This window comes from Amphiprion ocellaris, chromosome 24, assembly GCF_022539595.1.
Source record: "Amphiprion ocellaris isolate individual 3 ecotype Okinawa chromosome 24, ASM2253959v1, whole genome shotgun sequence".
Taxonomy (NCBI): domain Eukaryota; kingdom Metazoa; phylum Chordata; class Actinopteri; family Pomacentridae; genus Amphiprion; species Amphiprion ocellaris.
The window spans coordinates 16,719,426-16,780,373 of record NC_072789.1 but is presented as its reverse complement, the minus strand read 5'-3'; the positions used below and the strand labels follow the sequence as shown (position 1 = coordinate 16,780,373).

The following is a 60,948-nucleotide window of genomic DNA, read 5'->3' as shown; positions in this document are numbered from 1 at the left end:
GGCCTTTCTCCTGTCATCAGATTCTTTAATGTCACCAAACAGTGGCTCTAATGCTATCTTAGCTTGTCTGTTGACAAATCTGACAAGGTCATGAAACTTTGCCCTTCTTCCGCTCATCCCTTGGATGTCAAAGGCAGAAACTCTCCACATTTCTCTCAGTTTATATGGGAGTTTGGCTACAATGGCTCTCAGGTTAGTGTGATTGTCTAATTCTTCAAGCTCATCAATGTCTTGCATTGCATTGTTACAGCCACTGAGAAACAAGGAGAAACTGTTAAGCGCCTTAGCGTCATCTGACTTTATTTGTGGCCAGTTGAATGCCTTGTTCATGTAAGCAGTTGCTATTTTAATTTCATTTCCATAGTGATACTTTAATAGCTTCATTGCCTCTTCAAAGCCTTGCTGAGAACTTGTGTGTTGGCAGCTTCTGAAAAGATCTCTGGGTTCACCTCTGGTGAACTGTTCTAGATAATATAATCTGTCACTGTCACTTTCAGTCTTTTCATAGATTGTGTGTTCAAATGCCCTCATAAATGGTTTAAACTCCAGTGGGTCACCACTGAAAACAGGAATGTCTCTCTGGGGCAGATGTGATAGTCTCTGTTGTTTAACTAGCATCTCAGTTATGTCATTCTGTTTTAGCATTACTTCACACAGGTTTATTTGGGCCTTTTCATCGGCTTGCTGTATGTCATTCTCGTGCTTCACTTGGAAATTGTATAGTTTGTGTGATCGTTCATAAGAGTCTGAGTGGTCATTATTTTCTAATGGAGGTGAACTCCTTTGGTGACTGTATGTTGCACTTGCAGCAAGGAAATGTTCACCTTCATTTATACCTTCTTCACCCTCAAATTCTTCCAATACTTTTATTTTGGCAGTGGAAGCAGCAATGGCTCTCTCTAACTCAAGCTGTTCTTTTTTAGCCTTTATTCTGCATTCTTCCATTTCCAGCTCTCGCTTCTTTTTTAAGGCTGCTGCTCGTGCAATCAAAGCTGCTCTCTCTGCTTCTTCCTTGTGACGTGTGGATGATGCAGATGAAACTCGGGATGCTCTAGATGAGCGGTTACTAACCGCACCTCCACTGACACAGGAGCCTGACTTCCTTCTCACTGGTCCAGTAGCCATAGATGCGCTATCCTCTGGGCGTACATCATCTTGCTGTTGTTGCCTTGACACAATTGTCCACTTTTCAACTTCAGCCATAAAGTTACTGAAGTTCTCTCTTTTAGGTACAAACCAGAATGTTTGATCAGCATTTTTCTCTTCATTAGGCAGTAACCTGTGAACATCATCGTTTGACTGAATGAACTCATCTAGGAGCTTTGAGCATTCATTTAAATGTTCATCAACAATGTCTGGATTTTCGTTATTTTTCATCAAAGCATTGATCTTGTTCGTTTTTAATGTCAGTTGTGAGAGTTTTGCTCTTCTTACATTTACTTGTCTGGTTATTTGTTCTTCCAGACCCTTTTCTGTATACTTTACTGCCCTCTTGTGACCAATGTCGGTACTGCTGCTTTGGTCCTCTTGCCTGTTGTCAAGCGCACCGTCGTCCGCCATGTCTCCTTTGCAGCTCAACGTTCAGCAGGCGTTCTTGACATGAGATGGTCTATAACACAAAGCACTCGGTGCTTTCATTTGCAGTGTCATCTTCTGAAGACCAAAACATCTTTGTTGTGTCATTTTACGAAGGGCTGCGCACTCAGCTTTTACATTCAATTCTTGGCATGAGGCGGCGTGACGATAGTGCTTCTTTCTCGTGTCGTATTCGTCACGTCGTAGTTGTTTCTCATCACATTCACTTTAACCAGGCACTTATCTTCGTGCTTCATGCAGTCTTTACCGTTTACTGCGACTTCATGACGATGCAGTTGTCTCGTTAGTGAGCCTGGTAGTTTTACTTAATGTAGTGGTTATCTTAAGTTCTGTAGTTCTTTCCTTACTTCTCTTCTTTCTTGTTTCCATAACCACTTCATGAGCGAGAGGCGAGATATCGTTTTACGCGTTTATTAAGCAACATCATCATAAGAACCAAGATAATGATGACATGATAATGATGACATGATAATGACAACGGTAAAACTACCGTGTTGCTCCGCTCCCCCTCGTATACTGAAAAACAAAAACATAACAACTTCCGGCCACATTCTTCTTCGTGGCTGCATTTACAAGCCTACGGAAGCCTAACAGGATAATAATTAAGTCGAACACTTCAACCATCTCAATTTACAAAAATCTGCATTTCAGCACCGAAGATGATAATTTCTTAAATTATAACAGGACTGCAAAAATGGCGCTTACATTCCGGCCCCTAATTTTTCTAATCTTTAGTCTGCCTTGCTCATGTAAAACTCTTTCTCCTCTCTGGATCTTCCCAGAAGAAACAGTCGCTGCAGAGGCATTTAAACGCTGTTCTTCTCTCACTCACACAGTCTGACTTTAAAGCTCCTCTGCTGCCTCAGGCGCTGAGTCACCTGGTTATTCAGCAGAATAATATCTGGTTGTGATATTTTCATCTCTTGAAGGATGTTCCGGAGGTAATTACATTCTTCAGTGTCAACAGTTTGCGGTGTTTGTGCGTTGCAGGACCGAGCGTTTGGATCTGCAGGGGAGGAGGTGGTGGTGGAGGAGCTTCTGGAGGGAGAGGAGGTGTCTGTGACTGGAACTTTTTCACTGAAGTGCTCCAGGATCACTTTCAAGTGTGATTTTTCATCCAAACGGATTATTTATCCTGGTTTTGTAGTGTCTGTGCTTCAGTGACGGCCACTCGGTGGCGCCGATGCCTCCAGCACAGGATCACAAGCGGCTCCAGGATGGTGATCAGGGGCCAAACACCGGCGGTATGGGAGCCTACTGCCCCACCCCACAGCTACCAGAGTCAAGGGAAAAGGTTTTTAGTGCTCAGTAATGAACACAAAGTGATGCTTGTGTTGGTCTTTAATGCTGTTCAGGTGAGTCAGGAGCTGCTGCAGCAGATCAGAGAGTCGGTTCTTCACAAGACTGTGGACGGGATGAGGGAGGAGGGGACTTCTTATGTGGGCAAGTGTTGCCTTTCTTTTGTTTTGAGTCTTTCAGAATCTGTGATTAAGGTGCTCATTTTCCATATCTTTCTGTTGTTGTTGTTGTTCAGGTGTGCTGTATGCAGGGCTGATGCTGACCAATCAGGGACCAAAGGTTCTGGAGTTCAACTGTCGCTTTGGAGATCCAGAGTGTCAGGTGAGTTTCACTTCCTGTCTGCTGCCTCTGAATCTCCTTCATGTCACATTAAACGCTGCTCCTCACTGCTGCTGGTTCCCAGGTGCTGCTGCCGCTGCTGCAGAGCGACCTGTACGAGGCCATCCTGAACACCATGAGTGGTAAACTGGCCTCCAGCGCCCCCGTGTGGCACCAGGACAGCTCTGCAGTTACTGTGCTGATGGCCAGCGCCGGTTACCCCGGTTCCTACCAGAAAGGAGTCCAGATCACAGGTACAGTCATTCTTTACTATCAGAAACAGAAACAGTAAAAACAGAAACAATCGTCAGACTGTCAACTCATCTGTGATGTGCAGCTCTGTCATGATAAAGAACCAGATCTAACCTTCAAACCATGATACTGTGATGAAGTCACTCTATTTTGTATGTCTTCTTTAGGAATTGGACAAATATGAACCTTTTACACTCTTCAAAAAATTTGTGGAGGTTGACCTAGATCACCCAGGGATGACCAGGAATGGTGGCTCCTGGTGTCTGAAAAACAGTTTATTGGAGGATGAAAAGTTTATGAGAAGAGCAAGGAGTTTCTTAGCAAACATAGTGGAGGAAATTGACTTTACAGAGGACAAATTATGGTGATGGGAAGGAGTAAAAGAAAGGATAAAGAAGATGTGCATAAACTACAGCAAGCAAAAAAGATGGGAGGAAAACAAGGAGGAATTTAAAATAAGGCAGCAAATAAAAATAGAGCTGGAAAAAAGGAGAAGGTCAAACACATGATTTAACAAAATATTTGTGCTTTAAAAAACAACTGGCAGTAATAGAAATAAAAAAATGCAAAGGTGCAATAACAAGGAGTCAGGCAAAGCATGCAGTGGAGGGAGAGAGGTGCACAGCCTGTTTTTGGGATTAGAAAAAAGAAAACTGGAAAAGTGCTTCATTAAAGAATTAATAACTGAGGAAGGAAAGAAACTTGACAAAACAGAGGAAATATTGGATGAGGTGGAGCACTTTTATCAGGAGTTTTTTCCAGTGAAGGTGTGGAAGGAGAGGCTCTTGAGAGAGCGCTGGGGACCCTGAACAGCTGACTTCCTCCTGAGGAGGCTGAATGGTGTGACTCACCCCTGGTTTTAGGAGAGGTGGAGGCAGCCATCGGTGGACTTGGGAGGAACAAAAGCCCTGGCTCAGACGGTATTACTGCTGACTTCTACATCTCTTTCAGAGACCTGCTGGCCCCAGTCCTCCTCTCCCTCTACCAAAGTATGGAGGAGCAGAGGTCAACCCCCAGAACCTTGACGCTAGGATTGGTAAGTCTGGTGTACAAACAGAGGGGGGACAGATCCTGCCTGAAGAACTACAGACCAATCAGTCTACTCAACACAGACTACAAAATACTAGCAAAAATATTAGCAAACAGGTTGAAAAACGTCATACATCACATAGTAGGAGACACACAGTCATACAGCATACCAGGAAGAGAAATTTCAGACACAGTACTAACAGTTAAACACGGGGTGCAGCAGTTACAACAGGAGGGGGGGATTTACATCACTGTAGATTTCAACAAAGCATTCGACAGAGTAGAACACAATTTTTTATGGAGGTTAATGAGGACACTGGGGTTTAGGAGCAGGTACATGGGCTGGTTACAATTATTATACAACAACGCACACAGTCAAATAAAATGCAGTGGGTTCTTAACAAAACCAATCCAACTCCAACACTCAATCAGGCAGGGCTGTCCTCTCTCTGTGCTTTTGTACAGTTTGGTGGCCGAGCCACTGGCCCAGCTGATTATCACAGACAGGCACATAACGGGGATCATAACACCAGCACAAAGACACATTAAAATAGTACAATTTGCAGACGACACAAACTTATTTCTCAAGAACTCAGAACAGGTGGACAGTGTAATCACACACCTGGACACTTTTTGTAGAGCATCGGGAGCACGGGTGAACACAGAAAAGTCACAAATCATGTTTTGTGGCTCGGTGGCTCGGCCACCAAACATTTGGGGATTTGAAGAGGCCCAGGAGAGCGTCAAGGTTCTGGGGGTTTACATTGGCAGCGATGCTGCGGCAGCGAGGGACAAATCCTGGGAGGATCTGCTGGCCAAACTCCCAGGTCAGTTCGGGTTGTGGAAGATGTGGGGGCTGACCCTGAGGGGCAAGGTGGTCGTGACCAACTCCCTCATTTTGTCAAAGTTAACACACACATTGGCTGTCCATGACCTCCCCAATGCAGTACTTGCAAAAATCAATAATCTAATAACTACATTTCTTTGGAAAGGCAAAAGTGACCTGGTAGCACACAGAACAATAATAGACGACTACAAGAAAGGAGGCTTAAACTTAATAGACATTCACACAAAAAAATCAGCACTCAGAAACAAAATCATTATTAAGCATTTGGACAAAAACAACAAGCGCTGTGGAAAGATTTTTTCACACAACAGCTTAAAGAAATCAGCAGTTTAGGGAATTTTCAACTGTGTCAGATAGCTCCACATACTCACTATGCCCAGCTAGACAGTTTTTACAGGGAGGTCATGGAGGCGTGGGGGTTGGCACGACCACTGGTGAAGGCCCAAGTCAACACCAAGGCTCAGGTGCTGGCACAGCCGATCTTCCACAACCCGGACATTATGCACCAGGGGAGGCCCCTCCTAGGTGGTTCCCTCGAGGCTGCAGACCTGATTACCATCAGCCACCTGCTGGATCAGACGGGGAGGATCGACCGGGACCAGATTTTGAGCATCGTGAAGACAAGAAAAACAACAGTCAGAGTCAGGAGGAGGGATGTGGAGATCAGATGCTCCACAATCGAGGGGGGGATGCCGTCCGGGTGGAGGGCCGCCATCACCAGTGGGGTGGGTGACCTGGTGCAGGACGACGCCCCAACATTCTCTCTGGAACACAATAACACAAGTAAGAGCATCACAGAAACAACAACAAAATACTGGTATAAAACATTCAGAAATAAGGTTACACAGCGTCCCACGGCAGAATCGGCCTGGGCAAAGCTATTTCCACATAAACCTATACACACAATTTGGCAAAACATTTTCGCAAAACACTGCAGCACGCAAGCAGCGCAAACGGACTTTAAAATAAGACATAGATGGATTTTTACAGGCGTCGTACTGCACCAGGTCCATAAAGCTAAATTCGGGAGGAACTGCTCGGTGTGCAGGGACATGACGGAGGACCTGGAGCACCTGCTGTGGGGATGTCCGGTCGTGGCCCTGTTCATCGAGCAGGTCAGAGGCTTTCTGGCAGAGTTTTTGTCTTGGGAGGCCAAAAAAGGAGGAGACTGGCGATGGCACTGGCTGTTCGGGGTCTCAGAGAAAAAGAAGGAGGTGAACAAAAATCTGCTAAACATTGTCCTTGGATTGGCCAGACATGTGACTGTCGTGGCAAGGAACTATGCCTTATTTGAGGACAAAGAAATCAGTAGGTGGAGCTTATTTAAAAATATGCTCAAGTCACATCAGAATATTTCAGGATGAAAGTGACTTTGAAGAGGTGTTTATGAACCATGCAAAGCTTTTGCTTCATGGGGAGGGGAACAAAATTGTCTTTCAGTTTTAAAGAGAGTATGTTAAAAAAGGGAATCATGGTTTTTTTTGACTGTGTTTTTTATTTTTGATTTATGGGTTTTTGTTTGTGTATAGAAGACAATTTTAAAAGTCAAATGAGTTACGTTGTAAGGGAACCTTGGTTTTTTTTGAGGGGTCGGGGGGTTTCTTTGAAATGTCTGAGCGGGTGTCAAATGTTTATAAACTGTTTGAGCTGTGGATGAGAGGGTGTGACACCCAAGTGGGAGGGTGAGGTGTTTTTTTTGTTTGTTTAAGGAATTGTCCGTTTTATGAAATTGTCAGGTTTGTGTTTTTGTTTTTTGTGTGTGTGAAAGGTATGTAAATATTGTTTGAAGCTTTTTTAGGATGATGTGTAAAATAATGTGAAATGAAATCTTTTGTCAGAATTTTGTACTTTTGATAATAAAAGATTAAAAAAAAAATAAAAAAATACTGTCATGAGGAGACGTAAAAAGCTTACAGCACCTGGTATTCCCAGGCGGTCTCCCATCCAAGTACTAACCAGGCCCGACCCTGCTTAGCTTCCGAGATCAGACGAGATCGGGCGTATTCAGGCTGGTATGGCCGTAAGCGACAGCAGTACTCGCTCACGGGCCTTTTCTACGTGTCCGTCTTCACCATCCCCTGAGTCCTGATGTCCATGTGAACGTGACAAGAAGCTCTCAACACACTTTGTCCACCATGGCAGTAAAGAGCCGCCGTTACACAACAAGGTATTGATTGTAGCATCACCTTCAGCCCAACATGAAAACGTTTGTGACACAGAAACACGTCAGCGACGATAAATCACCTCACATCACACCATGTACAACAGTGTCGCAGAGACAGGCTCCTGCAAAGGACATTTTCACTCAATTTTAGTGTTTGTTTAAGAAGCTCTACAAGGGGAAAAAAAGAAAAGAAAAAGACGTAACTTAAAAATAAAAGATATACCGCCACGTCTTGTCACAGCATCTATAAAACTCCTCCTAAAAGTCCTCTGCTTACGGCCATACCAGCCTGAATACGCCCGATCTCGTCTGATCTCGGAAGCTAAGCAGGGTCGGGCCTGGTTAGTACTTGGATGGGAGACCGCCTGGGAATACCAGGTGCTGTAAGCTTTTTACATCTCCTCACAACCTGCACAGGACGCTGTTGCTCATTCTCTGGAGACAGCTGGCAACTAAAACCTCTCTGGGTTATTAAAAGCCAACAAGTGAACTGATTCTGCCTCCACGTCTGCAGGAGACCTTCTCTGTTTCTTGGTTCCTCCTCCGACCACCAGGTGGCGCCTCCTGCTTTGGATTGAGGCTGTATGTGAGAAAGTTGAGGTGGATCAGCTGCAGCTGATGCTGCTTTGTTGTTGCTTCTGTTGTGGCTGTACAGTGGCTCCAGATACAGGATGCAGGACACTGAATCCAGGTGAGCTCAATCAATTCACTTTGATTTGTTGAGCAACATTTGTCATCTCACAGCGCAGAACATAGTAAGGTACAGACCTGATGAATTCCAAACAGAGGACAGAAAAGCCAACAATCCAGAGTTGCCTTTGGACTCCCAATGAGCTCCAGTCAATCAGTGAATGAACCAACTGGCAGATAGTTTGAAAGCATCAAATGTGACAATAATCACAGAGACACAACAGCTGAGTCATTTCTGGTGCTTTATTCAACCAAATACAAACTAAAGTAGGTTTATTCTGTGTTGTCTCTGCACTCCTTCATGTTGGAGTTGACATCAAATAATGATTCCAGACTGTAAAAGCTTCAAGTTTTAATCTGAGGCTTCAACAGATGCTGCTGCTGGTTTTAAATTCAATTAGTTCAAGATTCTCTCTGAGTGACTTTTTCTTGTGATGTTTGCTGCTGCGTCATTTTAAAAGCAGATGATCCATGTAGACGACATATTTAGTCCCAGTATCATCAGGACCTTTACAATACTGGAGCCAAAGTGTCCCGTTTTACAAATGAAGAGCAAACGATGATATTAGAGAAACACAAAGATTATAAACTCCAAACACAGACTGACAGTAACACAGCTGCAGCAGCTGAAGGAGGGAAAGCTGCAAAAACTGCAGACTGTGTGAAAGTTAACAGGATTAACAATATTACTACCAAATTATCAGCTCACAAGTAGATCAGACTCTAATTCCAACTGGATGTTGTGTTTAATGAACATGTTCTCAGCTGTATTCTTCTGGCTGCAAGACATCAAACTATGATTCAAAGTGATAAGTAAGCTGACTCTCATGTGGTATGGAACACTACAGGTCAGTGGATACAACTTCAAATATTTCTCACAGGAACAATCTAGAATCATAAATCATATTGTAATACAAAGGAGGTAGAACAATGAAATGACTTTGCTTGCAGCTCTAAAAACTCTGATCTTTCGCTTCCTCTATCGGTGCTCTGAGCTCCACTGGATCTTCTAATGCTGATGACAGTTTTCAAGAGAACTGATTGGTCAGTAGGAGGAGCTTTTATACACATGGAGTTAGAGCAACACTCAACAGTTTTCTACTGATTTAAGAACAGGACAAACTAAACAAGCTGTTGTATAGATTTGTCCACAATCTCCTCTCAAGTGTCCATTTTAGGGAGTTTGCAGTCAACAAAGGCAAACTGAGAATCACTCCCACTGGGAAGATCAGTGAAGGAAGGTCCACCCGGCTGGTCCAGAAGCTCCTGTCCAGCAGAGCAGCATCAGGATGGAGACGTAACCAGGTGAGTTAACTAGAGAACTGACACATTCACACTGACAACTTCCCTCCAGATCACACTTTATGTCTTCAACTTGGACTGGAGATCATTTGTTTGGAACTAAACTCTGCGGGGTTCTTCTGTAGTTGATCCTTTTAATGGAATCAGAGCTCAGCCTCCTGACGTCCACATCAGTCTCCTTCAGTATCCCAGCATCACCAACTCCCAGAACAATACAAGAATAATTCTCTTCATTTATGGGGCAGTTTTCAAAATACAAGTGACAAAGTTCTTCACAAGATCAGCAAAAGGAAACAGAACAATCACAAAATCATTAGAATTAGAAAAAAGATAAAAACTATTTGGTTCAATATGGTTCATTTATGTTGGTTCTTTTAAAAAGGAAGAATAAATTGATTTAGATGAAATATCACGATGTTCAGTTTAGATTTGGATAATTCTCCTGATCGAACTGAACATCACAGATGACAAGTTCAAGTCCCATAAGAAGGCTGAAAATCCAACAATTCCTTCTGTTTTTACAGGTTGTGACTTTGGTAAATGGTGTCATTTTTTAAAGACAACAGCTGGTGGGTTTTGGATTTCAAAGATTGAACCTAAGTGCTTTTCTTAAACAAACTACTGAGCTGCTGCACAGTGAAATCTTTGAGTGGAGCTCAGGATGAAGTTTTCACTTCTCATGCTTAAATGCAGAAATATTTGCAGTGGTGGTTTTACTGCAAGCATCTACTGATGTCACCAGTAAAGTGAATAAAAACAGTCAGTCTGTGAAAACAGGATTTATTTCACTTTACACCTCTAAGTGTCTGCAGTTGCTTTAGCTGAATCCATGCAAAGATGTTTTTATTTTTCTACATGGCAGGAATGTCAGTGAAATATAAATAATAATAAACAACTGATCTGCCTCGTCACAGATCCCATTTTAACCCATGAATAGCAAATAATATTAATATTTTATAAACAAAATATAAAGCGACGAAATAAACAACTAGTATGCAAAAAACAACCAGTGCATAAAAATACAACTTTTTGAAAAAATAAACAACTAGTGTGACAAAATAAACAGCCAGTGTGATAAAATAAACAGCCAGTGTGATGAAATAAACAGCCAGTGCGACGAAATAAACAGCCAGTGTGATAAAATAAACAGCCAGCGCGACAAAATAAACAACCAGTGCGACGAAATAAACAGCCAGTGCGACAAAATAAACAACCAGTGCGACGAAATAAACAGCCAGTGCGACGAAATAAACAACCAGTGCGATAAAATAAACAGCCAGTGTAACAAAATAAACAACCAGTACGATAACATAAACAGCTAGTGCAACGAAATAAACGACCAGTGCGACAAAATAAACAGCCAGTACAATAAAGTAAACAGCCAGTGCGACGAAGTAAACAACCAGTGCGATAAAATAAACAGCCAGTGCAATGAAATAAACAACCAGTGCGATAAAATAAACAGCTAGCGTGATAAAATAAATAACCAGTGCTACTGGGTTAAAGCGCAAATAAAAACATGAAAAATACTTTGTAAAAGCGAGAGGTCGGTAGCAGCTTTAATTTTTTCTTACAACTTTTCAGTGACCCTCCCAAAATATCTGTTGTGCCCCCCCCCAACTAAAATTAATCTGGATCCACCCTGTCTATAGCATCAGATTATTTGTTTCTAAAAAATATTTCTCCACCGATATGCACAGTATTAAAAATATACGGAGCCAAAACTTACGTTAAACAACCAGTAAATGAACTTTATCCTATAAGATCAGCCTCTGATTGAAAGCTAGTAGAGTCTATATCTAGGAGTTCAGCGAGAGGCTCTCATGTAAGCTTGATTTTTTTTCTTCTTAATTCTTATTTTCATAACCAAGAAAAACCCAGTTCCAGGAAATTACTAGCTTTTGCTTAGTATTTTCTGACATGAAACATCTCAGCTTCAAACAGGAACCAACCCTCTCATGTTTTGTAAAAAGCTGTACACAACCACATTCCAAGTGCTTCTTCATATCTTACCAGCAAACTGTCTGATTTGCGGCGGCCGGCGAACACGGACCCACAACCTCCTTCTCTGAGCTGATGCTGCTGCTCGTATTTGCTGTCGAATTGGGCTGAACAGACACAGATTTAGTTTTTCTACAACTGTGAGGGATATAAATGACACAAATCTTCATTTTTCCACCACATCTCTTCCTGCTGACCTCTTTGTTCCTCTTCTGACAGCTCTACTCTGTCCTCCACCGGTTGAAGACTCCTCTTTTTAGTTGGAGCTTCAGCAGCGTCAGCAGCTTTCCTCTTCTCTCCTCACTGACTGCAGCCCTCTAAAGGGTCGCTGATGGTCTCTGCACAGGACAAAGTTACAGGACAAGGGCTTGATTTGTTTGTGAGATTTGTTTCCACAAGTGTGGAGACACAGGGAGGCACAAAATCACCCATATGGGACAAGAACAATCACATAAAACCATATAAAATGACTGAAGTGGGTAAAATGTCCAACATGGAAAATTAGAATCCATAAACACATGCAAAATGACCAAAATGGAACTAAAAACAACATGGAAAGATAGAAAAGGATCAAACTGAGAAACAACATGGCCAAAATTAAACACAAAATGATCAAAATAGGATATAAAATAAACAAAATATACAACAAAAGTCACAAAGTAGAACAAAAAAGGTAATTAAGAGGTGCGAAATGGCCAAATATGAGCCACAAAATTATTAAAATGGGACAAAAAAATCAAGAGGTAAATTAGCAGAATGAAACATGAATTGGCCAAAATGAAATACAGAGATGTTAAATGAGACAGAAATAGCCAATAAGTGAAACAAAATTAACTAAATAAAACAATAAACAACATAAATAGATGGAAAATAAAATAAACCACAAAATGACTCAAATAAAAACATCCTTAAAGACATACAATACAACACACTGAAGCTTCATCCAATCAGCCTGACACTGTGGGAGCCCAGTGATACTCAACAGCGGGCCACCCACAGGTCCGCAGGACGTCTGGCCACATTTTCTGGCCACTTCACTGAACTCAACTGAGTCAAGAAAGAACGTTTCAAATGTAGCTTTCACACAGGATAACTGCCGTGAGCAACGCTGTCCTCAAGGAACAACCACTGCTAGGGTACGGACAAGGAATTTGCAAGAATGATGCTTGCTTTGTTGTGCGCAACGTGACACCAGGCTGCCTTGTCCTGTACTGTGCTGCATTTGAGGAGCCATTTTTCACTTTCACCGGTCTCACCATTGTGTTTCCAGAATTGTGTGGCTGTGTGTGTTCTCAGTGCTGATGGTGGAACGGCCACGAGCCACCAACCAGCTACTTTTGCACTTCCACCCATTGTGAGACCATAGTATGACTGAAAGCTCACCGTTCGACCCTTCTGTTCTTTCTCCAACTCGCTGAAACCCGTGCAGAAAGATCTGACTTGGATAGTGTGACTGAAGACCTTTGCCGTCCACTGCCAAGAGGAAAACCACTCTCTCTTCAAACTGAGTTGCGTAAGCATGACGACGCCACAGAAGCAGCTGGTGCTGCTGGCTTTGTTTGACAGCTTTGGTGGTCACTGCCCAATCTGCCAGAGCGTTGTTATTAGCTTGTTTTATTTCCATTCTACAAGGCCAGAGAAGGATGCACCGTTCCTGGCAGCACTGCAGTACCAGGTCGATGCGTGGAGTGAAAGGAGCAAACCCCTCTTTCAGCTCCCAGTGCTAAAAATCCATTTAATATATAGTCCTCACATTGGAGGACGTATCAGATATTAAACTGATAAGAACAGATACTACACTTGATCTTAGCCAAAAGGCCGAGAAGCGATGACCCCTGACCTTTTGCTGCCCGGGCCCAACCCCCTGGTGAAGTCCTCACTGACTCCGCCCACAAGCTCCACTGAGCACCACCCAAACCCCCGTCAAGTACAGATCCTCTGCTTTCAACCAATAGATACGGCTCTGCCAGACGGCAAAGCCTGACAAAAATAGGCTAAACTCGTTGGAGTCACTGTCCACGGAAGTCTGAACAGACTGAAGATGGAAGTTACTTCAATTTGAATTTAGTTTTAAATCAACTCCAGCAAAAAATCCAATTTTAAATTATTCACAATATTAAGTTGGTGAAACGTTATTATGTCAAAACAATATAAACATAAATAAATGTTTGCAACTTAAAAGGTTTAGCTAAATCAGTACCTTGGGCTTGTAATCTTGCAACCATGCATTTAACTAATTTAATTAACTTGTAAAAGTGTATTTTATATAACAGGGTTACACCTTTTAAATGCATTAGCATGTAGATAACTTTAATTTTGCAGCTGGTAAAACCGAGGCTGGCTTCAATTTATATTTATTTTACATCTTGTGAATTTCCACTAGGGGAAAAAAAAGCATCTAATCATACACCAGAGCTTATTTTTTGGTCATATTTTGAATTATTAATCTGAATCTGTAAAGTAGCTCTTTAATACATTATATAATAAATGTGCAATGTCCTCTAAAATGTGCAGTTCAACTTGGTTTTGTGTAAACAACTTATTAACCAGGATGTAACTCTAAATGTAATCTGGAAATAATCTATCATGATGTGTTATTTATTATAATGAAGTTTTATTTTTGAGGAGGTCTTGATCCAACCCAAGCTCTCTATGAAGACGAGAAAAAACTCCCCATGGAAGATGGGAAGAAACCTCGGGAAAGGCAATTCAAAGAGAGATCCCCTTTCCACGGACGGCTGGATGGAGGCTGCAGGAGAGAAGGAAGAAAAACAACATGAGTTCTTGTGGTTTGACAGAAAACAGCATCAGAGCAGCATTAAGTGGAAAATGATGACAGTTGCTCTGACAGACTTTCAAGAAGTCCACAAGAGTTTGGGAAGATGATGGTACGACACATACGTTCAACGTCGGCGCGTATGTTAGGTTTGGAATGTTTCGTCAACTTCTCAAGTCTACCAGAGTCTGTGCAGACTTCAGAAGATGGAAATACATCTTGTATTTTTTTGAGAAAGCAAGTATGAGTCAGTGTGAAGTAAATTTAAATGAAGGGAAATTTTAGCACGTTAAAAAATGCCGAAAGTTACGTTACATGGATTTCCTCGTACTCAGTGATGCAGACAACTGAAGTCGTACCGTCCTCTTCCAAAGATTTTAAGAGTTTGTACAGACTTTGGGAGAGGACGATAGGATGTACACTTCCTGTGTCTACGAGTACAAATGAGTCCATGTAATGTAACGTTCGGCATTTTCCAAAGTCTACCAGAGTTTGTGCAGACTTGGTAAGATGACAGTACGACGGATACCTTCAACATCGGTGAGTACTTAAGAATTCATAAATTTCATCACCTGCCAAAGTGTACAAGACTTTGAACAGACTTGGGAAGAAGACTTGTTCTTTCTGTATCGGCGAATACATGAGGGTCCAACTGAAACTTCGTGATCTCCTCAAGTCTGTGAGAGTTAATGCAGCCTTGGAGAGATGCGAGTCCCTAAATGTAGTCATTTTGAAGTCACCAGACTCTGTGCAGACTTGGGTCGATGACAGGTCGACGTGTATTTTAAAACTTTACTTTATACAAGTGAGTCTGCTTAACGTAAGTTCCTTCATTTTCCAAAGCCTGCATGAGTGGCTCAGACTTAGGAAGATGATGGTACCATGTATACTTCTAACATTCGTGAGGACGTGAGGTTTTGTAAACTTGTGATAAACAGTTCAGAATGTTCTACTGTGAGGTAAACTAAAACCTCAGAAACAGGATTCTCCCAACAGCCTACCTTGGCCTCCGCCTCCTCCAGCAAACCTCCGCTGCCCTCCGGAGGGAACCGGTCTCTCCAGAACCAGGATCAGCCTGAATCCACTTCCTGCCACTTCTATAAAGGCGCTTCCCATTCTGAAACATGAAACATAGTGGAGGGTGAAGTTCTGAAGCTCCACAGGAGAACGTTCCCACCACTCTGGCTAACATTAGCTGCAGGTTCTAATCATGTTTTAGTCTGATGTTTAAACTACGTTTTACAAATATTTTCATTTGAAGTAATGTTCCTGTAAAGTTAATATGATTCTTTTAGCATCAACATTCAGAAGATGTAGTCAGGAACACAGATTATGTTCTATGATTACAAAGTAGGAACGTTCTCAAAACAACATTTAAAGAGTGTTTTCCAATTGTGAGTGAGGCCTCTGGTGATTTTTATAAAATGTTCATCCAATATGATATATTAACAAAAGTGGAACGTTCTGGCCACAATGTGTTTAAGTCATGGAGATGTTGTTGAGGAAAAACATTGAGTTAATTTTTATTGTATTATCAATTTTAATGTATTTATTTTTATTGTATTGTTAATTTTCATTATTTCATTTTTTATTGATTTTGTTTATTTTTATTGTACTGATAATTTTATTTATTTCATGAATTTTTATTGTCAGTTTTTATTTATTTTAATGATTTTTATTGTATTGTAAAATTTTATTGACTTTATTCATTTTTATTGTATTGGTAATTTTCATTATTTTAGTCATGTTTATTGTATTGTCAATTTGTGTTGATTTTAAAAGCTTTTATTGTATTGATAATTTTTTTTTATTTTAATCATTTCTATTGGATTGTTAATTCTTATTGATTTTATTTATTTCATTTATTTTAGTCGTTTTTATTATATTTTCAATTTTTATTGATTTAAACAATTTTTATTGTAGTGTTAATTTTCATTACTTCAATAATTTTTATTTTTATTGTAATAAGCTTTATTTATTTTTATTGTATTATTAATTTTTTTAATTTAATTTTATTGTATTGGTAATTTTTATTTTATTTATTTTTATTTTATTGTTAATTTTCATTATTAATTTTTATTGTATTGTCAATTTCTATTTATTTTAATAATTTTAATTATATTGTTTATTTTTATTTATTTTATTCATTTTTATTGTTTTGGTATTTTCCATTATTTCATTAATTTTTCTTGTATTGCTAATTTGATTTATTTCAGTCCTTTTTATTGTATTGTCAATTTTTATTGATTTTAACAATCTTTATTTTCTTGTTAATTTGTATTTATTTTATTCATTTTCATTGTATTGTTAATTTTCATTATTAATTACTTTTTATTCATTTTATTAATTTTTATTGTAATGTTCATTTTCATTATTTGATAAATTTTATTGTATTCTATTATTAAATTCTCATTATTTCATTTATTTTATTATATTGTTAATTTTATTTTTTTTATTTAATTTTATTGTATTGGTAATTTTATTTATTTTAAACTCATTTATTGTATTGTCAATTTTTATTGATTTTAATATTGATTTTTAATTTTCATTGTATTTTTTTCTATTTCATTTCAAGTTTCATTTATTTTATTCATTTTTATTGTATTGTTAGTTCTTTGTTATTTTATTTTAATTGTATTGATAATTTTTTGTTTTATTCATTTTTATTTGACTAGGTTTTATTTTATTGTATTATTAATCTCTAATTGTTTCATTTATTTTTATTATATTGTTAATTTTATTTTTTATTTTATTTAGTCTTTTTTATTGTATTGTCAATTTTTTCTATTTGATTCATTTCTATTGTAATCACTTTTATTTTTTTCATTTTTATTGTTAATTTCTAATTCTTTTATTTATTTGTATTGTAATTATAAATTTTTATTTTATTCATTTTTATTTTATTATGTTTTATTTTTTATTGTATTATTAATTTCTAATTATTACATTCATTTTTTATTGTTTTGGTAATTTGATTTATTTTAGTCATTTTTATTGTATTGTCAATTTTCATAGGTTATAATCATTTTTATCGTATTGTTAATTTTTATTTATTTTATTCATTTTTACTGTGTCGTTAATTTTTATTATTTCATTCATTTTTATTGTATTGTTAATTTTCATTATTTCATTTATTTTCATTATATTGTTAATTTTTTTTAAATTTAATTATATTGTATTGCTAATTTTTATTGAGTCATTTTTATTGCATTGTTAATTTTCATTATTTCATTCATTTTATCATATTGTTAATTTCTAATTATTTTATTTATTTGTGTGGTATCGATACATTTTTTAAAATTTATTCATTTTTATTTTATTAAGTTTTATTTATTTCAGTTATTTTAATTGTATGATTAATTTCTAATTACATTTCTTTTTATTGTTTTGGTAATTTAGATTTTTTTTTCATTTTTATTGTGTTGTCAATTTTTTTCATTTTAATAATTTTTATTGTATTTTTAATTGTTATTGATTTTATTCATTTTTATTGTATTGTTAATTTTCATTATTTCATTAATTTTATTGTATTGTTATTTTTTCCCTATTTTATTCATTTTATTGTCCTAGGTTTTATTTTTTTATTCATTTTTATTGTAATTAAATGAATTATAATTAATTATAATTTTATAATCTTATTCGTTTTTATTGTAGTAGTTTTTATGTATTTTTGTTTATTTTTATTGCATTATTAACTTCTAATTAATTTATTGAATTTCATTGTTTTGGTCATTTTTATTTATTTCTGTCATTTTTATTGTATTGTCAGTTTTTTATTGTACTAATTTTTATTGTATTATAATTTTTATTTAATAATTTTATTACGTTGTTCATTTTCATTATTTTTTATTGTATTGCCAATTTTTACTTATTTTAATCATTTTTATTGTATTGTTAATTTCTAATGATTTTATTTATTTTATTGTGTGGATAATTTTTATAATATTCGTTTTTATTGTAGTAGGTTTTATGTATTTTTGTTTATTTTCATTGCATTATTAACTTCTAATTAATTTATTTAATTTCATTGTTTTGGTAATTTTTATTCATTTCAGTCATTTTTATTGTATTGTCAGTTTTTTATTGTACTAATTTTTATTGTATTGTAATTTGTATTTATTAATTTTATTGTATTGTAAATTTTTACTTATTTTAATCATTTTTATTGTATTGTTAATTTTTATTTATTTTATTAATTTTTATTGTATTATTAGTTTTCATTATTTCATTCATTTTTATTGTATTGCTAATTTTTTCTATTTCATTAATTTTATTGTATGAAGTTTTATTTATTTAATTTATTTCTATTGCAATTTTAATTGATAATTACTTCATTTATTTTTACTGTACTGGTAATTTTTATTTATTTCAATCATTTTTATTGCATTGTCAATGTTTATTTTAATCATTTTGATTGTACTGTCAATTTTTATTTATTTTTAGCATTTTTATTGCATTGTCAATGTGTATTTATTTTTATCATTTTTATTGTACTGTTAATTATGATGTATTTTAGTTATTTTTATTGTATTAGTAATTTCTAGTTATTTTTTATTGTATTGTTCATTTTAATTTATTTTATTTATTTTGATTCCCATCGAGTACAAACAAGTCTGCATGTTTTACTCATTTTCTGAAGTCTGTGAGACTCTTGTATTCTCTACAGCTGCCAGTACGCGGTGGTTTGATTGAGATTTTGTCATCTCTCCTTGACGAGATGAGGACACGTTTTCTACTTTTTTTAAAAATATGAAGGATAATTAAGGCTTTATGTGTCATGTGATGTTTGTGTTGTGTCTGAGTGGTGTTTCTATCTCAGCCATGGATGATGCAGAAGCTCCATCAGTTTGGGTCGACGTTCAGGGACCATCGTGAGGCACTTCTTTAAGAAATCCTGGCAATCTGCAGAGAAAGAAGCAGAGAAAGATGAATGATGAAAATGAGACTAAATGAAAAAAGCAACCTTAAACTGATGCAAAATGACTAAAATTAAGACAAAAAAATGACCAAAATGGTACAAAAAACAACATAAAGAGATGCAACGTCACCTGAATTAGACACAAAATGACCAAAACTTTACCAAAATAACACCAAGAGATGCAAAATAACTAAAATTAAGACAAGAAAATGACCAAAATGGTACAAAAAACAACATGAAAAGATGCAAAATGTTTAAAAACAGACCACACTGACCAAAATTAAACACATAATGACACAAAATGAGCAAAATGAGTCTCAAAATGACCAAACTGATCCAGAAATCTTCACTTAAATTCACCAAGCTGTCCATATTTATTCTTTTTAATACTATTCAATATCATTTACAGTCTGATTTAAACAGTTTTTCTTAAAAACATGCTGAAATGCACAAAATTATCAAAATTTCTAGTAAGAACAACCCTAAAGACATAAACTGATCAAAATTAGAGACAAAATGAGCCACAAACTGAACAATTTTAAACAAAAACAACCTTAAAAACAAACAACATCCAAAATAAACGACACAATAACCAAGATGGTACAAAAAACAACATAAAGAGATGAAAAATGACCTCAATTAGAAAAAAAAAGGCCAAAATTAGCCTTGAAATGATCAAACTGATGTAGAAACCTTCACTTACATTCACCACTGTCCAAATTTATTCTACTCAACATTCTAAAGGTTTTACAGAGGTTTGTTCAAATATCATTTACACTCTGATTTATACAACTTTGTCTTCCTAAAAACATACTGAAATGCACAAAATGATCCAAATAAGATGGAAAATAAGCAAAATTGAACAAAAACTACCTCAAAGTGATGCAAAATGACTAAAATGAGATAAAATGAGCAACACAGAACAAAAGAAATGAAAACTGAAAGAGAAATGATCAACGTGAGTCACAGAATGACCAGACATGTGAAATGACCAAAAGGACTAAAACATGAACATTTTTAAACAAAAACAAACTTAAAAACACACAAAATGTACAAAATGAAGCGCAAAATGGTCAAAATTAATGCACAAAACCACCAAAATGGAACAAAAAATAACATGAAAAGATGCAAAATGTTTAAAAACAGACTGAAAGATGTAAACTGACCAAAACTGAACACATAATGACACAAATGAGACATAAAATGATCCAGAAATCGTCTTTTACATTCATGAAACTGTCCAGAGTTTTTCTATTCAACATTGTGAAGGTTTTTACAGAGAGGTTTGTTCATATATCATTTAAACTCTGATTTATACAACTTTCTTTCTCTAAAAACATACTGAAATGCACAAAATAAGACACTAAATGGAACAGAAAAACCTTAAACGGATGCAAAATGACACACAAAATGATCTAAATGAGACACAAAATGATCTAAATGAGACACAAAATGGAACAAAAAACGTTTTAAAGGCAGAAAAATGACAAGTAAAAACAATCCTAAAGACAAAAACGGAGCAAGTTTAGAGACAAAATGATCAAAATGAGCCACAATGAGACACAAAATGAGCAAATGTTGGTTGTCAGTGTTGTGAAAACTTCAATGTAACATGTCAGTGTGTAGTTTGCTGATATTTGGGGCTGAGTTGCAGCTCGTTGTCTGGACTTCTGTCTTACCTGAATGTTTCCTATCTGGCTGAGGAGGCTTCATTTTTCTCTCACAGTCTTTCTTCATAATGTCTTCACAAGTTTCACACTTGAAATCTTGACCACAACTCTCCAATATCTCCAAGGTTTGTGTGTTCAACTGACTTTCTCAAGTCTTTCAATGTTTTTCTTCAGAATATGGAATGTGGTAACAGTTGTTAGGAGTTCTTCTCACTGACATCACAATGGACTTTTAAAAAATGCATTTACTGTCTTAGTACTTGTTCTCTGTGCAATGACAGCAAAGTTGAATCTAATCTAATCTAGAAAATGACCAAAAGGAGACACCAAATGTCCAAAATTTTACAAAAAACTGCCTTGAAGACAAAAATTAGCCAAAAATAACAAATTGGAACACAAAGTGTCCATAAAGACTTGTAAAATGAGCACCAGAAAAGCACAAACTTGTAAAACAAAACAACAATAATGAAATGCAAAATGAGACAGGAGTGGCAAATCTCAGACACAAAGATGTCAAAAATGTAAGTGGAAATAAACTCTGAGTCTCATTTGGCTCTATTCAGTAACCAGAACACATATTTCCATGTCTTTTCATTTTCTATGGGAATATGTGGACTCCTTCTATGAAAGTTTGCTCTCTTCCCCTGATCTCTGGCTTCTTTTATCTTCGTCCACATCAGCTCCAGCGTTGCTCTGTCTTCTTTTCTTCAATCTTCTTCATCTTTTTTCCACATCTCACAGCCTTTTGACAGCATCCACATTTCATTTGTGCATCACGCTTCCCAAACTGAACCATGAGCTTCCTGCTGTGATTTTGCTCTTTCTTCCTGATGTGATGAACGCTGTCCACCATGTTTTGCTGTTCATGTTGACGGCTGGTTCATTGACGTTGTTGCAGAGTAGTCATGATCCATACATCCACAAAGGAAGAGAAAATTACTCTCCTTTCTTTTAAAAGTCCTAGACTTCATGTTTTGGAGACTAAACTTCAGATGAAACAAACTATGAGGGATCGTTTGAAGATTTCAGGAAAGTGTTGCTGCTCAGAGATCCATCTAGCTGGAAGTCTCTCTCATCCAACTAACAAGTCAGGACTCTGTGGATTCAATCTGGGAAAAGTCATGATGTTGATCGACCACTAGATGGCAGCAGAGACTCAGACACAAATCTCTGTCCCTGCAACTGATCAATAATCAATAATAAAACTGATACATTGTCAACCAGTCAATGATCTGACCCTCATCAGACTGGATGTCCTCATTATGGGGTAGTTTTATCTCATATTTTAGTCATTTTATACATAGTTGTGACAGTTTTATCTCATATTTTGCTCATTTTATACATAGTTGTGACAGTTTTATCTCATATTTTACTCATTTTATACATATTTGTGGTAGTTTTATTGAATATTTTGGTCAATTTATACATATTTGTGGTAGTTTTATTGAATATTTTGGTCATTTTATACATATTTGTGGTAGTTTTATCTCATATTTTGGTCATTTTATACATATTTGTGGTAGTTTTAGCTCATATTTTGGTCATTTTATACATATTTGTGGTAGTTTTATCTCATATTTTGGTCATTTTATGCATATTTGTGGTAGTTTTATCTCATATTTTGGTCATTTTATACATATTCGTGGTTGTATCTTCACCAGTGTCTCCAGAGCCACATGCAGTAAAAGAAGTGATGAAATGTTCTTTCTGTTCTTTAAAACATCCAGTAGAACTGGTCTTTGTTTCTCTGTTCTGTGTTCTTCTTTTAGTCAAAGCCAGTCAGGATTGTGGTAGATTTGTTCAGTGAGTGAGACGCATCTTTTAAAACGTCTTTCTGAGCAGTGATGAGGAACAAATGCATCGATATCAGAGGGAAAAGTTCAGATGTGGGTTATTTTGAGTGGTCTGTCGTGTGTCTCATCCTGTGACAGTTACCTCCTAAATTAATTCTAATTAATGGTCAGAGAATCACTGGAGCAGCTCTCCATCTAACGGGTCAGGTTCCTGCAGATCAGAGGAGTCTAACCCAGGTGGGATCTGAGGAAAAATGAAGCTGTCTGGGAGGAAATTCACCTCTAGCTGCTCACTGCCTTCATCCAGACGTCTATCCTGCTTCCTCTGATAATTCATTGAACTGAGTAGCCTTTTGAGTGCTTCAATGAATCTAGCAGTCCCGTCTGTTAACGGCAGCTTTCCTCTTGTGGTAGGACGCCCAGTCCGTCTCCACTCATGCTGTTTGTGTGCATTGGATCAGGTGAATAGTGGGGTCGCTCTCAGTTGCTCCCTGCTGCCCATTGGATGCCGTTCAGCTGGGAGCAATTATTCTATTGCACCTTGCCGTGCCAAAGTATATCTGGGAGAGGGCTGCGGGTCTCACAGGTGCCTCCTCTTCCCTCTTCCTGGAACCTGAGTGTCGCATCGGCAGCGTGGGTTGGCGTGGATGTGTGGATCCACGTGGCTGTCTTGAGATGCTGGCTGTCCAGCTTCCTCCGTTCACTTCTGCCAGGTTTGTTCCGACACGGTCGCTGCATCTCTGGGTGATATTAGTGGCGTGTCTGCTGCGCTTTCTAGCAGAGTCGCTCTGTATCCTGCTGAAGGTTGGGATTCGGGCGCGCGTGGCCTCGGAGCCGCGTGTAATAATCCACGCGCTGCGTTGGATTCCTGAGGGAGGCTGGCTCGCTGCTGTCTGGCGTTTTTATGCGCTTTTGTGGGCTGCACATGAAATATGACTGGTTTCTGATTGCTGCTGGCAGTTATCAAGCTGCGTTCTTCTGCGGCTGCCTCACCTGTTGCCTGAGAAGCTGTGTCGTCATTTCCGGGTGATTCCATCTCTGAAGCGGGTCGCTGCTGCTGCTGTTCTGTCTGTGGTTCACCACGGCAACATCTCTGCTCGTCTCTAGTTGTTCTACTGTTATTGTGTTGTTGTTTTTAAATCAATCTTTGTGTGTGCGCGTGCCTGCTGTCTGGAACACCTGGAGTAAATTCTTCTGGATGAGATTTGAGTGTTTGCTGCACCATATGTGGTTCTGTCTCTGTAAAGGGAATTAAATGCAGTGTAGGATTTAAAGCTGCACCAGATTCATCCTCATCAGCTGACCTATTAATAGCTAGTTTATTATTATTATTATTAGATATTGTTTACAGATCTTGGGATCGTTTATTTTCATTCATTATTATCTTCTAGTGATCTTGTGTTTAATTATCCAGTTATTTGGGGGGTTTTGCAGACTTTGTCTCTTTTTTTCTGGTTTATTGTGTTGATGGAGTGTGTAAGTGACATATGAAAGTACAATCAACCTTGGTGATGACCTCCAGAGTCCAGCATACTGTGGTGTCGGGGCAGTTCTTTTGATATCTATATATTATTGCCCCTTTGCTGTGACTAACAGTTTGCCTCTTCTCTCTGGACAGGAGCTGTTGGGCCAGTGTGGCTAGTGGCTGACTGATCCCCTGTGGTGGTGGTCCCTTCACTTCCTGTACAGTAGAGCACTTGGGTGTTTTGTTTTCTTCATGTGTGGTGTGTAGCATCAGGATTCTTGTCCTCCCCCTTCAGTTAGTCATCTCTGCCTGGTAAACCCTCGGCTCTGTGTCTAGTGTCTATATTCTGCTAGTAAACTGAACTAAGCCTTAAAGGGACCCTGGAGGATTGTGCAATATTGTGCCACTGACTAATGGACTATTGATTGGCATCACCACTAAGAGATTTTAATTGAAAGATTGTACATTTTAACTGTTTAATAAATTCTATTTTGTAAACTTTACTTTGGAATCACGTCAGTCTCAGGTGTTCTTATGTAGCACTTGCTCCTTTTTTACCATACAAGAGCAAGGCCCTGGGTCCTTGATCACCAAGATGTTGTTTTATATCCCCTTTCTAAACTAAAAGTAAAGACACAATACTCAAATAAGTAAAATAGTAAACGTTTATCTAGAACTGATTTTGGTGGACATTTAATAAAATAAAATGTAAATCAACCAATACATCACATTAACATACACATAGGGGCCCTTTATCAGCATCAAATTAAACTAAAGCCGGCAAACTAAATAAAAACACAGTTCAGGCCTGATTCCAGGGGTAGACTCCGGTCCTCGACTCCTCACAACCAGTCCCGAACGACTCCGGTCCTTCGCTCTTCTCAGCAGACAACAGCAGGTAAAAAGCTCCTCACCAATGTCCGTCCTCCTGCGCTTGACTCCTCTCGTCGCTCAAGAGAAAAAACCAAAAGGCGGCTCACACGTGTAGCCAGGATGTCCTTGCTGTGCTAGTAAGGCTACCAGCTAGCCACGGCGTTCCGTGCGTCACTTCGACGACACAGTTTAAACCACACGGACGGGAAAACTGACGAGCCGACGTCGGGTGGACAGTCGGACAAAGGTCTTCTCCACCATGTAACTGTTACCACAAAGCTTACCACTGTCGGCTTTGCATTTCTCTCTAACTTTTTGTTCTGCTGTCTCCCACGTCCGCTCTCCGCTTCCTTCTTCTTCTTTTTTCTCTCTCCTCCACTCTTCACCCAGACCGCTCGATCCCCCTGCTGGCCACTTCACAAAACTACACCAGTCTTCCCAAATGAAGTGCAATATAAATATTTATATACATAACATGTTTAACAACACATACCAAGATAAACTTACACCATAGAAAATAAAATAACACATAATTTGTAAACATAAATACAACATTGAACATTTTAGAATCCCTGTTCTTTTCTATAAACAACAATGAAACTCGGTGTGTTACACTTACCTGTGTTCTTACCTTTTTGTTGGTGTTAGAACGATGGTTCCCTCTAATAGAATTCCTGGGGGTGAAATTCCCCTAGGTGGCGCTGTCGGACACTTGTTCCATGTTTCTACCATGCAACAACTCCCACCTTGCTTCTTTATCAGGTGTATTTTACTCCATACTGAACTCTCTTCAGGTTTTATATATGCAGTGACATCATTCTTAATTAACATGAGCAATGACCTCATGTTCTCCCTCCTCCTCCACCTCATCGATCATAAGACGTCTCTGTGTTTTTGAGGAACTAAAACTATGTGTTTTGGACGGTCTAAGCAGTCCATCCAATCTCTCCTAACTGCAACTCAGAGCAGGTCTCTGATCAGGAAATGGAGAAGCTGATGTCAGCATCTATCACTGACATCCCATTGTGCAATCTTTTGAACAATGTGCACAGACTTACAAAAATCCCCAAAGTCTATTTCCAGTTAAATAACATTTACAGTGAACATTTAACCCTAGTTCACTTTAGCTCTTGACTTCTTATACCCCAGTTTCTTATGGAAATTAAATCCCTTAAAACATCAAAATCCTTAAAAGCATTTCATTTTTATAAAACATCAGTTTCAGATAATAATCAAAAACATCACCTTTCAGTGAGATACGCTTGTGATTCAGTTGCCTTTAAACAAAGATTATAAAAATAAGAACCACATCCATCACCCTTCAGTGAGTTACTCTTTTGATTAAGTTACTTTTAAACAAAGATTATAAAAATAAGTATTGAAGTTGGTTTAATCACATTCATTGGGTTTTAGCATAACTTGGTTATAAATCTCAGGTTATCATATCACAGTGTGTTTCCTCATTTAGCTGTTATTCTGCCAGAGTCTCACCCTGATGGCTGATTCTGGGATCTCATATCTCCATGATGCTGAACACTGGAAACGTTGTTTATCCGTAATTCCACTAACTTGACTGAACGTTGGCTGCAGTTCCTGTTATTTAAACATCAATATGATGTATAAATGCAGATGGACTTCATATATTTCACTATGCAGACATTTTTATTCATGTCCAGTATATTTTATAGACATAAACATATTTGATAGAAATATTAGAAATGGGTTTCTGTTTCCTCATAATAATTGAGTTAATGCCATTAAATGCTCATCAGTGATTCATCTTTAGTGTGAAACCTTTACTTTGCAGCTATATTTTAAAAAATGTTGCTCATTTTAAGGGAAGACATTAAAGGACAGTTTTCTTAGTTAAATGAATTAAAGGTTTCATTGATTAAAATGTGTTTATTTCCATTTTAAATGTCTGGATTTAATGAATACAGTTGTATTTTATATTATTGTGAATTCTTATCCAGATAAAACACCAGATGATGGATCAGTTCATTCAACATTACACACTCAGTATTGATTTAATGAGTATTTTCTTTCATTTCACGTGTCTGTATTTAAAATGACTCATTAAAACATAATTCCAGTCAAACAGATTTGAAAGAAGTCAAAAGTCTCACTGTTTTCCTGTTCAGTCCCTTCAAATTAAAGCTCCACAGTCTGAGTGTTGACCTCATCAGACTGGAAATGAGCCTATTTGAGGATTCTTTACGATATAAAGCTGCTTTTTACAGCTTTTTACACAAATCTCTCAGAGATTTCCTCTGTTGTTTCTATTTCTATCTTTTCTGCTTGTTTTCTTGTCAGATAAAGTTGAGTACAGAAAGACTCACTGGGTTCTTTTCTCCCTCAAATGTTTGACAGTGTTAGTGTGCTTGTTGTAAATGTTCCACATGAATCCATGAATTAGTGAGGCAGGTTCTCAGTTGTAAGGACATTAAATGATCCTTAAAAACAGAATTTACAAAGTGATGTTTTGGGTCTAGAGGCTCAAAGTGTGACATTTACCAAACTGTGTGTAATTATGAGAGTCAAATATATGAATGAAGCAATGAAATGGGAAAGAATGTGTGAAATTCTTCAAAGTTTCATTGGATTCATCTCATCTAAAGGCCTTTTTTCATGAATGTGGAAAAACGACAGGAAGTGGTTGAAAGCAAAGACCCAGAAAAACTCATAAAGTGTGATAAAATCCAAGAAGAGACTAAAGGAGAGCAGAACACTAAACTATTGAGCTTCCACATTGAAATGAGGAGTGGATTAAAGTCCACAGCAGCAGACAAAGAAGAAGATGAAGCCAGAGAAGGTTTGGATTCCTCAGGTGACATGTAGAGTGTAGATTCCCTCTCTGACTGTAGTTCCTGGAAAACAGCTTCTCAGGACATTTAGTGTTGAAATGGACTCATCAGTTCTGGGATTGATTCTTCTTTATTCTTCCTTCTGGATTTTGTCCTAAAAGTTTCATATTTAGAGAATTAGAAAGAAATGGAAAATGTTCCTAAACACACATTTTCACAGAATTGCGTTTTAACTCCCCACAAACTGATGCATCGGGTAGAAATCAGTTTCCTGCTTCGTTGCCCTGACAACAGTGACGTCACGGCCACTTCCTGTTCCTCATATTAGTTCTGCTTTTACCGTCTTCGTGTTGCAGCTTCTTTTCTCCATCTGAATGTGAGTAAAAGACATTTTAAACTGTTTTTACATTTTATATATCTATAGAACATAAAACTGTTTGAATCATTAATTGTATTTTAACTCAAAAACAATGTTGTGACACAATAAAAACATTAAATAAATCTTTATTCCCTAAAACCAAATCTTCAGACATGTTGTTCCCAACCAGCAGCAGTTATCAGACTGATGCTGAAATCAATGTGTTTTATCAGTAAATATCATTTGTATTTGTTCTCAGTTCTAAACATGAGTTGTTCTTATCAGCAGAACTTCAGTGCAACAGTTGTAGGATGGAAATGCTTTGAACATTTGATTTTTCAACAACACACATAGAACTAGAACATATTGTGGACCAGACAGTGGTGGAAAAAAGTTTTGGGACTCCCCATGCATTTGTGAAATACTGCATTAAGAATCCCTCTGAGGTCTTCAAGTGTAATTTCTTTTAGTTCAGTCACAGCCAGAATACTAAACACATCCTAAAAAAGACATTAAAAATTGAAAACTGATTGGTTCCATAAAAATACAGAAGAAATGTTGAGTTTTGGGTCATTTTGGTTCCAATGATCCACTAGAAGATTCTGTGGTCAGATGAGTCCAGAGTTGGTCCAAAATAACTCAAAACTACATCAAAGTCAGTTAAAAAGTTCCAAAATAACTCAAAATGTGTCCAAAATGACTTTAAACTGTCTGAATGAGATCTGGAATTAGTTTGAAATTCATCCAAAATTACTAAATATTATTCAAGATTTGTCAGAATAGCTCAAAATTAGTTTAAACTAGTTAAAATATGTCCAACAATTCTTAAAGTTTGTCCAAAATTACTTAAAACTTGTGCAAAAATGATTCAAACTGTTCAAATTTACTTAAGATTCATCCAACAAGAGGTAAATAGGTCAAAAATGACTACAAATCTGAATAAAATGACTAGAAATTCATCTAAAATATCTCAAAGTTTGTCCAAAATGACTTAAATTTGTCCATGTTTGTGGATATTTGTCAACAAATACTTTGAATTGTTTGAACCTGATCTGGAATGAGTCATAAATTGTCTAAAATGTACCTGACTATATCTCCATGGTAACTGATGCTGTGGAGCTATATCTCCATGGTAACTGATGCTGTGGAGCTATATCTCCATGGTAACTGATGCTGTGGAGCTATATCTCCATGGTAACTGATGATGTGGCGCTAACCTGGTCCAGGTTGTGTTCAGAGTTTAGATGGAAATGTGCTGGAAGAAGCGTCTCCCTTTAACCAAATCGTTTCCCAGCCAGTGTTTCTGAGCCATCCAGATTCTCAGCTGAGGAAAAAGTTGTTTCTGTAAACATGTTGAGCTTTATGTGACTAAAACCACTGGATCCACTATCACACACTGTATGCGTGGCGTTGCCATGGGAACCTACATGTATGTGGTGGGTGATGCAGAAAATGCATAAATGTGTTTTAATGTCTGGTCTGTTTCCTCTGCTGGTACTGCAGCTGATAGAACACAGACTGGAACATTGATTATTTATTGGTATTTATTACACACAATATTCAATCAGTCACATTCATTTCATTTGGATTTGGACACAGATTAAAGAGATTTCCTGCATTATGGGATGGTGTCAGACCTAAATGCTCTTCAATACAAGATCATGTTTAAATGTATGAAGTTTAAAGTTTCGTAGTTTTATTGTTATTATTGTTTATTGTTCAGTAAAATAAATATATTACACACTTTGTTTAGATTTCAGACCTACAGGCTAAAAATATGAGAACATGTTGTTCCAGCATCTATAAAACACAGGTTTCCTGCTTTGTTGCCCTGACAACAGTGATGTCACGGCCCTTCCTGTTCTCCATTTCAGTTCCTCTTTAACCGTCTTTTACCGTCTTCGTGTCGCAGCTTCTTTTCTCCATCTGAATTTGAGTAAAAGGCACTTTCAGCTGGTTTTTATCTTTTATATATCTATTGAAAATAAAACTGAATCATCCATCATATTTTAACTCAAAAACAACGTTGTTGTGGCACAATAAACATTAAATCAATCTTCTTTCCCTAAAGCCAAACCTTAAAACGTGTTGGGGTGTTCCCAACCAGCAGCAGTTATCAAACTGATGCTGAAATCAATGTGTTTTATCAGTAAATATCATTTGTGTTTGTCAGGCAGTTCTAAACATGAGTTGTTCTTATTAGCTGTCAATCACAACCTGTGATCTGATCTGTCCAGCAGAGGGGAAAAGATTTAAACTGAAATAAAGTTCACCTGATACACTTTGAAGAAACCAAATGCTAGAAATGTTCAGATGTTTCTTAAATGTAGCATTAAATGAGATTGAGAGCAGACATGTCTCTTTCTGCACTGTTGAGGGAAATGTGCATTAGTGTGATCTCTGCTGATGTTGGTTCTGTCCCAGTGATTCCATTCTAGGGAAAGTTAACTGTCAGGGATTTACAGCCTGATGGGAGTTTCTGCTTTCATGAACCACAGGGTTTGTAGAAGTTGTGTTGGATGTTGAGAGACATGAAAAAGGTTGAATGTTGAAATAATCCGTCACATGAAATGAGTGGGAATCAGCCTGTAAAATGTGCTCTTATTGTGAAACTCTGCCTGCTGCTTCCTCATAGGTGGAGTCCTGACTGGTTCCAGGAAACAGATCACCTGTCTGAGCGTCCATATCACAAGGATGGGTGTAAAGCTAACTGCTAGGCTAGCGCTCACAGTTAGCCTCCCTTATCAGTCTGAACGTGGCTGTCGAGCACACCAGCTCATGTGATTTTTTGGGGGGGATTTTTTTTATTCAAACAGGTAAGAGAATAGCTGTTAGGTTCCTTGTTTTGTTCTGTAATGTGTTAAAACAGAAATTTCTGAATGCTTTTTATTTATTTTGCTGTTAAAATATTTTATTTATTTGAGATTATTTTTCTAAGTATTATATTTGCATTAATATTTGTTTGTCTTAATTTATTTTGATCAATATGTTGCATAGTTGTTTCTTTTGTTAGACATTGGTTATTTTCTATATTTTTGTACATGTATATTTTTATATGGCCAGAAAGAGGAGATTCACCGCTGAGAGCCACCAGCTCATGTGTGATTTTTTTATTCTAACAGAGTCGTAACCTGCATGGTCAGAAAATAAAAGTGATCCAGAGAACAGACCTGGTCCTGAGAATCACTTTATTTCATAAGACACAACACAGTGAGTGGAAACCACACGGGTTACATAAGACACACCATAAATTAATACCAAAATAATCAACTAAATTAAGCAAATGAATATAATTATACACACATGTAATGTTACACAGTCATTGGAGCAAAGAGCCAATGAAAGCCATCATTGATCTGATCAGTAGACTGACTGTAAATCTGATCAATCAACAATCAGCTGGAAGGTTTTGGTGTTTCATCACTTCCTGTTTTAGGATTCTATGCCTCTACAAAGACATACAGAACTATGAAATGTCTCTGAAATCACTTGCAGCTGTAAAAACTCTGATCTTCCCGTCTCACTATCTGCACACTGAGCTCTGCAGCATCTTCAGGAAGGATGGAGATGTTTCCAGAGAGCTGATTGGTCAGTAGGAGGTGTTTTAGTTGATCTGTTATCTGGTTCAGCATCAGTTACCATGGTGATGGACCTGCTAAGAAGTGAACCAGCGTCCTGAAAAGTCCTGAAAACCAGAGTTAAAGCTGAAGTTCCCTCCATGAGCTCAGATCCTGCTTGGTAGTCCAGACCTCAGAGCTGTTTTCATGCTTCAGCCTCCATTTGACATCAAGTCTCATGGAAATCAGCATCAGTTTGCTGCTGCTGCGTAGAAATCAGCTGATCACAAGAGTCTGTCTAAAAGGACAGAAACAGACTGAAAACACTGATAAATAGTCAAATAGAGCAGAAAGAAATCCAAGAGAACAGCTTTTATTACTGTCAGGTGAAATGTTGTGAGAAGAATCCTCACAGAAGTTTGTGTTTTGTTGAAAAGTTGAAGAATGAAATGTATGTGGATCCATGAGAGACATTTACTGCAGTAATGAGCTGTTTAGTAGCAGTCAGTGTTTGGTCTGGACTCTGAACCGACTCAGTATAAAAGTATAAAACCCTGATATGAGGCTCTGATCCTGGACTCCAGTCTGACTCTGATCCTGGACTTGTTCTGTGAAGGATCAGAGTTCATGTTTATTTGGAGCCTCTGTTGGTCAAAGTGTAATAATGTGGGATCATCTTTGTGTTGTGGTCCAGTGACTGCAGAGTGACTTCTATGAGTAATATTTAACAGACAGCAGTGAGCGCCCCCTGCTGGTTCCCCTCAGTGTTGCTGTCAGTGATCCTGTGGGATTAACTGCAGTCCTGCTGCTACACAACAACCTCCACCACACCAACAACACAAATGTTCATTAACTGCTGACATATTCTTTGACTTTATCAGGGAGACACGATGACATCAGAGGTGCTCTTGAACATCCTGGATGATCTGGATGATGATCAGCTGTCTAAATTCCAGTGGTTCCTGCAGAAACCCAACAATGTTCAAGGCCTCCCAGCCATCACAAAGAGCCGACTACAGACACTAGACAGGTGTAAAACTGTGGATGTGATGGTGGAGACTTATGGACTTCAGAGAGCTGTGCAGGTGACCAGGGTGGTTTTAGAGAAGATCTCCAGGAATGATCTGCTGCAGAGGTTTCCTGCCAGCAGCTCAGGACCAGAAGGTCAGTCACAAGACAAGAACAACATGATATCATTACAGTCAGAAAGATGCATGATGGTGCTGCTACAGTTTGATAGAGTTCAGGTTCTGTCAGTTTTTCCTGAGTCCACATGTAAGATCAGTTCCTCTGTAAAATCTACTGATCAACCTACTGACTGAATGCTGCCCCCTGCTGTTTAAACCTTGATAGAACACCAAAATTAGTTCTGTATGAGCTGACCTTCTGTGGAAGCAAAGCATGTCCCACCTGTCCTCACCAAATTATGAGCCGATCAGACAGTTTCTGAAGATTCTTCATTCATACTGTTTAGCTGGGAGTGATCCTGCAGTTTACAACCAGAGGGAAGCTGACCAATCAGCTCTCAGTAAGGGCAGAACAATGTTGTTGAAGCAGCTGCATTCCAAATCACAAACCTTTAAATTTAAATACATGCTACAGTTGACCTCACAAAGTATTCACTGTGTCCTGCAGTGTGCATCCAATTAGAACATACTACTTCATAATATGGAGCCTTAAACTCTGACTATCCCAGTCTGTAGTAATGTGGTGTCATCTGACTGTGAGCTCTCAGCAGCTCAAACTTATTTCTATTTCCACGACACACTGTTAAGTGCTATGACTGTTCATAGAATGTGGGTCAGAACGGCCAGAAAAACATGTTAGTTTACATTCTATAAAATCAGTTTGAATGTGGTCAGATATCTGTGTATTTCTGACATACTACATTTAATCAACACCATAAACTCATCAATAAATGTCAACATAAAGTCCCTTCTAAGTCTGTTGTAGCTGAAATAAATGAAAGCAGTAAGCAGTGGAGAATATAACATGTGATCTCTGTCTGTCTGTCAGTTCATGTCAGTGATGTTGGGGAGACTTCAGAGAACAGAGAACCTTCCTCCTCTCAGACTCAGCCTCCTCTTCCTCAGCATGAAGGTAAAACTGATGGATTCTTGGTCTGTAAAGAAAGATGGCAGCAGTTCATCATGCCTGAAATGGAAGCTGAGTTTCAGCAGGTTGTTTTGTACAACACAGAACAGTGGTTGTCTATGGAGTTGCATGAGGCAGCAGGTTGTAGTGTAGCTGTAGCATAACGGTCAGTTTTGTGTCTGGTGATCCTCAAATCCAATTTTCTAAACTGGTGTCCATTTTAAGCTGGTTTCTGAGAGCCTTTTGATGGTGAAGAAAACTGTACTCACTGACACCTTGACTGTCTTCAGTTTCTCTGTAGGAAAGACCTACATTTTAAGTGTTATGATGGTCTGTCTCTCTTCTATTGTTAATTGCCTTTTCCTCTCCATTTTTGCAGCAACATGCTACTTTTTGCAGGACAATACTGTTCAAATAATGCTCTGGAGGGTTGCACGGTGTGTTCCAACAGTACTTTTATACAGACAGAGGGGGTTGGAAGGAATCTAGAAAAGTTGGGACACCTGTAGGATTTGGTAGCACCAACTTTCAAGGCTTGATCAACCTCCATTGCTGCAGAACAGCTTTAAGTTATGAAACCATTTCTGTTCCCTGAAAAAGGCCTTTTTTTGTATAATTTTGAAATGTACATTACTTTTCAGTTTTGGGTAACCTTATCTTTTTTAACATCTGGCAGTTCACCACTTACCTTTGTACCATTTCAAGCTATTCATTGGACTTGAACTACTGGAAAAATTGGGGCGTTCTAAAAGTTTTGACTGGTGTACTTTGATAAAGGCCCCAGTGAGCCCAGAACACGACTGCTGGTTCAGCTCTCTGTTTTTAGGTTCTATTGTCGAAAGGGTCTTGACCTAATAAGAACTCTAAGAACAGCTTAATCTGGACTTTTGGAAACTCACCTACCTGATCAGGGTAAGTTGCTGCATTATGTGTAGAGTTTAGGATGAAACCCCCAGGAATAAGTTTAGAAAAATCTCACACACACAATAGCTCAACTTTTTATTACCATCAGATGTTATGGGTGGCAAAAAAAAGTCCAACCTCTTTGTAGTTGCTTACTTGCTTGTGTTTTTCCAACAACAACAGAGGTTTCTGTAGACACACACCTCACACTGTTCCCTTCATGTTTGACACAGATGAGACTGTTCCGGTACCAGAACCACGTCCCATCAGATATTACCAACAGAAGCTTCAGTCAAACTTCCAGGACACGTTTAAGGTTACAACAGAGGGGTGGGCAGCAGATGAGCAGCTTCTGGTTGATATCTACACAGAGCTGTACATCACAGCTGGCCGGGACGTGCACGTCAACACACAGCATGAGGTCCTACAGATTGACAAGGTGTGGAAGCCATCAGACACAGAGACACAGATCCAACCCAGAGACATTTTCAAGCATCCTTCTGGAAAAGACATACCCATCAGAACAGTGCTGACCAATGGGATTGCAGGGATTGGAAAAACATTCCTCGTGCACAAGTTTGTGTTGGACTGGGCCGAAGAAAGAACCAATCAAGATGTGCATCTTATTTTCCCGTTCACTTTCCGTGCCCTGAATTCACTGCAGGGAAAAGAGTTTGGTTTGGCAGAGCTCATTCATGACTGTATCCCAGAAACTAAAGACGTCACAGTGGAGGCTCTGAATTACATCTTTACAGCTCTGCAGTCATCAGGAAACAGGAGCTACAAGAAGAGTAGATTCAAACTGCTGTTTGTGTTTGATGGACTGGACGAGAATCGCCTTCATCTGGACTTTGATGTGAACAACATTCCCTCCGTGGACGTAACAAAGTCAACTAAAATAGAAGTCCTGCTGAGCGGACTAATCAGTGGAAAACTGTTGGGCTCAGCTCGCCTCTGGATAACCACACGACCTGCAGCAGCCAATCAGATCCCTCAAAACCTCGTCAACACTACAACAGAGGTCAGAGGGTTCACCGACCCACAGAAGGAGGAGTACTTCAGGAAGAGATCCAGAGATGAGGAGCAGACCAGCAGCATCATCTCCCACATGAAGAAGTCACGAAGCCTCCACATCATGTGCCACATCCCAGTGTTCTGCTGGATCACTGCTACAGTTCTGGAGGAGCTGCTGGAAACCAGAGAGGGAGGAGATCTGCCCAGAACCCTGACTGAGATGTACACAGAGTTTCTAAGATTTCAGATTGATCACACAAAAGCAAAGTATGGTCCAAAGAAACGCATTCAGTACATTAAGTCATTAGCTAAACTGGCTTTTGAACAGCTGCAAAAGGGCAACCTGATCTTCTATGAGAAAGATCTGAGAGAAAGTGGCATCGATGTGAGTAAAGCCTCAGTGTACTCAGGAGTGTTCACAGAGATCTTCAAAGCAGAGCGAAGACGGAAACAGGATGACAAGATGTTCAGCTTCGTCCATCTGAGCGTTCAGGAGTTTCTGGCTGCTCTTCATGTCCATCTGACCTTCATCAACTCTGGAATCAACCTGCTGGAAAAACAACAAACTACCTTCAAGAAGCTGAAAGTATTTCTGAAGAAACCTGAACTAAAACATCTCCACCAGAGAGCTGTGGACGAGGCCTTACAGAGTCCAAACGGACACCTGGACTTGTTCCTGCGCTTCCTCCTGGGTCTGTCACTGCCGACCAATCAGAATCTCCTACCAGGCCTGCTGACACAGACAGGAAGTAGCTCACAGACCAATCAGAAAACAGTCAAGTACATCAAGGAGAAGATCAGTGAGAATGTGTCTGTAGAGAGAAGCATCAATCTGTTCCACTGTCTGAATGAACTGAATGATGTTTCTCTAGTGGAGGAGATCCAACAGTCCCTGAGATCAGGACGTCTGTCCACAGATGAACTGTCTCCTGCTCAGTGGTCAGCTCTGGTCTTCATCTTACTGTCATCAGAAGAACATCTGGACGTGTTTGACCTGAAGAAATACTCTGCTTCAGAGGAGGTTCTTCTGAGGCTGCTGCCAGTAGTCAAAGCCTCCAAGAAAGTTGTGTAAGTAGTTGGAGACTGAAGATATTTTTTCATTTTGCTGCTGTTTCATCAGTATAATCTGCTTTTTGTCTCTTCAGACTGAGTGGCTGTAATCTGTCAGAGAGAAGCTGTGGAGCTCTGTCCTCAGTCCTCAGCTCCCAGTCCTCCAGTGTGACAGAGCTGGACCTGAGTAACAACAACCTGCAGGATTCAGGAGTGAAGAGTCTTTCTGCTGGACTGGAGAGTCCACACTGTAAACTGGAAGCTCTCAGGTCAGGACTCATCAACCTGTTCAACTGATGACCATTTAAAATGTGTTTTTATTCATGATGAGCAGAACAGCTGAGGTGGGAGGTTTTCTGTATTTGTATGACTCAGATCAGTTGTGTTACTGACCTTTAGCACTAGTTTCTCTTAATGAGGCCTCTTCCACTACAGGAACTGAACAACCTGGAACCTGCATCACAGAAGCAGAACCTGTAAGAATCTGTGAAGTCTTGGTTCCAGCTTCTGTTTTAGTTCCCACTGTTTTACTAAATAGAATGTTTCAGATAGACGTTGATGAAAAGGAAACACCAGAACAAACATCTCATGTTCACACTTGAACTTGTTTTATGGATCTTCTCCAGGTTGTTTTCTCCTGACTAGATCCTTGCTTGTGTTGTTTCTACTCTCAGATGTTTGTCGCTTTGGATAAAAGCATCTGCTAAATGAAACTGTAGAATGTTCAGTTTGTTCAATGACTGAACTCAGTGCAGTTCAGCTGGTGGACAGTTGGACTGTTGTTTACATTCTTATTTGAGGTTCAGGTCCAATTCCTTCTCACCATTGGAGCCCAAACAGCCACTGAAGCAGTGCTGTCTTCAGTCTTCATTGAGATCAAAGGGATCCTCAGTTCAAACCATCTTGATCTACTCTTATGGTCCAGAGAGATTTGGGGTGATTGCTGAAAGCAGGTGAGAGGGTGCAGGTAGGAAGGTCTAGGTGCCAAAGAGAAATAGACAGACTAGTAAAGGAAAGGAGGTAGTTAAGGAAGCAGTGGAGGAAGGCATCAGAAGAAGAAAGGGAGGGAATTAATGTGTTGCAGGAGGAACTGAGAAGCAGGTTAGCAGTACTCAGAAGGGCAGAACACCTTAGGGAGAAGAGAAAGAAGAAAGAACGTGCAAGGTTAGCATTTTTTAGGAACCCTTTTAAGTTTGTGAAGGGCATGTTTCATCAGGAAAAAGGAGGGCAGCTTAAGGCAGCAAAGTCAGAGGTTGAAGAGTATTTGAGGTTGACGTATTCAGATTCAGAGGACAATAGGAACATAGGTCTTCCACCTGACATGCCACCATTGGGGGAAGTGGGTCAGGAGATGGATGTTAGCCTACTGAGATGGAGAGAAGTTGTGGAGGTGGTCAGGCCCAGGGCCTAATGGAGTCCCCTACAGGGTCTACAAGAGTTCACCTGGAATCTAAAGGATACTGTGGAGACATCTGAGAATAGTCTGGGAGAAACAAAGTATTCCAAGAGCATGGCGTAGGACAGGAGGTGTTTTCATCCCTAAGGAGAAGGAATCATCAGACCTCAGCCAGTTTGGGATGATTTCTCTCCTAAATGTAGAGGGAAAGATTTTCTTCAGTATTGTAGCACAGAGGTTGGCTAGTTACTTAGTGAGGAATGGTCTGATGGATTCTACAGTGCAGAAAGCAGGGATACCAGAATTTTGTGGGTGCTTGGAGCAGAATAGCATGATTTGGCATCCGATTCAGAAAGCTAAGAGGGAGAGAAGAGACTTGAATGTTGTGTTTTTAGATCTGGCTAATGTGTTCGGTTGAATGCCGCATAGCCTTATTTGGAGTTCCTTTCACCGCTTTAAAGTGCCAGAGATGGTTGGTAACCTGGTGAAAGCATATTTCCAGGACATCAGATTATGTGCAAGTACAGGAGATTTTACAGGGACCTGTGGAGTATGGAAGAAAGCCGTATTAAATTTCTAATAGGGGCAACATACAATGTGTTGCCAACCCCCCAGAACCTAAGACTCGGGGTAGATGGCAACCAATCGTGCCCGCTGTGCTCAGGTACTGCAAGCTTACAGCATATTTTGTCTGGTTGTAGTATGAGCTTATCACAAGGCCAGTATACATGGTGGCATAATCAGGTGCTGAGAAGCTTAGCTGCAGGAATTGAAGAGATGAGAATACAGGTGAATTCTGGAGGTTCTAGTAAGGAGAGGTTAGTGGTGAAATTATTTGGAGAGGGGGAGAAGGATAGGGACCTTAAATCAGGAAGGAGGCAGGAGTGTGGCCCCTGGTAGGAGCTTGTGATTGGGAAATGCAGGTAGATTTAGAAGGGAAGCTTGTGGTTCCCCAAGAAATAGTGTGTTCTAATCTGAGGCCAGTTATTATTTTGTGGTCTGTGAATGAAAAGACTGTATTTCATTGAGTTAACAGTCCCATTTGAAAATTCAGTGGAGGCAGCTTATGAGAGGAAGAAAGCGAGATATGCAGATTTAAAGACAGTAGCTGAGCAGAGGGGATGGAAAACCAGAGTTGGCCCAGTTGAGGTGGGGTGTAGGGGCTTTGTTGCAGGGTCAGCTGTTTCACTATTGAGGGAGCTGGGAGTTCAGGTCAGAATCTGAGGAAGATGATGAGGGACATGGCAGATGTGGCTGCTAGATCTAGTCAGTGGATATGGACTAGGAGAAATAATAATAGTTTGGGGGTGAAATAGAGGTGGTGAGGGAGAAGGGGGAGGCAGAGGATAAGCCCTCTCCTTCACTTTGCTTTCCCCACCATCTTTTCCCTCCCCCAATGGGCAGAGATCCAAGAACAGGAAGTGTAGATAAGGTGAGGGAGTGGCCTGTTAGAGTCTATTTAGGACTATGTGACCATCTCAGGTAAGTTTGTGGTGTCAGGTAATGGCTGTGTGCTGTTTTTGTTTTTTCTTTTTCGATAGCAATTACCAGTTTTGTGACTCCAAACTAAATGTGAAGTCACTGAGAGGCTAAGTGAGGGAGCATTGCATTGCTGACTTGCTGCACAAACAACATAGCCATTTCCATGCTTCTGACTGTCGTATTTATTTAAAAACGCAAAACAAACCAACAAAACAGGGCAAGGGAAGGTGTTCAATGTTCAATTTTTGGTTAGATTCAGCAGTCAACAAAAAAATACGCTTTCCCTACTCATCCCCTGTCCATGCAGGTGGTGACCAGGTGAATTTAATACCATTCATTCAATCAGTCAAACGCTTTGACCACACCCCGTGACGTGACCGAAAGGTGTCAAACAGCTGATGCCGATACAAACACAAACAACATCTACGCGTATGGCACCTACAACCAGTTCGCAATTGGTACTTGCATCTTGACTAAAGTCTGCTTGTATGGTCTCTGTCTGTGGTGAGCGTGGCTGACACAGTGAAGTATTTTAGCAGTTAGCGGTTAGCATGTAGCACTAACAAGTTTGGTGAGCTGGCTTGTATAGTTTCTTTGACAGTGGTAAGTTTGCTGTGGACGTGGTCATTGTTTTGCAGCTCGCATTAGCATTTAGAGTTAGCACTAGCAGTTTTGTAGAATCAATATGTATGTTTTCTTTGTCACTTTTTAGCAGTTGGCACTAGGTATTCTGCATCCTGCACTAGTTAACTGGTAGCATTGGCACTGCACATTAACTGGAGCAGTGAGTGGGGGTGGGGGGAGGAGGGAGGGGGATGTGGGAGGCACACTATGAGGAGTCCAGACTTCATCAAGAGTGGAAATAAACAGTTTAAACACATGAATTTGGAGATCCTTAGTTTGGTTCCAGTGGGATTCATGTGTCAGTGAAAATCAAAGCATGAGTCTCAACAGCACAAGTAGAAGTGAAGGAACCTGAAGAACAAGGACTGGAGATCAGAAGATGTTTGTTCTGTAACAACATCAGAGATGTAACTGAGTCTGACACTGATTTAATCGCTGCCATCAGCATCAAGTTGATTATTTTTTAACCCTCTAATGACAGTAATGAAAGATGTACTGACCTTTATTGGATTCATTTCTAGCTGTTTGGCCTGTATTCTTCATTTAGTAAATCTAAACTGTCAGTTTGTTTTTTAATCAGATCAAATACTTTACTGCTCAGCTTCAAAGTAATCTGATTACTGTAATGTGCTACACTTGAATTATTTTCACATTTAAATAATATTGCAGAGGACTGTCCTCACCGCTGCTGTATTCTGGACATAGTGGGATGTATTTGTTGTTAAATTCACTGCTGTCTTTTCAACAGGACAGAAAATACTGTACTTAATGTATTACTTCTTTTCTTCTCTTTGTCTCTTCAGACTGAGTGGCTGTAATCTGTCAGAGAGAAGCTGTGGAGCTCTGTCCTCAGTCCTCAGCTCCCAGTCCTCCAGTGTGACAGAGCTGGACCTGACTAACAACAACCTGCAGGATTCAGGAGTGGAGAGTCTTTCTGCTGGACTGGAGAGTCCACACTGTAAACTGGAAGCTCTCAGGTCAGGACTCATCAACCTGTTCAACTGATGACCATTTAAAATGTGTTTTTATTCATGATGAGCAGAACAGCTGAGGTGGGAGGTTTTCTGTATTTGTATGACTCAGATCAGTTGTGTTACTGACCTTTAGCACTAGTTTCTCTTAATGAGGCCTCTTCCACTACAGGAACTGAACAACCTGGAACCTGCATCACAGAACCAGAACCTGTAAGAACCTGTGAAGTCTTGGTTCCAGGTTCTGTTTTAGTTTCCACTGTTTGACAGAATAGAATGTTTCAGATAGATGTTGATGAAAAAGAAACACCAGAACAAACATTTCATGTTCACATCTGAACTTCTTCTATGGATTTTCTCCAGGTTGTTTTCTCCTGACTAGATCCTTGCTTGTGTTGTTTCGACTCTCGGATATTTGTCGCTTTGGCTAAAAGTGTCTGATAAATCAAACTGTAGAATGTTCAGTTTGTTCAATGACTGAACTCAGTGCAGTTCAGCTGGTGGACAGTTGGACTGTTGTTTACATTCTTGTTTGAGGTTCAAGTCCAATTCCTTCTCACCATTGGAGCCCAAACAGCCACTGAAGCAGTGTTGCCTTCTGTCTCCACTGAGATCAAAGAGATCCTTCATTCAGATCCTCTTGGGTTCACCTCCTCAGATGTTGTGGACCCTGATCCCATCACTCCCACTCTGTCTTCACTGGGCAGCAGGACATGTCCCTACCTCAGGTGGTTTATGAGGAACTGAGATTTTAGGTTGAAGAACATGACAACATACTCAGATACTGGCTGAAGATTATTGGAAAGACTTCCTGGAACAGCAGCTTCCAGGACTCCAGGTCTGTCAGAAATGATGGAGTGAAGCAGCAGCAGCCCTGCAGGTGAGGACAGTCATCATGACTGTTGATAAGCAGTGTCCTCATGTCCTCTGGTCTGTGGGTAAGGTCAGTCCAGTCTTCCTGCTGCTGATGGCTGAGTCCCATCAACTGAAGTGTTGGTGAAGGATAGAACATCCATCCCACCTGTGGTGAGGTTCATGGTCTCTGTGCTCTCCCTGAAGAGGAGCAACACCCTCATAGGGACCCTATGACCACTTTCAGATGTGAGGCTGTTAAAAGGTTGTTGGTTCCTTTCAGACTGTAGGGACTGAGAGCCAATCACTGGGCAGCAGAGTGTCTCCTGAGACTGAGAGAGAATGAAGAGTCCAGCTCACTGACGCTATGAGGAGTCCAGACTTCATCAAGAGTGGAGATAAACAGTTGAAACACATGAGTTTGGAGATCCTTAGTTTGGTTCCAGTGGGATTCATGTGTCAGTGAAAACCAAAGCATGAGTCTCAACAGCACAAGTAGAAGTGAAGGAACCTGAAGAACAAGGACTGGAGATCAGAAGATGTTTGTTCTGTAACAACATCAGAGATGTAACTGAGTCTGACAGTGATTTAATCGCTGCCATCAGCATCAAGTTGACTATTTTTCAGATTGTAAAGAAGGAAAAAGTCCAAACTGTGACTTGTCCAAGTGTGTGTCCTGATTTGAATCCAACAGACCAACTTTGTGGTATTTTAAAGACAAAGGTAGAGCAACACAAACCCTCCAACAAAGAGCAGATGAAGACATAGTCTCTGAAGATGGTGGAACATCTCTGCAGAAATGTGGTTTCTTCATGCTGAGGAGGATTAAATGTGTCATCAAAAATAAAGGTGGACACAGAAAGTAGTGAAAAAAAAATCCAACATTCTAATGACAGTAATGAAAGATGTACTGACCTTTATTGGATTCATTTCGTGCTGTTTGGCCTGTATTCTTCATTTAGTAAATCTAAACTGTCAGTTTGTTTTTTAATCAGATCAAATACTTTACTGCTCAGCTTCAAAGTAATCTGATTACTGTAATGTGCTACACTTGGATTATTTTCACATTTAAATAATATTGCAGAGGACTGTCCTCACCGCTGCTGTATTCTGGACATAGTGGGATGTATTTGTTGTTAAATTCACTGCTGTCTTTTCAACAGGACAGAAAATACTGTACTTAATGTATGACTTCTTTTCTTCTCTTTGTCTCTTCAGACTTAATAAGTGTAATCTGTCAGAGAGAAGCTGTGGAGCTCTGTCCTCAGTCCTCAGCTCCCAGTCCTCCAGTGTGACAGAGCTGGACCTGACTAACAACAACCTGCAGGATTCAGGAGTGGAGAGTCTTTCTGCTGGACTGGAGAGTCCACACTGTAAACTGGAAGCTCTCAGGTCAGGACTCACACTTTGAAACTGATGTGATTTCTATCAGTGGATAAACAGCTAACCTGAGTAGAATCATTTCTGCTGATGGGATTCATCAAATGAGCTTTTACTGAACTCATGCAGGACTTTGTCAGGGTTTATTTTTGACATGATGAAATCCCACTAATCATTGTTGAGATTGTTGATTTGCTTGAGACGCATGAAATGTGCAGCAAAATGTATCTGAAAGACAAAGAAGAAAAGAAAGAGTGAGAAACATCCATCCAAGTGTTGTCTGTCAGGTTTGTGTTGTTTTGTGTGTGCAGGCTGTCAGGCTGTCTGGTCACAGAGGAAGGTTGTGCTTCTCTGGCCTCAGCTCTGAGCTTCAAGACCTCAAATCTGAGAGAGCTGGACCTGAGCTACAACCATCCAGGAGACTCAGGAGAGAAGATGCTGAGCGCTAAAGTGGAGGATCCAGACTGTAGACTGGAAACTCTCAGGTACAGACAGACAGACACTCTCAGGTACAGACAGACAGACACTCTCAGGTACAGACAGACAGACACTCTTAGGTACAGACAGACAGACACTCTCAGGTACAGACAGACAGACACTCTCAGGTACAGACAGACAGACACTCTCAGGTACAGACAGACAGACACTCTCAGGAAACTATCATCCTAGTGTTGCAGTCCAAGTCTGCTCCTTTCCATCGGTAGGTTTCAGGGTGTGTGAGACGTCAGAGGAAGTGCTGCAGCGGTAGGAAGGAAGAAGAACAGTGAAGCTGAAGAAGGGTGATGTTTAGGTGCAGCTGCAGTCACAGCGCATGTTATGGTTGTAGATCATTTGACTAAATGACTGTTAAGTTTGTTCGCAATGAGCCACCGTACTTACGTCTCTGACGTCTGTTGCAGCTCAGCCAATCACTTATACACACTATGCTGTGCGCGGGTTGTTGTCATGTGGCCGGGATGTCATCTCTGCAAGCTATCTTTTAGCTAAGTGTTCAGTCAATAAAGTGCGACGTTTTGCAACATGTGTGATCCTTGACTCACACAAAGGAACAAGTTTCAACATGGTGTCAGAAGTTTAACGGACTTTTCGCCTGTGAGTAGCTGTTTCGCCGGACAACCTGTTGTTTTCTTGCTGACGCGATGGCGGACGGATTCCGCAGACCAGACCCCGTCGTGTTCAATGAAGATGTCGCCGAGAATTGGCGTATTTTCGAAAGGGAGTATGATATTTTTGTTGCTGCCGCACACTCCGATAAACCTGCGAAGACAAAGGCTTATATTCTCCTCAACCTGGCAGGAGCGGAAGCCATTGAACGAGAGCGCTCGTTTGTGTATGCAGCGGAGGTTCGCGCACCCGGCCCGGACGGAGCCGTCATCATCCCAGCGGAGTCCAGAGAGGACCCAGAGTGCCTGAAAAGAAAGTTTAATGAAATCTGCAATCCTCAAAGCAACAAAACAATGGAAAGACACAAATTCCACTCAAGAAATCAAAGGCAAGGTGAGAGCATTGAGTCTTTCATCAGTGATTTAAGGATCAGAGCTAAAAGCTGTCACTTTGGAGATCTAGCCGATGAGCTTATCTGTGACAGGATTGTTTGTGGCATCACCAGTGACTCTTTAAGGAAATCTCTGTTGAGAGATAGTGACTTAACACTTCCAAAAGCCATCTCAATATGTCGCATTCATGAAATGACTGAAGAAAATAGCAAGGCACTGGCTACGCATGCTACCAATGTTGATGTAATAAGACCGGTTTCTTTTTTTTTCTTTTTTTTTTTATGTGTGTGACCATCACCGGCCCTCCCTGAAAGCTAAGCAGACCTTATTTATTCGAATTCCCTATTATAAGCCAGGGAGGGCAGTGCTACACCTCAGTGGTGTGTGGGGGAAACAAAGACTGGACAGGACGAACAGGACGAACAGGATGAACAGGGATAGAAATTAACAGGCGGTGCTATTGCAATTAAAGATAGTAAGGTGGTGTGTTATTCCCAACTACTAACTGTCAATCAATTTAAAAAAAAATAATAATAATAATAAAAAAAATTTTGAAAAAAGAAAAGAAATCCAAACCAGCAGAAAAGAAAAAGAGATACAATAAATAAATAATTAAACAAACGGTACTGAGCACCATAATTGTGGATGTCTTGATAGTGTAGAATAGAATAGAACAGGCCAGAAGAGGATACTAGTGCAAGAGAGACTGAGTTTAGGGTAGAGACTGGAGAGATTCTCAGCACATTCTGGCGGGTCCCATCATTCACTGAAATGGGACTCGGCAGTAGCTGGCGAGACCTGATCAAACATGCAAGTGTGAAGGACCCGGAAGCCCAGAACAGCAATCAAGGCAAGGCAGGGCCAAGCCAACAGGGCAACCCTCCCCCCGGGCCGTAGGAGCCACAGGGCGGCACCCCCAGAGAGCCTCCGGGGCCACCGTGAACGACGCGAACCCGGAGAGCAAGAGGGAGCAGCTACCGACACCCCTAGCGCGCCAAGACCGACCCAGGCAGCCCGGGGCACGAGGACCCACCCGCCACCCAAACCCCAACCCCGCCCACCCCAGCCCCCACCAAACCCCCCACCCCACCACCCGACCCGCCCAACCCCACCCCCTCTCACTCCCCCGAGGGGGCCAACGGCCCCACACAGCCAGGAAGCCAGACACAGGGGCCGAGCGGCCCACCGAAGGGGCGGCAAACAGCCCATCACAAGGCAGGCTGCCACCGGGAGCCGGTCAGAGGAAATCGGAGCCGGGACCCGATGCTAGTCCAGAGGGTAAAAATGGACAGTGTGGTGGGGCCCGGCGACGCCGACAGGGAGGCACCCCGCATACCCCCCGCACCAGGCCCCAGGTGAGCGCAGTACACCCAGGGCCCCCACCCCCCGCAATGCGCCCTGACCACCCACCAGGACAGAGCCACCACACGCCGCCAGCCCGCAGTACAGCTACAGCGCCCACCAGGACGGCCAATCCAGCCCCCGCAGCCCACCAAGAGCCATCGCACCAGCCTGGACCCGTCGGGCACGCAGGAGAACCCCCACCGACCACAGCCCCCAGGTCCCGGGGACCCCCCAGCCACAGCAACACGGATGATGGTCCACCCCCGCCACCCCATAGCCATAAGGGGGCCGGGTCCCACCAGCGAGGCCATATTAGTGAGATCCCCCCATTACTCCCTGTTAATATGTCTCCCGATCCCAGACTGGAGACATTATCCCTGCACCGTGATAGTGTAACCCTGAGTGTCATGTGGTGCATTAAAAGTGGGGAGGCTGGGTGAGGCGTCCAGGGGGCGGGCCAGAGGACCACAGAGGATGGCTACTCTGCAGCCTACCCTGGCCCAAGTTCCCCGAGCCGTCCCAGACCTACCCCCAAGCTGTGAGTGTGTGTGGTGCATTAAAAAGAAATTAGAGAGCAGGGGAGGCAAGCAAGAGGGTGATGGGGAAGAGACAAGGCCGTAGAGCCCTGCCATCCGCCCCACCACAGAGCCCATCACTCCTGCCCCCACCTGCTCTCGGGGCCCTAACTGTTGTGTCCCTATATGTGCCTAAGAGTAACTATATACAGTGATGTGTGAAGTATGTGAAGTGCACAGTAAGAGGCAGTCTGGTGTGGATCCGGCCCATGAGGAGAGAGCAGCGGGGGAGACAGGTAGTAAGACCACCGGTACTGATGCAGAGGGCCCCCAGAGCCCGGAGGCAAGAGGCCGAGGTGGGCCCACCCGAACCCGACCGGCCCAGCCAGCACCAAAACCCCCAGAAGTCGGAGCGCTAGACCAGCGCCCTGGCAGACGCTGCAGCCCCACCACGGGCCAGCCGCATGCAGCACCCCGCCCCGGAGGGAGGACCAGGCCGCATCACCAGGAAGCAAGGGCCATGAGCCCCCACGCCCACCCCGGAGCCGGTACGTCTAGGATGCAGGGCGCCCACCCCGCAGCACCACCGAGACCCCACCCACCCCACCACTCCCCAGGACAGCACCGGGCCCGGACAGAAGCCCCCAGCCAGCAGAAACTAATCTCCAGTGGCGGCACACAGGCAAGTACCAAGGCCTGTGCCCGGATGAGCCAGAGCCACCCCCCCAGAGAGACCACCCGGCCCCCATGCCAGTCCCCCAGGCAGCGGAGGGCCCCCAGCCCCCCCAGGGGAGGGAGAGGGACGAGGACGAGCGGCCAGGCAGGAGAGGAGGGAGGAGGAGGGAAGCAGAGCAGGAAGGGACAGGGGAGCGACCGGAGGGCCGACCCACCCCAAACCCCAGGGCCAGCCAGGGCGCCCCAGAAGAGACCAACCGCCGCCACCCCCAAGGCCCCGGGAGAGCGCACAAACCCAGCAGACCCAGGGCTCGAAGGGAGAGACACCGGGGACACCCACCCCCAGGCAGAGGGGCCCGAGCCACGCCGGCCCCGCAGAGCCAGAGAGCGATCCCAAGAGCAATAGGAAAAGGACACCATTAGTGCATGCACACAGCCTTGAAGTCCATGGTGCCATCCTACTTAAAAAGGTAGAGGGTTAATAAACTGAAATAAAGCAGACAGAAGTCAGACCATACACACAGACAGAATAATAATTACAATTTTATGAGGGAAATGGCATACGCCCACAAACAAGCGGAGGCTATAGATTAATATTTATTGACTTAATAAATGGAGACCATTTTTCTTTGAAGGAGTCCAATTGGTTTTTTCTGATAGCAGATATTCTCTCTAGTGAGATGTGTTCTGTGAGGAGGTTCAGCCAATGGATGATGTTGAGGGCTTTCTTATCTTTCCAGTTAACTAAGATAGTTTTTTTGGCGATGGCGATAGCTGCAAGTGTGGGTTGGATATGAATGTCTGGAAGGGCTGTTTGCGTTAGATCACCAATTAGGCAAACGTTCGGGGAATGTGGAATCCCGCAGTCCAAAATATTGGAGAGTTTCTGTGTGATCGTTACCCAGAATTGATAGACGGGTGTACAAAGCCACAGAGCGTGAAAGTAAGTGTCAGTCATGTTTTGGGTGCATTGCGTACATGTGTCTGAGCGTGAGAAGCCCATTTTATACAGTTTATATTGCGTTATATGCGTTCTGTGAAGCACCTTAAATTGGATCAATTGTAAGTTGGTGTTTTTAGTCATTTTAAATGTGTTTTCACAGATCTGGGTCCAAAAATCAGAGTCAAAAGATTTGGATACGTCTTTTTCCCATTTTTGAGTTGGTAGGTGTATAGAGTGTGTCTTTGAGAGTAAACTATAAATTTTTGAGAGATTCTTTTTATTTCTTGGAGACAGTTTCACAATGTATTCGACAAATTCGGGTGGCTGTAAATCCGTTGGCTGTAAAGTAGTCTGAAGCGATGGAATTCTACTTGTAATCGTCTTCTTTACCTGTAGGTACTGAAGAAAATTTCCATTTCTTATTCCAAATGTTTGGAATAAGTTTATATATGTCCTAAATGTGTTGTCATCCAGAAGGTGATGGAGGTGAGTGACTCCTCTCTCTGCCCATGTGCTGAAATAAAGAGCTATTTTGTTGTTTGCAAAATCAGGGTTGTGCCAGATTGGGGAGAGTATACTGGGTTTTAATTGGGAGCCTGTGATTTCCAGTGCTTTCCACCAAGCAGACAAGGTGGAAGCGATCATAGGGTTCTTGAAGCAGGAGTGATGTTTAAGGGCAGAAGAGATAAAGGGAAGGTCAGAGATTTTGATCTGGTTACAATCTAACTGTTCTAGTTCTAGCCAGGAGTTATATTCTTCATGTGGATGTATCCATTTGGTGAGATATTGTATTTGGTTGGATAAATAATAATACATGAAGTTGGGAGCCTCCAGTCCCCCTTCGGATTTATTCTTCTGGAGGGTAGTCAAACTGATTTTAGCCTTTTTATTCTTTGAGTAGAATTTACCAATAGCGGAGTCTAATGATTGGAACCACTTTGATGTGGGTTTAAATGGAATCATGGAGAAGAGATAGTTGATTTTAGGTAATATTTTCATTTTGACTGTAGCTATTCGTCCCAAAAGGGAGATGGGGAGGTTGTTCCAACGCCTCAGATCATCACAGACTTTGTCCAAGAGTGGAGTGAAGTTCAGGTGAACTAATTCTGAGAGTTTGGAGGAAATATTTATGCCCAGATATCTGATGTTGCCAGTAGGAAAAGAATAATGCGAGTTTTGAACTGCGGGATTCCACGAGTTATCTGTTAAAGGTAATATAATTGATTTTGACCAGTTGATGGAGTAGTCTGAAAGACACGAGAAGGTTGTGATGAGGTTAATTACTTCCTTTACTGAAGTTTTAGGTTCTTGTAGATAAAGTAAAATGTCATCTGCGTATAGGTTAATTTTATGTTCGGACTCCAGAGCGCAGATACCTTTGATATCGGTGTTCTGACGTACCGCTGTTGCTAGTGGTTCGATAAAGATCGCAAACAATAAGGGAGAGAGTGGGCATCCCTGTCTTGTTCCCCTTTGCAGACTGAAGCTTTGTGAAGTGATCCCATTAGTGGTGACTGTAGCCTTGGGTGAGTTGTACAGAGCTGATACCCACTGGATAAACGATTCTCCGAAGCCAAATTTGTGGAGCACAGCAAAGAGAAAGGACCAATTGACTTTGTCAAAGGCTTTCTCTGCGTCCAGTGACATAACAATAGCTTCTTTGTTGTGGCGTTGCGTCAAAGAGATTAGATTTAGAAGTCTTCTGATATTGTTGGTGGAGTGTCGGCCATTTATAAATCCTGTTTGATCGCTGTGGATTATTGACGGGATGATTTTCTCCAGCCTAGAGGCGAGAGCTTTTGAGATAATTTTGATGTCGGTGTTGATTAGTGACAGAGGTCGATAGCTAGAGGGAAGCGTAGGATCTTTGTCTGGTTTCAATAATAATTTAATTGCAGCTGTATTCATGTGCGGACTGATATAACCATTATTTTTAATCTCCGTCACTGTCCTGAAGAAAAGGGGTGCTAACATTGACCAGAAATGTTTAAGAAATTCAGCAGGGAAACCATCAGGACCAGGTGCCTTGCCTGCTGGCATACTGTCTAATGCACATTGTAATTCTTTCATAGTCAATGGAGCATCTAATATGTCTCTGTAATTTGACGTTAGTTTGGGCATGTTTAAATTGTTGAGAAAATTATGAATATCTTCCATGTTTGGGTTAGCTGCTGCTGAGTATAAACTCTGGTAATAATTATAGAAGATCTGGTTAATTTCCTGAGGTGACTGAGTATATTTTCCTGAGGGATCCTGAATTGCTGTTATGAAGGAGTTTTCTTTATTGCGCTGGAGTTGGTTCGCCAGAAATTTTCCTGATTTATTATTGTGTTCGAAATCATTATATCTTAGTTGTTGTAATAAAAACTCTGTTTTCTTGGATAGGATATTATCGAGGTTTAGTTTTGCATTTTGTAGTTCGGACCATAATTGATCACTTGGGTTTATTGCATAATTCTCTGTAAGTTGTTTAATTTTTTCTTCAATTTCTTTCTCTGTTTGTAAATCTTTTTTTTTCTTGTATGAGGAGTACGGTATTATTTTACCTCTGATTACGGCCTTTCCAGTTTCCCAAAGCAAAGATGGAGATAAGTCAATAGAGTCATTGTTTTTTAGAAAGTCTGCCCACTCACTCCTTATTACTCGATCAAATTCTGGGTCTTTGAGTAATAATAAGACCGGTTTCTAACAAAAAGTACCAGCCAAAGATTACACAGATCATCACAAAATGCAACAACTGTGGAAATAGTCATACAGCTAAGCGAGACAAATGCCCTGCTTTTGGACAACAATGCCACAACTGCAAGAAAATGAACCACTACAGGAAATGCTGCAAGTCAAGGCCGCAGAGTCAGAACAGGCCTAACCCAGACAGAAAGCCTTTCAGACACCCTGTACACGCAGTGACAATAGATCAGTCTACACTAAGGGAAGACGAGACATTTTACGTTAATGGTGTTAAAGTGGACAATTATGTTGACTGTGTGAACTCTGAACCTCAAGAGCAGAATGAAGGCTTTGTTACTATATACATAAATGACAGACCAACTGAAATGAAAGTGGACACTGGAGCAAAATGTAATGTGATGTCTCTGCAAACATTCAACCAGGTCAATAATGGTGAGCAACTTGCTAAACAAAAGAAAATAACAAATCTCGTCGCTTATGGAGGCACAAAAATAGAGACAAAAGGCAACGTTACACTGAAGTGCTTCTTAAAGGAGCAGCACCACTTTCTGCCTTTCTTCATAGTGGATAAAGATGTGACACCACTACCGGGATTCTGTGCATGTGTGAACATGGGAATCGTGAAAATGAGCCCTGATGTCCATCACATTTCCACAGAAAGCAACAAGGAGTTCAGCACACAGACATTCTCACAATACAAAGACATTTTCAGTGATGACCTTGGAGAACTGCCAGTCACATACTCCATGACAGTGGACCCTGATGTACCGCCTGTAGTCAGACCAGCACATCGCATCCCGGTTGCGATGCAGGAAAGAGTCAAAGCTGAACTTGATCGTATGCAGAACATTGGTGTCATAACTCCGGTCAGTGAGCCCACAGACTGGGTCTCATCAATGGTAGCAGCACATAAAAAAGACAAACAAGAAATCAGACTTTGCATCAACCCCAAAGACCTTAACACAGCACTAAAAAGGCCTCACCACCCTATGCGGAGTGTTGAAGAGGTTGCCGCACAAATGTCGGGGGCAACAGTGTTTTCTGTGCTAGACGCAAAGAATTCTTTCTGGCAGATACGTCTTGACAAGAAATCTTCAATGATGACAACATTTAGCACTCCTTTTGGACGCTACAGATTTCTTCGCATGCCCTTTGGTATCAGCTCAGCAAGTGAGGTGTTTCAGCGTACAATGGATCAACTGTTTGCAAGTTATCCATGTGCAGTCATTGTTGATGACATCATTGTCGGTGGACATAGTGTAGCTGAACACGATGCCAACTTGAAAATAGTGCTTGAACGAGCAAGAGAGGTCAACCTCAAGTTAAATCCACACAAATGCAAATTTCGCTTGGACCAGGTCAGCTATGTAGGCCACATCTTCACAAGCGAAGGCCTGAAAGCGGACCCATCCAAAACTGCAGCAATCACTGACATGCCTATCCCCACTGATGTTACTTCACTACAACGCTTCCTTGGCATGGTCAATTATCTTGGCAAGTACATTCCAAACTTCAGTGACATTGCAGCACCACTGAGGAAACTGACTCACAAAGAGACTGCATGGTGCTGGTTTCAGCAGCATCAGGAGGCATTTGACCGCCTCAAGTCCTGCCTGTCTAGCCCACCTGTGCTAGCTTACTATGATGTCAGAGAACCGATCACACTCACCTGTGATGCATCATGCTATGGACTTGGAGCTGCTTGCATGCAAAATGGCAGACCTGTTGCTTTTGCATCGCACATCCTCACAGAAACTGAAACACGATATGCCCAAATAGAGAAGGAACTATTGGCTGTTGTGTTTGCGTGCACAAAATTCAAACAATATGTGTATGGAAAGCCCATAATCGTGGAAACAGACCACCAACCTCTGGTGACTATTCTCAAGAAGCCCATTCATGCAGCGCCTGCTCGCCTTCAGAGAATGTTGCTTCAACTGCAGAGCTACGACATCAGCTTGGTGTACAAAAAAGGTAAACACATGTACTTAGCTGACACTCTTTCAAGAGCTCCAAACACACAAGACACCCAGAGCCCAGCTGAAAGTGATGCTTTTCAAGTCATGTCTGTGAGTTATATCTCCACAGCCCGTCTGGAGGAACTCAAAAAGCACACAGCAGAAGATGAGACACTGCAAATTCTCAGTGCAGTTATCCAGCAAGGATGGCCCACCAGACAAACCCAGCTGCAGCCTGCCATCGGATCCTTCTTTCCTTACAGAGATGAACTAACAGCGGAGGATGGAATTGTGATGAAATGTCATAAGGCAGTCATCCCCACATCTCTGCGTAAGGAATACATAAACATTGTACACAAAGGTCACCCAGGTATAGAGGCGACCAAACGCAGACCAAGAGGCATATTTTTCTGGCCTTCACTATCAAACGACATCACAGAAGAATTGCTGTCGTGTGTCGTGTGCAACAGCACAAAGCCTCATCAACAAAAAGAGCCTCTACACCCTCACACAGTTCCAGATATCCCATGGTCCACAGTGGCTACAGACATTTTTGAATGGCATGGCCAACACTATCAAGTGCTTGTGGATTCATATTCTGGATGGTTTGAAATCGACCTCCTTCGTGACCTCACAGCGACATCTGTGATCACGAAACTGAAAAGACATTTCTCAGTTCATGGAACACCACACACACTCATTTCTGACAATGCTAGACAATACACCTGTCAACAATTTAAAGACTTTGCCAAACAGTGGGATTTTGTCCACACCACCAGCAGCCCAGATTTCCCTCAGTCAAATGGCCTAGCTGAAAGAGCAGTACGCAGTGCTAAGCAGCTGATGGAAAAATCTCACAGAGACAAAACTGACGTTTTTCTTATCCTACTGAACTTGAGAAACATTCCCCGTGACCCAACACTAGGCTCACCTGCAGAACGCCTAATGTCACGACAGACACGTGCAGCCATCCCTGTATGTACTAAACTACTGGAACCAACTCCAAGGGACACCCAGCAAGTCCATGCCCAACTCCTCAATAAAAAGGCTACTTCAAAGCGCTACTATGACAAGTCGAGCCGCCCACTGCAGCCTCTGGCAGAAGGACAAGTGGTCCGAATGCAAACCCCAACAGGATATGACAAGCTAGGAACTGTCAAAGAGATAGGTAGAGAGCCACGCTCCTACACCATCCAGTTCAACGGGAAGACATATAGGAGAAACCGCCGTCACATTCTTCCTGTTGCAGAGCCGCCACCATCACAGCCTCAAACAGAAGAACCTGACTCCCAGGACACTGACTCTTCTACAATGGACTGTATTCCCCCCACACCGCATCCATCTGAGCCGGACCCCATACAACCACATAGTATGTCCCCTTTACAGCCCAAACCTATCACACATGTCCCCACTGAGAACAAAAATGCTCGGTACACAACACGTTCAGGGCGCATCTGTAAACCCAACCCAAAGTACTTATAATGAAGAAGAAATAATGTTTTCTGTACAATATGGTTTATGTGGTTATCAGTAATTTTGAAAAGTTGTGTGTACTGAACAATTGTGCTACATTTCATCCATGCACTTGGTAATGCACTATGTTTATTAGTGATGCGAGGACTTACCTGTTAAAGTGATATGTTTGTCCACTTTAAACTGTTTTCTATTACAGACTTCAGCTTACTTGTTTACTTGAAAAGTCTGCGTCGTAAATATACACCTGAAGTTTTGTTATTGCTGTTTAGTATATAGGGTGTGAGCTAAAAGGAAAGGATGTAGATCATTTGACTAAATGACTGTTAAGTTTGTTCGCAATGAGCCACCGTACTTACGTCTCTGACGTCTGTTGCAGCTCAGCCAATCACTTATACACACTATGCTGTGCGCGGGTTGTTGTCATGTGGCCGGGATGTCACCTCTGCAAGCTATCTTTTAGCTAAGTGTTCAGTCAATAAAGTGCGACGTTTTGCAACATGTGTGATCCTTGACTCACACAAAGGAACAAGTTTCAACAATGGTCCAAACAGAGAAGTAGATCCAAGTGTGTTCTGGAGAAGCTGAGTGTGTGTACAGTGTGCTGCAGAGCTTGAAGAAAGTTCCTGGTTCTCCACCGCAGAGTTGGTCCGGACTCTGAATACAATTTGTTACCAACAGCGAGCCACGCTAAGCTAAGTGAGCTAGCGTTTACCCGAGGCTGTTAAACTACGGTTCAGAAGCCGATGAAATCGGGTCGGTAACACTAGCTTAGCACAGACACTGGATGCAGGGTAAACCGTTAGCCTAGTTTAGCTCAAAGAGAGGAAGCAGGGTAAACTGTTAGCCTAGTTTAGCTCAAAGAGAGGAAGCAGGGTAAACTGTTAGCCTAGTTTAGCTCAAAGAGAGGAAGCAGGGTAAACTGTTAGCCTAGCGTAGCTCAAAGACAGGAAGCAGGGTAAACTGTTAGCCTAGCTTAGGTCAAAGACAGGAAGCAGGGTAAACTGTGAGCCTAGCTCCATGAACAGAGGAAGCATCAATGAGTAAAGCTGAATAATGAGTGTAAACAGCTGGAACGTGACGAGCACAGGACAGGACTTTAGAGATGCTGCATTCAGGTGTCTGTGTCTCCATGTTGGACTGGTCCTTTATCAGTGGAACAGTGTGAGAGCCATGTAACGTCCATGTGTGCTGCTGAAAGAGTCGCTGCTGCTCTGACCGTCCTCCTCCTTTCAGGGTGACGCCTGCTGGAGTCCGATGGTTGACACCAGGTCTGAGGAAGTGTAAGTGTGTTTTAATGGATTGATGGAAACAAAGCAGCACATTCAAGCATCTTCAAAGTGTCACATCTCTGAGGTCATCATCAAAGGTTTAATACTGATCACATGATCCATCAATAACTGCAGCTGTGTTGTGTTTGTTCTCTCCATCAGATTCCTGTCAACTCACAATCGACACAAACACAGTAAACACAAACCTCAAACTGTCTGACAACAACAGGAAGGTGACACGTGTGGAGGAGGATCAGTCGTATCCTGATCATCCAGACAGATTTGACTGGTATCAGCTGCTGTGTGAAACTGGTCTGACTGGTCGCTGTTACTGGGAGGTGGAATGGAGAGGAGTGGTTTATATATCAGTGAGTTACAGAAGAATCAGAAGGGAAGGACGCAGTAGTGGCTGTGTGTTTGGATGTAATGATCAGTCCTGGAGTCTGTTCTGCTCTGATGAAGGTTACTATGTCCTTCACAATAACAGTCCAACATCCATCAGTTCCTCCTCAGTCTCTGACAGAGTTTCAGTTTATGTGGACGTTCCTGCTGGAACTCTGTCCTTCTACAGAGTCTCCTCTGACTCTCTGATCCACCTCCACACCTTCAACACCACATTCACTCAACCTCTCTATCCTGGATTTGGGTTCTATCCTGGTTCCTCAGTGTTTCTGTGCTGAGTTGAGTCTCCAGAGTCTCCTCCTGGTAGAGAAACAGTGTTGAACAGATAGTTGAGTCTCTCCATGACTCTGTCCCTCAGAAACATCTTTTCACATTCATGGATTAAATGTGTTTCTTTGTGAAATCCTTCTAAATGATTCCTTGTCAACTTGTTCCTCTTCAAAGATGGAAGTTGTGATTATTCCAGGAACCAAATGTGGTGTTTGCATCTTTTTCCAGTCAAATGTTGAGAGTGAAAATCAGGATGTGGTGTTTCCTCTGATGCTCACTTGAACTAAAAGCATTTGAGCTGCACAAAGTGTGAAATGAGAGAGGAAGCAGTGAATCTACAAACTGCTGACAGACTTTCACACATTATTGTCCAGTGAAAATCAGTTTTTTTTGCAGCCAGACTTGATCCTGATTTGAGTGTTTCAGTCCTGTTCTAGTGATGAAATGAGAACTTCCTTCATCTTGAGTGATGGAGAAGAATAAAGGGCTGTGGCTAAAAATCCTGACTCTGAGTTCTTCATTACAAACATACATTATATCAGCTGTTTATTATTCATCTGCTTTATTCTACTCAACATGGAACAGAAAGAGAAGAACAGGTATAAATTTAAATATAAAATATCATATATTTTCAAATTTTGTTTTTTTTTAGTCACTTTCATTACTAAAAATATATATTTTTTGTTTGAGTCTTTATAGTTCTTTATATTTCCTGTGAGGATTAAATTTGATTAAATATGATTAAAAATGGCGACATAAAGATCAGAACTTAATAATTTATCATCTCCCATGATCCAAAGTCACTTCTGCACCTTTTAGGCTCTGAATCAGAGAAAGCAGCAATTTCTCATCAATTTTGTCCCATGCTTTAATAATTAATTTTTCAGATCATCCTTGTTATTGAACTGTTTTCCATCATTATAAACTTTTCTTGCCATAAATCTCCATAACTTTCCGATGGGATTAAGGTCTGAGGACTTGGCAGCCAGTTCATCACATCTATATCACTCTTTCCAAAGTATTCTGTGGTCTTCTGTGATTTGTGGCATGGTGTGTTGTCTTATTGATAAATCCATTTTTCATTTTTACAATAAATAAGTGGTTCAATGGTTTTTCTAGGGCTGGGACTTTAACGCGTTAATTTCAATTAATTAATTGCCACGAAAATAACGCATTAAAAATAATAGCGCAATTAATTGCACCCTCCTCAGTTCCCTCATTTCTGGCACACCGGTAACTCTGATGAACACTCCAGCCCAGTAGGTGGCGGTAATGAACCTAAAGTCTGTTTGTAGCCATGAAGAAGAAGCACAGGAAGCACTGAGTGAAGTCAGGCACTGGTAAACAGTGAAGGAAGGTGAGATTGAGCTTGTTGGGCAGAAGGTTTTCTTTTAAAAATCTTCCTGATGGCAGCTTGGATAAAAGCCTGGTTGTGTGCAAATTGTACAACAAAGAGTTTTCTGATCACTGCATCACTTCAAGCCGACGGTATCACCTCAATGTAAAACATGTTTCTGTTAGCACCAGAGCTAACGTTAGCTACGAGTCATGCTAACGGCTAACGGTGTAGCCATCCCATAATAGACCACTTTTCTAGACAGTGCTTGAGTTTACAGAAAGTCTTAAAATGTTGAATAAAATCGCTATAATTGCACTTAGATTTGCAGTAATCTGTGAATGTAGCAGACAGATGAAAAATGCAGATAAATAGAAATGAAACATTTTTGTGGTTTAAGTTTTTACTCCATCGAGGCTCCGCCTCCTTGGAGGAGGAAGAACCTAAACAACAAAAATATCTCTTTTAATAACTTAATTATAAACTTTTTATAAAAAAATTACATAAATAAAAATTTATATACCAAAAAAGAACCATCAAAATGACACCATTTATCAGACCCAGAAAGTATGAAAACAGAATGAATCTGTGGATTTTCAACTTTCTGAAGCTCCTTGAACTTCTTATGCTGATTTTATGTGCCATACAGTGGAAAAAACAATGAAGTTCAGGCTTTAAGTCATCAAAATCACTTTTTTCTGTATGTCCCATTTTCCTTTTTTTAAATAAATTTTAAATTATAAACACATATATGTCTATTCATTGATTCAACTGTCAACCACAGTTTTATTTGAATTGAAAAATTTCACGTCTTGTGTCAAATATTGCTATTTACAAAACTGCAATTAATTGCAATTAATCAATTACAAAGCCTGTAATTAGATTAAATTTTTTAATCACGTCCCACCACTAGTTTTTTCACAAGTTTTTATACAAGATTCAGAATTATCCGTTGCATCAACAAATTCTAACAGATTTTATTTTTTCCATCAAAAGCTCCCATAACTCCAGCTATCTGTGGATAAAAAATGGTTTCAGCATCAGTATGATGCCAATAGAATTTAAACCCACCAGGACTATCCAGATTACATTTAACCCTGTAAATTAAACATTTTTTAGCCTATTCAAATCTGTAAAGTTTTTTCTTGGCCCTTAAAGGAGGTTTTCTGGACATTTTGGTGTATTTTAACCCTTCGATGGTCTAAATTCTTTGAATAGACCTTGTGCTGTAATCAATGTCTAACTTAGTTTTTATTTTCATTGCAGTGGTTGATTTTTCCTGAACAAGATCAATTATTTTTTAATAAGTCTTTCTCCTATTTTATTTGGTCTACCTGTGGGTTTTAAACTATTATAACTTTCTTTTTTATTCAATAAATTACTAATAACACACTTTGATCTTCATGTTTGTTAAGTGGAATTTAATTTTCCATGTTGAATAATCACAGCTTTTCCTTCTTCAGACAAGGTTTATCCTCTTCCATGGCAACAATGAATTGTAGAAATGAAAATAGAAAAAATATCTTTTGTAAAGCTGTGAAAATAATGCTTTTATTTTTGTTCTTATCTTGTTGTTGCCATTTTTTAATGACATTTAATTAATTTAAGCCCTAAAAGCAAATTTAAAGAACTACAAAGACTAGAACAAAAAATATATATTTTTAGTAGTGAAAAGACTCAGAAACAAAACTTGAAAATATATGATATTCTGTATTTTAATTTATATCTGTTCTTATTATTACAGTCAGTGACCGAGTAAAACGTGAACAATATAAAGTTATGAACTTTAACTTCTTTCTGATTTTTCTCTGAACAATAAAAAATAAAGTGTGATTCCAAAGTGTGACGGTTAGATCAACATAAACTACTAATATCCTGTTTAACTGCTATAGAACCATCAGAGCAGCAGATTCTAAAGTCTGGTCCAGATAAGGAGCTCTACAGTGAGGCTGACCGTCCATCATAGCTGTCTAACCTGGACGCTCACATCTCTGGAACCGTTGGAGCTCATTTTTAATCAGGCTTCATCTGGATAAACTCACCACAGATTTGATGTTTTTAGAACGACTTTCTCACCTGAAAACATCTGAAAACTACATTTTGTGTCACAATAACAGTAGTATTCCCAAAATACTTGTGTTTCCTCTGAAAGTTTCCTCCTGGGTCTTTGCTGCTGGTCTAAATGCATTGTGGGTTATTTGGCTCCAAGTCCACACTAGTCTGGTCTGATGATCCTCCATAATGTGGGCGGAGCCAGAACACATCCAGGTATTTCATCTGTTCTTGATCAGATGCTACTTTGAACTGGATCAGTACTTGGTCTCTGTCTGATGACGTTTTAGAAGAACACCAGAACTCAAGTACAGACCAGTACGGTCTAGTCCTGATTGATGAGCCAAAACACCAGCAGAGCATTCTGGGATTTGTAGTAATAACAGTACATGTGCTCTATAATACCAGCTCTAGTAGTCATCTGGTTTTGCATCACGGTCCAAATATAATTACATTGCAGGCCAGAGTTTGACACCTATGATTTAGAGCATTTTCTTCATGGTATAAACCTGACATTGTGTTGCAGGAGACGCTGCTATAGGAGAGGCTGTCATTGGCTTTTTTCTCTCTACATGCATGGAAAAGCTGCAGTCAGGGTTTGTGTCTTGTGTCTGTGGCTTCCTCACAAATGTTGACTTTATTTTAGGTGACAGGAAAGATTTTTGAACACCATGTTTCTATGATGTGTTGATGCATCACTGTGCTAACAATGCAGTCTGACAACTATTCCCTCACATTCACACCTAGAGGCAGTGAAGACTCACTAATATTAACCTGCATGTTATTGTGTTGTGGGAGGAAGCCTGTTGTTTATTGTTTGTGTGTTTTTTATGTCTTCAGCAGCACACTCCAGCATTCCAAGGCTTTCTGAAGGAGATCCTGAGCATTTAGTCCCCTCAGCCTCTCACTTTGTTGTGGAAAGTGATGTGTTCCTCATGCAGGGAGAATGTTAGGCCACTCCTTTCTTCATGTGTCTTCAGGACTCAGCCCTGCTGTTGTTCATGTTCTGCTCACTGGAAGTCCTGAAACTGCAGCTGCTACACTGGA

At 40.6% G+C, this 60,948-nt stretch overlaps 2 protein-coding genes, 1 long non-coding RNA gene and 3 other non-coding genes across 6 annotated transcripts; 3 read left to right on the top strand and 3 right to left on the bottom strand.

Annotated features, from left to right (window-relative positions):
* Positions 1-7,248: 7,248 nt before the first annotated feature.
* LOC111577268 (5S ribosomal RNA) lies at positions 7,249-7,367 on the bottom strand. The gene has a single exon (XR_002746913.1). It is a non-coding gene; the product is annotated as a 5S ribosomal RNA (ribosomal RNA).
* A 409-nt stretch (positions 7,368-7,776) lies between these two features.
* On the top strand, positions 7,777-7,895 carry LOC111577273 (5S ribosomal RNA). The gene has a single exon (XR_002746914.1). It is a non-coding gene; the product is annotated as a 5S ribosomal RNA (ribosomal RNA).
* Positions 7,896-8,424: 529 nt separating this feature from the next.
* On the bottom strand, positions 8,425-16,034 carry LOC118471215 (uncharacterized). The gene is made up of 4 exons (XR_008600806.1): positions 15,276-16,034; positions 11,696-14,247; positions 11,511-11,605; positions 8,425-9,698 (listed from the first exon to the last, which is right to left on the bottom strand). It is a non-coding gene; the product is annotated as an uncharacterized LOC118471215 (long non-coding RNA).
* LOC111585615 (U2 spliceosomal RNA) lies at positions 13,137-13,328 on the bottom strand. The gene has a single exon (XR_008600887.1). It is a non-coding gene; the product is annotated as a U2 spliceosomal RNA (small nuclear RNA).
* Positions 16,035-34,914: 18,880 nt separating the features above from the next.
* On the top strand, positions 34,915-44,279 carry LOC111580064 (NACHT, LRR and PYD domains-containing protein 12-like). The gene is made up of 5 exons (XM_055008368.1): positions 34,915-36,791; positions 36,869-37,042; positions 41,079-41,252; positions 43,317-43,490; positions 43,790-44,279. Exons 1-5 carry the CDS (start codon positions 34,930-34,932, stop codon positions 44,145-44,147), a joined length of 2,742 nt encoding a protein of 913 aa, XP_054864343.1. The 5' UTR covers positions 34,915-34,929; the 3' UTR covers positions 44,148-44,279.
* Positions 44,280-55,626: 11,347 nt separating this feature from the next.
* LOC129348228 (stonustoxin subunit alpha-like) lies at positions 55,627-56,956 on the top strand. Its single transcript, XM_055008091.1, has 3 exons — positions 55,627-55,632; positions 55,772-55,853; positions 55,956-56,956. Exons 1-3 carry the CDS (start codon positions 55,627-55,629, stop codon positions 56,519-56,521), a joined length of 654 nt encoding a protein of 217 aa, XP_054864066.1. The 3' UTR covers positions 56,522-56,956.
* The last annotated feature ends 3,992 nt before the right edge of the window (positions 56,957-60,948 follow it).

Bases quoted from the DNA above. Each gene is read 5' to 3' on its own strand.
- LOC111580064 (XM_055008368.1), top strand. From the start codon at position 34,930: ATGTTTGACACAGATGAGACTGTTCCGGTACCAGAACCACGTCCCATC. The intron at 36,792-36,868 runs GTAAGTAGTTGG...TTGTCTCTTCAG, and splicing joins AAAGCCTCCAAGAAAGTTGT to ACTGAGTGGCTGTAATCTGT. The intron at 41,253-43,316 runs GTCAGGACTCAT...TTGTCTCTTCAG, and splicing joins TGTAAACTGGAAGCTCTCAG to ACTTAATAAGTGTAATCTGT.
- LOC129348228 (XM_055008091.1), top strand. The intron at 55,854-55,955 runs GTAAGTGTGTTT...AATACTGATCAC, and splicing joins GACACCAGGTCTGAGGAAGT to ATGATCCATCAATAACTGCA.